The sequence below is a fragment of the Stegodyphus dumicola genome, chromosome 2, assembly GCF_044657685.1.
Source record: "Stegodyphus dumicola isolate Sdum_Otavi_A_Nest chromosome 2, ASM4465768v1".
NCBI classification, from domain to species: Eukaryota; Metazoa; Arthropoda; class Arachnida; order Araneae; family Eresidae; genus Stegodyphus; species Stegodyphus dumicola.
Window position 1 is genome coordinate 123429002 of NC_140769.1, and position 72089 is coordinate 123501090.

Sequence of the window (72089 nt, forward strand, 5' to 3'; positions counted from 1 at the left end):
AATATCCATTTTTTTAATGGAAATTTGGTCGATGGATATAAAGTTCTGATTTTTGGCCATGGGTATTTTACTCGGATTTTGTTTATAGTGCCTACAGTTCTACAGGTTTCTACAGATTTGGCCTTCTCGTATCCGTACAGTCGTACGGGTTTCTGTTTACAGGTTTTTTACGGGTGTTTGGCCTACAGGTACCCGTACAGCCATGCATGTTTCTTTCTATGGGTTTTTGCGGGTATTTGGCCTATGAGTACCCGTACAAGTGTGCGGGTTTCTTTTCATGGGTTTTTACGGGTATTTGGCCTACGGGTACCCATACAAACGTACGGGTTTCTTTTTACGAGTTTTTACGGGTATCTGGCCTACGGGTACCCGTACAACCGTACGGGTTTCTTTCTATGGGTTTTTACGGGGATTTGTCCTACGGGTACCCGTGCAGTTGTACGGGTTTCTGTCTGTGGGTTTTTACGGGGATTTGGCCTACGGGTACCCGCAGAGCTGTATTGGTACCCGTAGGCCAATTCCCCGTAAAAAAATTTATGGGTTTCTACGGGGCATTTTTAGCAGGGCTTTTATTAATTTAAGAGATCAGAATAGGTATTGAAGACTATAGCACAGAGACTTTCTTCTTTACATACATAGATTGTGGGGCATTTTTTAGCAATTTGGGAGCGAAATGTAAAAAATTAGTCGTCCCCTCAACCGCGGTTCGAACCACAGTTACATTCGTTGCTAGCTGGAACCCTAAGCTTTTACGCCACGACAGCAATACCTCTTTGCAAGAGTAAAATTTTACTAAATTTATTAAAAGATATATTTTTAAATTTATAATGAAATAGAAGAAAATAATTTTTATATTGAAAGCTTTGTTTGATAGTAACAGAGATCGTTGTTATAGGAAAATGTTTTCTAAATTTAAGGTAATGATATCTGAAGGCTTTCCCATTCATTAGATATCATTAGATCTTATATCATATATCTAAAGACTTTCTCATTAATTCTTTCCTCCCAAAATATGCCTGAAATTATGAGTATGGATAACGAAATTTTCTATAGTGTAAGTTTAAAATTAAACAAGAGAATATTATGATGGCTGTCTTCTAAATATTTGTTCTTATTTTATACATACATTATACATGCATTTAATTCAGCAGCAAAACTAATAAGAGACTAACAGATAATAATTTTAATAAGAGACTGACAGAGTTTTCTTTATATTTTGTTTTCCTCACAGGCAGAGTAAGTAGATCCAGTTTTGCAAAAGCTTTACTGTATTGACGAGAAATGTTTCTTAAGTTAATGAAGCCGGAAAGTAAATTAATGCGATGAGAGACTAGTTAATCACTGAAGATAAAAGCTGCGAAAAAAATGAATTTTTTCCCTTCCATCACCTAATCCATTAATGATGATGAGCACGATAGCGTTGCCAAAAGAAGTGGTAATCTCTAGAACAGAATTGCAGTAAGGGAAAAAATATAGCAAAAATATGTTTTTAGAAAGCCGCTACTGCTTTTCTCTCTCATTAATAGTGATAGGTAAAGGTATAATATTTCAAAAAAGTCTCTTTTTTTCCTACAACGTTTGGGAATATTGATTGAAGAATGAAGCAAAGCGACCACAAGCGTGAGAGTAATAATGACCTAAATGCATTTCATAATTCGATAGATTTTGCCCAAGGGTTTCAAATTAACAACTTTGAAAATAATCAATATTGCTTAATAAATTTAAATGAAAAGCGCGAGTAAATAAATGACATAAGTATCAAAATATAATTTTTGATATAGTGTTAACAGTTCTTATAATTAATGTGTTGTTAACTGAAATTTTTATTACAATTACCTTTTGCTTACCAACCCGTTTACCAGCTATTTTGTTTAAAAATTTTAGACTTCCTAGACATCTAAAAGGAAGGTTGGGTAAATTCCTTTCACCGTATTTTTACAATTGTTAAATTATTTTTTATTTAACTTAGTGCCTTTGTAGAGTCCATAAATTATTTTTTTGAATTTCTGCACAATTTTCCTGAAACGGATTTTGCTTGTTTAAACTGGTACGAAACCTTCCACTTATACCCCTCGTGTACTGTCGACAAAACTATCAGAAAGTGTTCCATAATCTTTCACTCCTCATTAACAAACAGGGAATACACACGTCTTTCAGCCGGAATGTTTCCTGGACACATAATTAATGGCATAAAGAAGGAGGAAATATTTTAGTAATTATGCTGTTTCTATAAAAAAATTAAAGTGTCTTTTAGTGTAGACCTTTTAAAATATTAATAAGTTTTATAAACAAAAACTTAAATGTGATTGAGTAGAAAATTTTACATATCCTTAACACATCCTTTCTCCAAGAATTAATTTTGGTTTTTAATTTATTATTATCTTTTGTGATAAGAGTTAACCATATTTAGAACACTTTACCTAATAATTGAAATTTTATAAGAAAGAAACGAATAATATTTAGCGTATTTAATACTTGACTAATAACTTCCGTGAATTAATTTGTTTTAAGAGTTGCATGGTATAATTTTCGCTTTACTTCGGGCGTTTGTTTTACACATAAAATAAATCTTAAAATATGATTAGAATGAATATCTTCTTCGAAAATGTTTAAAGAAAATAACATCTGTTTATTTGAAAAATTCAGAATTTTATTGGCGTCATTTTTATAGAAAACCTCCCAGCATTTTACAGAAACTTAACGCAGATCCTTCGAGAAGAAAAGGTTTTCTGCTCTATTTCGATAAATAATTTCATTTGTCAAATAAAAGAAATAAATAAAAAATAAAAAAACTGAGAGCTTTCATATTTTACATTAACTGCAAAGAGGCTTTTTTTTAACGTTTTGTGTATTACCTTTTCTTATTAAATATCATGTTCTTCATACTTAAACCATTAAATTCAATTCAACGGCAATATCGTGAAATAGTTTTAAAACGAGAATATGTTTCTAATTTTCGATATACAATCTCGTGCGCTGGGGATAATTTTTTTGCAGTGTTGCCATTCCTCGTTTTGAAATTGTTGAGTATGTTAATTAAAAGTTCTTTAATGTCTGAAAAAATATGAAATGGATAATGGAACATATTCCAAATTCGGGCTTCCAGATGCCCATATTCGGTGGAGGATTACGTTATTAAAAATTTGATGGCTTTAGGTATCGCTGTTTTATCTCAATTCGAGAAACATGCATTTATGTAGAGTCTTCATTATGTAATTTCTTTAAATATAATACATGGCTGTAATATTTGGTGGAAATAGTTAAACAACGCAGAAAGTGAATCGACGCAAAATGCGAAAACGAATTTAATAGACCTTCTGGGCTAAAGCCATTTGGGCTAAAAATATACTAAATATTAGAAGGACTATGTTCGTTCATAAATTATATCAATGCAAAGATGACTGAGAAGTAAAGATCATGAGTTATTTTTATAGTAAATTCTTGATCTCAAAGATGCGCTACAAAATATACATATGAACGCTACAAATTATACATTGAATTACATTTGCGGTTTACGTTTAAATTACAAACATTGCCTTTATGTCTTTCATAAAGTCTAATTCACTGTTCTCGAATTTTCATATTGAAATTACGATTTTAAAATGTCTAAAATTCCTCACGAACGTATTTAATAACAAGGTGTTAGACTATTTTTGTGCAAGACTATTCTGTTTGTTTAGCATTCCAAGTTTCAACTAAACATTAACTTCAGTATAATTACGTGAAAATCTTCGTGGCTTAAAGTTAAAAGCATTCAATCAATTATATTGATTCCAAATGTCGACAATTGCAACAACAACCACTTCCTGGCTTCTGCATAAATTTTATCCAGACAGCCCAGTTTGTGACCTCTAAATACTTCTCTCACACTACACAGTGTAGCAACTGAGAAATAGCATCCTCTCGAGAAACCAATCCATTTTCGAGTAACCCTTCCATTCCAGTCTGAAACAAGGCGCTGCCAGTGACTGCTGTATTCAACGTTTATTAAATACAGATTCTCCTGGTGATGGATGAGAGGCCACAGAAACCCTATTACTGTACCCAGAACTCTGCCGATGACTCATAAGTACCGGTACATATTCCATGTTAATTTGCAACCCTAATTGCCTTTCGCGTATTGGCTGGCTTTCGATTAAACGTTCTCTCATGAGCGGCATGTTTATGCAACGACGGCTTGGATGTATCCCTGATTAGGGATTTCCGATTGTTACTTGCAATTCTCCTCTTTGGTTAAGTGGAATAAAAGTGAAGCAACTGCTATGATTGACTTTTGGAATGGGGTGGTTTTATGTACGTATCATTATATTGCATTAAAAGAAGGAGTTATTTATATATTTAATTATTGCCTTTTTCTTCAGTTCTACAATGATGATTTTATCCGATATATTCAACAATGTTCTGTTGGGGAGAAATTAATACTACAACTCAAATCTTCGTTAACAGAAATCAGCGATTAAAGTGAAAAAATTTTATGTGTACAACACATGACTTCCTTGTTCGGAATATTAAATTATACGCATTTTTCCTGCATTTATTTTAAATTTAATTGAATGAAATCTACTTCGTCGATAGCGCATAAACCACAATAGAATAAATGCTCTTTTTAAAATTCACTTTATTTATTTATCACAGCGATACTCTGGCGCTAGGTCCACTTAACAGCGTTAAATCTCATTCATTTTATAACTCAGAATGAGCAAAAATTATATCATCTGAAGAATTAATCAATCATTGCCACATGTCCTATTCAAATATTATAATTTAAAACTATATATAAAAGAAATTTAACAAATTAAAAAAAAAAAAAAAAAAAAAAAACATTTTTTCACAAGCTATTCAGCGCTGCTTACCTAATGCGCATGCGCTATTCGTAAAAATTCTCTTCTCTCCGAAACAGACTGACTACAGTATTATCTGCTAATATGAAACACGTATTTGCTCGAATTTTAATAGAGATGATATCTCATTCAATTAATGCAACAAATACAGTTAAATTTTAAACAAGAAAAAAAAATACAATTAAAATTACAGTTTCTTCGCAAAAACAAGCAATTGAGCCAGCCTGCAAGAAGACAGATTGTTTGGTCAACAAATCTGAAAGTTTACTTTCGAACACTCACTCGGCAAAAGACACCAGAGGTGTAGAAGCTGACTTAATTTGGTGTGGACGCTATGCTGAGTCAATATATGGGATAATTTAATAACTTAAATGGATTAAATACAATTTAATTCGAAAAAATAAAATAAGACGTTACTTTGTTGTAGAGAAGCTTAGTTTCTCTAGATTGGCAACAAATCCACATTTCTACTAAGATTTAAATGTAAACAAACATGGCTGCTATGGTTAAAAACAATTAGGCTTAGACTAACTTAAAGAACTTTTAAATTGTTCATAATTATACAACTATAACATGCAGGTTAACTAAAGGCATAAAAACCTTAACCGAAAGGAATGAACAACATAATTCAATCGTTTTTAACGCAAAAAATTCACGATTTACAAACATATCAAAATAAAGAAACAGAGCTCACTCAGCCGAGTAATAGAGTGGGTATATAGAGGAGGATATAACATGCATATATTTATATACTTTTGCAACCAAAAAGGAAGGTGCACATCTACATGCACTCCCACATACAAAATTTCAACGTTCTGAGAATATTGTTATTTGAGTTATGCGAGATACATATATACTTACAGACGCCAAGAAAAAAATCTCTACTGAATCCATTTAAAATCAGTTTTATAATTCGTTTGGGGGAAAAAAAAGAGTCCTTTATTGTGTACTTATGTACAGATGTCATGCAAAAGCATCACTAAATTGTATTCGATAGCGGTCAAAATTATAATTTTCATTGAAATATGATACCCGGAATTTTTTGTGATTACAATATTTCCTTTACTTCGTCCAAGGAAGTAGAAATAATTCAACAGCATTCACTTTGATAGACCAAAGCTTGGTCATTGACATCTCAGTTTCTTTTATGCAATGTCTTTTGTTTTTGTTTCGTATGGTGTTCCGGTTTGACTAGAAACTTTCACTATGCCGAAGTTCCGGTTTGATTAGAAACAAACTTTTCTCTGCCTCAGAATGGCAACAGTGAGAACTTGACTTTAGATTTGTTATGACGCAGCTAGAACGCTGCTCCTGAGATATAACATTCGATTCGATTCTAGATTCTAGATTAGATTAATTTTAGTATTTTAATAAATCCTTTTAAAACTAGATTGAGTATTTGATCATAGAATTATAGCTGAACCACCGCTTGCAGAAATTTAGATGTGGCATTTAGATACGTCGTTAGATAGTTAGATGCGTAGGCAGAGACATTCGTTATTCGAATAGTGTACATTAGTGCGTAATTAAAACATTTTTTGGTGCTATATGCCGGGAAGTCGGTAAATATTCGAAAATATGGATTCGTGTGTAACCAAATATGTGCAACTAATTTGCCTTTCCCTGATATCCCAGTTTCCAAAATTAACAAAGAGTTAATAGGATTACAATTAGCTGATTCTTGTGAATTCAGTGACAAAAATATTGCTGTTTTGATCGGAGGAGATTACTATCATGAAGTAATAACTGGTAGACTTAAACGTTTTAAAAATAAACTTATAGCTTCCGAAAAATATTTGGATGGTGCTTCAAGGCCGGACTGATTCTAACGGTAAATTGTTAAACATGGACATTATTGTTGACGACAAATTGGTCTCAACACAGTTAAAGCAGTTTTGGGAATTAGAAACATTGGGAATTGAAGAAGGGAAGGAAATTAGTAAAATAGATACTGACATTTTAGAGAATTTTAACAGAACCATCAAATTTAAAGAAAAGCGATATGAGGTTAAACTCCCTTGGAATGAACATTCGTCTGAATTAAAAACGAATTACGTAAATGTAGAAGTTCGCTTTAATAAACTGGTTAAATGGTTGAGAAATGATCCACTGCTTCATCAGCAGTATCACTCAGTTATAGAACAGCATTTAAAAATGAGTATAGCTGAGGAAATTGATCCAAGTTCTGAAGAAACAGGAAGAATTTATTACATGCCTCACCAGCCAGTTATTCGACCTGATAAACCCGTAAGAGTTGTATTTGATGCATCCAGCCATTCGAAAAATGAATACTCTTTAAACGATTGTCTCTGTTCCGGTCCTAATTTAAATCCACCATTGTTAGAGATATTAATACAATTTCGTACACATAGCATAGCGTTTACTGCCGACATTGAACAAGCCTTTCTCCAGATTTCTCTGTCACCTGAAGATAGGGATGCTGTAAGATTTTTGTGGGCAAATAACCTTACAGATAAGGATGGGAAACCTAACACGAAAATACTTAGGATGACTCGCGTTTTGTTTGGAGCTACATCCAGCCGATTTTTGCTTGCCGTTACTATCAAACATCACATAAATACCTTTAAAGAAACAAATCAGAAAGCAGTTAAACTATTGAACGAATGTTTATACGTAGACGATTTAATAGGTGGGGATGAAGACGAAAACGAAGCCAAACTCATATATGAAGATATTAGATATGTTCTGAAGGCTGCTGGTTTCAACATGCGAAAATGGAAAACAAATTGTGGGAATCTGCAGGAAGTTTTTGACGAATACGAAAATGGTGAAATCCAGAAAGTTCTAGAACAGAAGGTATTGGGATATAAATGGAATTACAAGGAAGACCTTCTGAAGATAGAATCACAAAATCTAACTAATCAAGCTCAAGGGGAAACAAAGTTAATGACAAAAAGAGAAGTTCTTAAAACCATTGGAAAGCTTTACGATCCCATTGGATTCATAAGTCCATTCACTATTAGGGCAAAAATACTAATGCAGGAAATTTGGCAACTTGGAGTAGATTGGGATGATCCGTTACCATTGGACTTTGAAAACAGAATGAAAAAATGGATTAATGAACTGTCAGCGATTCAGGATGTAAACATTCCGCGACATTACTTCCGAAAGACTAACAAGTCTGAATTGAGAGATATTCAAATGCATTGCTTTACCGACGCAAGTCAGAAAGCATATGGAGCTGTGATATAGCTGCGATACGTCACGACGGACAGTGAAATAGGAAGTAGTTTTGTCATTTCCAAAACCAGAGTAGCTCCACTGAAGAAGATGTCCCTTCCAAGATTAGAGCTGATGGGGGCGCTCATCGGAGCAAGATTAGCCTCAAATGTGAAAGAACAGTTAGAGAAAAGACTCCAGATGAATGTATATTTTTGGTCAGACTCTTCTGTTACGTTACATTGGATGAAGGGCGATTTAAATAAATGGAAGCCATTCATCCAACATCGAGTAATGGAAATACGAGAGAAAACATCATCTGAGTCCTGGAATTATTGCCCTGGAGATGAAAATCCGGCTGATATGCTGAACAGAGGAACAAAGAGAAATTCCACGAAAGGAATAACGTTGTCTGAACTACGAAATAGTGACATGTGGTGGCATGGACCTAAGTGGCTATTTCAGAGCATCGATTCGTGGCCTAAACTTGCAGAATCAGTAAGAGATATCAAGGATCATGAAGAGCTTGAACTTCGAAGGGGAGCTGTAGTGAACTCAATAGTCACAGGTGAAAATTCCATTGAGAACGAATTCATTAAAAAGTATTCGTCATTTAGAAAATTGATTAGAACTACTGCGTGGTGTTTAAGGTTTGTGAACAACTGTAGAACCAATCCACCATTAAGAAAAGAAAGTTTTTTGAGTGCTTCTGAACTACAGAATGCAACAAAGGTGCTAGTCAAATGTGTTCAATCAGTACAACATTCTGAATTTCAACTTGAAATTAAGTACCTGCAGTCGAAACGATCCGTTCCAAGTAATAGTAAGGTTTTATCCTTAAATGTATTTCTTGATGAAGATGATCTTTTACGAGTTGGTGGGAGACTACGTTACTCCAATCTTTCAGAAGACCACAAACATCAACTTCTTTTACCCAAAAGACATTATTTCACTGAATTACTCATAGATTATTATCATAAAAAATCTCTTCATTCGGGCGTTCAAACAACACTTTCTCTTATTAGACAATTATAGTGGATACCTTCCGGACAAGATAGAGTTAGACGCGTTATGAGTAAATGCATGACGTGCTTTCGAACAAGGAACCAAACCATAAACCAAATGATGGGAGACTTACCCAGAGATAAAGTTGTAATAACTATACCATTCGAAAAAATAGAACTGGACTTTGTAGGTCTAGTTATCACCAAGCCTAATTTTAAAAGATCTAGAGTTAAGTTAAAATCATACATCGCGATATTTATTTGCTTTACTACAAAGGCTATTCATCTAGAAATAGTATCGGATTTGTCTACTGAAGCATTTTTAGCATGTCTTAGAAGGTTTATTAGCAGACGATCTAAACCATCCATTGTTTGGAGTGATAACGCTACGAACTTCAAGGGAACGAAGAATGTTCTTGATAAACTCTTTAGAATTTGTAAATCGGATCCTATTCAGCGCTTTAGTTCCGAAGAAGGTATAACATGGAGATTTATTCCTCCGTCTTTTCCCCGCATTTTGGCGGGTTATGGGAGGCTAATATAAAATCAATAAAGAGAATTTTGACAAAGGTCGTGAAAACAACGATTTTAAACTTTGAAGAGCTGTATACATTAATTACACAAATAGAAGCCTGCTTGAACTCTCGACCTCTATCACCTATTTAGGCTGATCCAACAGATCTTCAGCCTTTGATTCCAGGTCATTTCCTAATAGAAGCTCCACTTTTGTCGATACCAGAACCGAATGATTCTGTAGATTCTTTGACCTTGTCTTCTAGATGGACTTTAATTCAAAAACTTAGAGCTAATTTCTGGAACCCTTGGAGCGTGGAATATCTTAATCATTTGCAGAACGGCTCAAAATGGAATCAAGTGAGGTCCAATCTCAAGGCAGGACAACTAGTCTTGTTAAAGGAAAGAAACAAGACACCCATGAAGCATCGAGGAAACCTTTCCTGGTCCAGATGGACTGGTACGAGTCGTAGACGTCAGAACTTCAGATGGAATCTTTCACCGAGCCGTCTCCAATATCAGTCCACTCCCATTTCCAAATGATGTTGGACAATCGTCCAACAGGAGCCGGGATGTTCCGGTTTGACTAGAAACTTTCATTATGCCGAAGTCCCGGTTTGATTAGAAACAAACTTTTCTCTGCCTCAGAATGGCAACAGTGAGAACTTGACTTTAGGTGTTATGACGCAGCTAGAACGCTGCTTCTGAGATGTAATATTAGATTCGATTCTAGATTCTAGATTAGATTAATTTTAGTATTTTTATAAATCCTTTTAAAACTAGATTGAGTATTTGATCATAGAATTATAGCTGAACCACCGCTTTCAGAAATTTAGATGTTGCATTTATGTCTTTAGATAGTTAGATGCGTAGGCAGCGACATTCGTTATTCGAATAGTGTACATTAGTGCGTAATTAAAACATATGGGAAGCATATATTACGTAAAGAAAACAAGTAACCGCAGTGTATTTTTTGCACGATGTAAATGACAAAATTCCTGTCTAGCATATGATTTTAAAATATCTATGTTCATTCACGGAATTATATCACAAAAAAAATGGCCTGGTAGTTATAGCTTTCCTTAAAATTGAATTAATTAAATATATGAGAGAAGCAAAATAATAAGCGTATTTTATGCCAAACTCTGAAGTATGTTTAATACATATAACATTTTCTACGTACGTTCATACGTGGTTTCTACGTATGTAAGTACGGGTTCATAATGGATTGAATGCACACAGAAAAAATGAAAAATTAAAGAAATTAAATTTTCCAAAATCCTTACATTTCTGAAACTTTTCACACAAAATTACGTATATAACTCTTCTCGGTATTCATTTTATCCACTATCAAGCGCTGCCAGTTCAAACGACTGAGAACATTTAACACAACTCAAAGTGAAACGCATTTAATAGCGAAGCTCTTACGGAAGTCTCTCAATACTCTGAAGTAACTAAAACCAAATATTTTCTCTAATCTCATATATTTTTCCTCCTTCCGACAAGAAATTTGCAATATCTTCGATTTTTCGACATTGCTGGAAGACATATACAGTTGCAGTTACATAGAGTTGGACACAATTACAGTTACATACGCATGGGGCCAGTTACAGTTACATAGGGATCTGACCAAAATGTCTCCATATTGTCGACAAGCGTAGCGACTTCTTGCGATTTTCCTTGGAGACAAATATTTGTCACCAGAATAATAGCCAGTTTGGTGCTATTATCATCAATATTTATTATTTATAATATATTCATCAATATTTACCTTAAAATGGTGTTAAATGCTCTTACCCCTGTTACATTATTTTCCATGCGATATTTCTCTTTCTGATGACGTTCATGTGACATTATACAAAAAATGTTATAATTTACAGATAGCTTTATTAAAATTATTTACTTATACATAAAGTTCATAACAATAGGTTGTTATAAAAAACATTTTTATCCATCTAGCTGTACCTCAGTTAATCTGAATACCAGAAATCTTATCTACTTCGAATCCTGAAGTAGAATATTTTTCGCTATAAAAATAAAGGGTTGAACAGGGGTTGATGCTGAAGAATCCGACTTATCATATACAACTTTTGAAATTCATGGGTTAGTGAAAAGAATAGGGGCATCTATAATGAGTTCAGATTATATCTAGAAAACTGAAACATGAATGTCATACAGATGACACGTAAAGTTGAGAACTTTAACATGAATAGTGATGCACTGTATTAATATTGTTGCTGATAAAACTAGTTCTTAAACTGGTGAAGAATTTAATGTTAAAAAGATAAACATTCTGCTGAAACATCGAAATTCTGATTACTTTTCAGGAATCTTTCACATATTAGTCTGTGATTGTAATGAAATATGAGGCATTTTGTTCACGGGATTATTTTTTCGTACTATCCATGAGAATTTTAAAAAAAATCAACAACCTGGAAACTTATTTAAGTGTTACACATTTATATTTATGGTTTAGGTCCATATTAAGTAATGTTTGAATTTTTCGACATATTCTTTCAATACATGAAATTAAATTCAAAGTTAGTTTTAAATATCACATTGAATCTCTTAATAGTAGAAAAAGAAATGGCACAAATACTGTATAAACCACCGAAAAAAAATGTAAAAGTAATTAAATATAAGAAACAAGGGGAAAATTATTTGCATTTCCCGGCATATGTTTTTTAGGCGCTTGTTGCATTTAGAAATGCGAAAATGTAAGAATATTTTTATATTAAGAGATGTATATATAAACGTTAATATAAATTAAAACAAATAACCTGCTATAACTAGCTAAATCCCAGCAGGGTGAAAATGAAAATAAATTGCAAAATGAAAAGAATTGCATTTACTAAAGTAAATTTATGTTCTTGAATTTAGCAATAAAAACCAATGTCTCGTAATAAACAGTGTCCAAGTTCATAAAAACACTTAACTCATTAATTGATTTTGCAAGGTTTGCTGATTTAGATCATATTACAAATTTACTTTTATATATTTTATAAATTCTACAGGTTTGAATTCTTATTCAGATAGTTAAGATTTTTTTTCTTTTTAATTGAGACTAATGTCATTTCCTGTATCTCGCCTTACTTTCTTAACTATTGCAATTCCAAATGTTTTACGTTTTTACTACTTCACTTTGTAAATATTTTTCTACATCCGACAAAAACACTTCCACTTCCTGAGACACTGAAAGCAAACAAAAGCGTTGCTGTTGTACTGGGTTACGGTTATTAAGGATTTTTGTTCCCATTTTTCCAACTGATACCTTCTATAATTAAGACACAATAACAAGCCGAACAAATACTAATTCAGAAGTCAAACAACAAAAATCAGCGTTATATTTTCAAAATTTCACAGGACTAGTTACGATGGTTTTACCAAACCACCATCCTCAGCTCCAAAACCGAAAATGAATAAGATAGGAAATAATGATTAGATAAAATAAGAAAGCCTGGACAAGAATAAGCAACTGGCGCCATCTGTTGATAAAACCAGAGCTAAAACATAATTTCTTTAAAGGCCGACGATAAGATGGATTGGAATTAGGATCGTTAACTAGAAGAGAAAGATTTTTTTTTTGAATGTGAAATGCCTCTAGAAAATCCATTTCTCCAATGGAAGATGTTTTTTGAATAATTTTGGCAGCAGAAAAATTGAAAGTGTGATTTTCGGACCAACAATGTTGAGCAACAGAACTTCTGTGTTTCCTTTTTTCTAACATATGCCTCATGTTCCTTGACGCGAAATTTTAAGGCTCTCTTAGTTTGGCCAATGTAAATTAAACCACACTGGCAAGGAATCCTATAAATACCCCAAGAATTCATATCCGGAATGGGGTCCTTGAGTATGGAACTCGGAATTTTATTGATGGAAGAATAAACAACCTGAAAGTTAAATTTCTGCAAAATATGTGCAACTTTATAGCTAATTGATGGAAAGAAGGGAATAACAGCAGAATTTTTATAGTCTCCTAAAACAAGAGTGTGCCTTTCAATGTATTGAGATGAGAATTTTTTAACTGCTTGATTAATAATGTTGGGTGAAAAGCCCCTGTCAATAGCTATTGCTTTTAAATAATTTAGTTCTTCATGATGGGATAGTTTGGAGGAGCAAACTTGAAGAGCACGGAACACATAGGAATAAAATCAAGCTAGCTTTTGTTTAGTCGGAGGACATGATTTAAAGTGTGGTGGAAAGCAAACCGATGAAGGTTTATGGTAAACCGAAGTACGGAAGTTGGATGCATTACGTGTGACCAGAATGTCGAGAAACAGTAGAGAATTGCAAGTCTGAAGTTCAAAAGTGAACTGAATAGCAGGATCAATAGAATTCATTGTTGAAAGAACTTTATTTAAATCACTTTATTACCTTTAAACAGGGTACAGGTATCGTCTACGTAACGGAACCATGCCGGGAAGTTTAAAGTTTCAAACAATTTTGATTCATAATAATGCATGCAGATATCAGCGAGGATGGGACTGAGGGGGCTTCCCATGGCTAATCCCTCAGTTTGCTTGTAATATTTATTTTTGAAAACAAAATGTATTTGTTTCAAACAGAGTTGAGTGAGAGAAATTAGCTCATCAATTTCGATGCAAGAGAAATGAAATTCGCGAAGTCTGGTGTCTAGACATCTTAGTGCACCATCCACTGGAACAATGGTGAATAATGATTTTACATGAAAAGAAACCATGAGTAAATTTCTAGGAGAAATGATTTTAACCTTTATTACAAACTCTATTGAATTTTTTATGGTGTAGATGTTATTGTCTAATACAGTTGAAAATCTAGAAACTAAATATTTAGCTAATGGGTACGAGGCAGTACCTAAATTTGATACAATAGGGCGGAAAGGAATACCACTTTTATGAATTTTGGGAAGAGCATATATTCTGGCACAATTCGCAACAGATGGGATAAGCGAATGTTTTAAGTTGCTTGAAATGATTTTGTGAAGATTTGATCGCAGTTTTTATTTTTGACAGGTCCGAAGGTGAAGGACCGAAAGTGATACCTTCTACTTCTGTTTATTTATTATTTATTCTATATGAGTTCCCCAAACAAATTTTTACAGTAAGACCCCGCTTAACGCTGTTTCGGTTTAGCGCTCTTTTATTTCAACCCGGGGATTCTCCGAAATTGTGCGCAGCGCTAGGTTTCCAAATAACATATCCGAAACAGTGTAGTTGTGTTTCTTGCTTTGTGGACGCATTTTTATCATTTGAAACATTTGTTGACATTATTGTAAGTTTAAATTTGTATAATACTATAACGATTAATACAGTGACAAATATTATGATCTTTAGTTTTTAATCATGGGTGATAATAAAAAACAAGAAAAGAAAGCAACCAGAAAAAGCATTTCACTGGAAACTCAAATGCAAGTGATTAGAAGATCAGATTCTGGTGAACGTCAATCTCAAATTAGTGCTGCATTGATTTTGGCAACTTCAACAATAAGGACAATTCTTAAGAATAAAGAAAAAATACTGTCATCGGCAACTGCAACTACGTCAAGTTCTGCAACTAGAATTACCCGTTCTAGAAATAACATTATAGAGGAAATGGAAAAACGACTGTCTATATGGATTGACAACGAAATTGAACGCAATATGCCATTAAGCCAATCTATCATAATGCCTTCTTGACAAAAAGGCAGAAAATTGGAAACCCAGAATAGACTGAATGATCTGACTGAGAATTTTATTTGTTTTTAAAAGTATATGCGTTAATATTGTTTTTATTTTTGTAAGAAATAAATGTTTGACTTTATTTTTATTAAAAAACATTATTAAATTTAATGCCTAACCATTTTTTATCCGTCTTTCCCTAACCCCATTATTTACATGTTAAGATAGCCTCGCTTAGCGCTGTTTCGCATTACGCTCTACTTCGATGAAACGTATCCCCCGCGTTAAGCGGGGTCTTACTGTACTTCATTTTATAGTCAGCTAAGTTAGTGCGAGATTTGCAAAATACTACAAATTTCTTTATTAGCATTTTCTTGGCCCTTATTTCTTTTTCGAATGTAATATGAAATTTACGTTTATTTAAAAAAAAACATATTTTTTCTGATATACGTTCTGTATCGAATTAAGTGCTTTTTATGAATTTATGTATTTCTCATTATGAGACGTTTCTTTTTTTTTATTGGCGGTATTATTGCTTTCTTCAAAATAATTTTCCAATTGTATGTGAAAATTAAATTTAAAAACATTGCATTAAAAATTATTTTTATTAACTTCACTTTTATCTTTTTCACTCTATATTCATTTCTGGCCTCTTAGAATTGAGCTAGTGAATGGAGAGCTATTTTTTGAAATAGTTTATATTATGTTTAATTCTGCATCTGCAAATTCAGATACAAATCTATTTTTTTCCGTTTCTTGGTGTACCAAATCCCTGAAGAAGGCATGCCGGAAAAGTAAGCCTTTTTCTTTTTTCACCATTTCTCGCAGTTTATTATTTTTACAGTCTTATACAGTCATGGTTTTCTGCAATACTTCTGAAAATTTTTATTTCATTATTAATAAACTGAGTGATATTCCAATCTGCTTTGAATCTAACTTGCAAATCTTAGATATATATATATGATTATGTTAAATCATATGTTTTATACACAGTGGATGGACAAAAATATGGAAACACCTTGTGAAATGCATGTTTGAAAAGAAAGATTGATTTTAATGAAATATGTAGGTGGCGCTGGCGTTTTTGACTACTGACGTCACCTATACAACTTCGTAAATGTGCTAAACAGTTCAGTTGTTCGTCGGAGTACTGTTATGTGAAGTTGTCCTTGCATTATGTCAGAGTTAACAGACTTCGAACGTGGGCTAATTGTTGGGGCACGTATGGTAGGTGCTTCCGTAAGCAAGGTAGCCGAGGTGTTTAGTGTTTCAAGAAGTACTGTATCGAAAGTTTATTCCGCATATTTGAAAAGCGGAAAAACATCATCTGCTAAATCACAGCGCGGACGAAAGTGTGTCCTGAGTGATCGTGACAGACGATCAATAAGGGCAATTGTGAAGAAAAATAAGAAGACCATAGCTGCAAAAGTTACTGCTGAAACCAATGTTGTGTTACTGAACCCTGTGAGTACCAAAACAATTAGAAGGGAGCTTCATAAACAGGGAATTGCTGGCCGTGCTGCAATTGAGAAGCTTCTCATCAGTGATGCTAATGCACGTAACAGGAAAAGGTGGTGTTTAAGTCATAAAGCCTGAACTATAGAGCAGTGGAAGCGAGTAATATGGTCTGACGAGTCTTCTTTCACATTGTTTCCCACTTCTGGCCGAATTTACGTCTGGAGAACGCCATCTCAAGCCTATAATACAGACTGCTTGTTGCCAAGAGTGAAACATGGCGGGGGTTCTGTTATGGTTTGGGCAGCCATATCGTGGTTCTCTGCTAGCCCCATGATAACTGTGTCAGGGCACATGACTGCCAAGACTTATGTGAACATTTTGGCCGATCAAGTTCATCCCATTGTACAAACATTGTTCCCCGATGGTGATGGTGTCTTCCAAGACGACAAAGCCCCTGTTCACACAGCTCACATTGTGCAGGACTGGTTTTCTGAGCACGAGGATGAGTTGTCCCATCTTCCCTGGCCACCACAGTCACCAGACCTGAATATTATCGAACCTTTGTGGTCTACATTGGAACGGAAAGTGCGTTCTCGTTATCCACCGCCAACGTTGTTATCTGAACTTGCCACCATTTTGCAGGAAGAATGGTATAATATTCCCTTGGCAAACATACAGGAACTGTATTTATCCATTCCGAGAAGACTGCAAGCTGTTTTGGATGCCAACGGGTTTCCTACACCATATTAAGCAAAGAAACATGTTTTTTTAAAGGTGTTTCCATATTTTTGTCCAACCCCTGTATATATGTATATATATATATATATATATATATATATATATACACATAAACATATGATTAGCAAGTTAGATATATACATATACACATATATATATATGTGTAATATAGGCAAAAAGTAAGAAATTTAGAAATTTAGAACTAATTTCACAAAGACCCTAGAGAAATGAAATTCAGTATATATATATATAAAATTTATAATAAGAAATCTTTCCATATACCATCTCCAAGACGTAATTACTGTACATTTTTAAAAACTGTATTTTTAAATTTGTTTCTCATTAAGCGCAAACCCTAATGGGATCTTGAAATAACATTGCATCATTTTGCATTAAAATTTCAGCTTCAATGCCAATTCGAATGTGGATTGCTTCTACATTCTGCTTCCATATTGCAATATCTCCTAGTACTCGCTAGCTTAGCTTTGCATTGCGGTCTTGTGAATATAAAGTGATGTTTTGTTAATAAGGAGAGTCTCAAACTCTATGAATTCAAGTAGGAAGGACATGAGTTCATTTATCGTAATGAATATTACAATTGACATGCCTAAGTTGTTGACATTTCTAAGGACATTTTAGATCCCACAGGCCGTTGAATCTGATACGTCGTGACTGAAAGCAGAGCAGATAGTAAAATAGATAAAGGAAACAGTAATGCTTTGTATGTGACGCCAAAATGATGCTCGGGATTGTAATAAACATATCGTATGTAGAAGGCAATTCTCTTATTTTAATCTAGGTAAAATGTAATTTTTTTCAAATAATAATTTTTTAGCTATAGTTTCATCAAAATCTCTTAATTGTATTAAAAAATTAAACATTATGTAACAAACATCGATTGTGAACAAAAATTAAAGTATCAGAATTAAGCCATAGATAAAATTTTATAAATATCTAATATATATTTTTGTTGAGTAATAAATTTCTTTATAATTTAATTAATTTTAGAAGTAATTAATTCTTGTTAAAATTTACAAGAAGAGAATCTATGTATGTGTGTGAGTAATGAAAGCAGAGAACTAGTGCGATAAAGCAAGCTTAGCAAATTCAATTCAACAGCAAAATCGCAAAATATTTAAAAACAGCATATCTTTAGAATTTCCGATTGACATTCTCGTGTGCTGGAGATAAAAGTGTTGTCAGTGTTGTCATTTTTAGCTTTGAAATCGTTGAATTTGTTATTCAAAAATTCGTTAAAGTTTTATAAAATGTGAATAAGATAATAAAACAAATTCTAAATCAGGCTCCCTGTTTCTCATGTTCGGCTGGAGGATTATGTTATTCAAAATGTAAAGGCTCATACATAGTCTCCTTTATTTAATTTCTTTAAAAAATAATAATACAGGACGCTAATATTTGCTGGCAATAATTTAAAAGTGATGCAGCCTTTTACGTTGATTCAATGTAAAATCCCATTTCAAAACTAACAGCCCTTCTCAGCTAACGGTCCTTTGTCAAAAAGGGTAATATGTAGACATTATAAGTTTAATTTATCCTGCTAACATCTACTGCTGTTCTTCAGTACCTCATTGGCAGTTATGATGTAAATAAGGGAACGTATGCAGGTTACACATGGAGAAAACCATGCATATTTGGTGGCTACAATTGGAAAAGCGATTGAGTTTTTTACAATGATTCAATGTAAAATCCCACTTCTCAACTAACGCTCCTTAGGACAAAAATGTGTGATATGTAAGCATTATAGTCGATCTAGTTACGAGTTCCAGAGCACAACAGACGAAGATATACAAATTCTGTTTTAACAATTTGTATAGTAAGTGAGAATATATACGTGATGTCTAAATATGTTTGTTTCTGATTGTATGTTGCAGAGTATGTTGAGAGACGAAAAATGAGCAATGCCGTCCCCGGAACTCGGACCTCTCGAATACGCGCCGAGTGTGCTGACCATTACACCACGAAGGCATGCTAAGAAGGTGGGAGAAATACCTTATATCAAAAACAAGATTATCTTGTTCATTTACAGTTTTTCAGCTGAGGATGGTGGTTCGGTAAAACCATCGAAACTAGTCCTGTGAAAATTTTGAAAATATAACGCTGATTTTGGTTTTTTGACTTCTGAAACAGTTTTGTTAGTTTAGTTAGGTTTTATTAAATAACAGTAACTTCAGTTTTCAAATAGCTGTAAAAAAACCTAATTCTTAAATTAATTTCATGTGTACTTCTTTTGCAAGTATTACAGTTTATAATACCTAAAAACAACTTGAAATTTTATACGTGTTAATTTATGTGGGATATGTTCATATTAATTTTATAATTTAAATAATTCATTGTTATCATATGAGTATAATCCAAAATGCACAGCATTTGACAACAATTAATAAAAAAAGGGTAAACTTCTAATGGCTTTCTTTTATCCAACTGCATTCTCTTAAATCATTTAATACCATAAAGCTAAGACATGTAAATAAACGTATGTCCACATCAACATGTACATTTATAATGATGTTAGAGAAAACGTCGCATGACATAAATATTTAAAATCTCCAAATTATTTCTAAACAAATTAACTTTTTAAAATTCCATGTTGTATATAAGATAAAATAAAGAACATATTTAGATAATTTTGAAATTGCATAATTTTATGAAACACTTATTTTTTAATGAAATTATCAGTTACATTAAAAAAAGGAATTTTTCAAAAGTGTCTCGATAAAGCATTTCTTTTTTGAGGTGAACGTTTAGCACTGATATAATATATTTATGAGATTTGAAACTGAGAAAGATAACAATAATAGAATAAAATACATTGCAAGATTGACCGATAAATGTAAAATGTTTACATATCATAATTATGTCTGTAACTATGTGCCGAAAATTTTTAAAGCCGAAGTTACTCAATTAACTTTCAGATACTAATTAATAATATTATCTTTCACATGTTTTTGATAGGCTTAATATTAACAAATGGAAATATACATATACACACACACATATATATATATATATATATATTTCCGTATTATCTGAAAATATGAATGCAATATTTTAGACATTAAATACTCATCTTCAGCAATGAACATAAGCAAAAAAATCAACTTCGTATCTATAGGTAAAACTATTTTTTTTCTACAATATCCCTCCTGGTTTATATTTAACAATTTTAAAATTTAGCGTACTCATTAAAACAATCTAAATGTATGATGTTTCATTTTGCGCTACAGTCGTTTACTGAATTCGGTAATTATCTGTATTGCAATTTAGTAAATAACTGTTTGCTGCAGTTATATACTAAATTAAGTTTTGCAAAATAACACTTTAAATAAATTATTTCTTTTTTTCCGAAGGACATTTTCTTATGGCATGTAAATAAACGGTAGCATTAATTGATTTAAAATATAGAATTCAAGTTTACGAAATTTATTGCATAAATTGTAGTATATTAAAAAAAAAAAGTGATTTTCAGCCTTTACGGGTAACGTAGATTTTGAACAGAATTTTTTTTTTTTTTTCATTTACTCGTACTAGTGCATTTAAATTTTCCATTTATATATATATTCCATTTTGCTATACATACCTAAAAGGCGGATGTGTAAACATGTGATTTAAAAGTGACGTTTTCCTTTTTAACCATAACATGCAGAAAATTTTTGCATAGATATGTACATTTTGGGAAAATTGCAGTAAAAAGGTAACTAAAGGTTTATGCAAATTTTTTACCAAAAATGTGCATTTATACACAGTAAAGAGGAGAGAACATCGAACTAAATTTTTACCAAAATCATTCGCATATGCAATGAAAACATACGGAAGATTTAGGTAATTTTCTATAGAAAATATACGCTTTTTGTACCGTAAAATGCGGCGAATAGCTATGTAAAAAATCGGGAATATCTACGTAAATATCTATCAAATATATACGTTTACATACAGTGAAAAAATGGGAAGATTTACGCAAATTTTTACTAAACATATACGTATATGTGAAGCAAAACATTGGATAATTTTACGTATATGCGATAAATATACGTAGATTTTTAGTAAAACTATATGTAAATACCTTAAATTTCCGTATATTATACGTAAAAATTACGAATGAACCTGAATCTTTCTCCTAAATATACCTAAATTTCACGTAAAATTTACGTATTTTATAACGTCAAAACATACGTTAATATTTACTATTTTCTCCTGAACACTTTTTTAGACATTTTTACGTTCAAATTTAACGCTATTTATACGAAGGGACATTCATACATTCATAAATAGCACGTATTTTTCTCGTGCAATTTACGGATGCATGCTGCCTGGGTAGAAATATATCGGCGGTCGGCTGATAATATTAACAGAGCCTCTGGCCGAAGAGAGAGTCTCTCTTCTCAGTTATTTAGTTACTGCTGTTGTGAGTTGTAATTCCTTCTTAACTAAGATAAAATCCGATTTCGCTTTCTCTTCAGATGAGCTTCGCATTGCGTTGTCTTTAACGTTCTTAGTAGTTTGAAGTGTAACTACTGATTATATTGCGTGATACTCCGAACACTTGTACGAATATTTCTGTGGAAAATTCCAGAACTCTGAAATATTTATTTTGATGAAAGTAAATTTTATTAACCTATTATTGGATTTGTGCATTCAATCTATTACGAACCCGTACGCACGCAAAAATATATTACCACCTCCTGTTGGTTATACTTAAACGAAAGGCGTTTGTGCAGTAATGAAGTTCAGATAATATGTGAAACTCCTGATATTTTTTCATAAACTCGATTTATAGTAATAAATATAAAATTTTTAATCCATACCAGTGCATTCAGGGAATTAAATACTTATTTTCCAATTTCTGATTTCCCATTTCGAAGAAAAACAGGATATATTATCCCTTCATATTGGTTATATTTAAACGAAATGTGCTTGTGCGGTATCAAATTCAAGATTCATAGTTTTGAGCAACGAATATGAATCAGTTGCTCATGACATAGAATAGGTCTAAATCAGCAGATTTTGACCTACAAGCTAGTATATCGTTCCCCACTTGGTATCTATTTTTCTCTCAAACGCCAAATTTTCTTTCATTCCTCATCGTGCCATCAAATTCAAAATTAATTTAAATTTAAATGAATTTCATTAACTGTTGTTTATGTATATCGCCATTCTTGTGAAAGAAATATAATCATTATATATATATATATATATATATATAATTTATTTCCTAAACAGTATTGATTAATTGATTATATTATCTCCTAAGTTTAATTAAAGTAGAATTATTTTAAAAGTGTTCATCCATACTGGTAAGTTATATTTTGAAATTAAGGTAAGGTATATTTTGAATTAAGGTAAATTAAGGTGGTAAGTTATATTTGATAATAATTCACAAAATAGCATAGACTTTCTAGATCTTCAAATCATTAACTACAAAAAAATTTTACTTTTTGACAAAACAAGAAACTTCAATTTCAATACTAACAAATTAATAAATTGGAACTCCAACATATCCAAAAAAGTAATTAACAATACTATAATTAATCAAATACAACGAATTAAAACTATATGCACAGATACAATAGATTTACAACGCGAAATTTTGATCCTTATCAAAATTCTCAAAAATAATCTAATTCCCTTTCAATTTATCAACCATTGCCTTAAAAGAGCAGGCGTTAAATACTCACTCTAAATCATTTAACTGATAGGGATATGATAATTTATTCCTAAACCTGAGAAGGCGGTATAAGTTGGATGACTGTCAGTTGAAAGATTTGTATATAGTGTAATTACTCAATTGTATATATTGTAAAAAGCTAATTGTCTTCAGACATATACTGTTACTATACTGTTACTAAAAAAATGGGCCTATTTCCTGCCTTTAGACTGTCTACTAGCTCTTGGATAGCGAAAATGCCTTTTTCCTTTCTTAAATTCTTAATCATTGCGACACGACAATTAGCCAGAAATTAATTAATTTCCATTCACTAGTATTTTTAAAAAAATCTTAACAGACGGTCTCTCTCAGATAAGAACTCCACAAAATACATCCCTCAAGAATTCCAAGTCCCACCCACTACCATAAATTTCTTCACCCAAGTCTTGCCGACTGATATAATTCAAAACCCCTACTGCCGCTAAGAATTTTCGGACACCCTACACTTCTGAGTCAGACACGAAGAGAACACACTGCCAACTCTCCCACTAGAAAGAATGTAAGTTACTTAATACCTTTCTGGCTTTATATCTTCATGTACATTCACTGATCTTATTTATATTATTTTCTATTTTATTTTTATATTATTTTTATATTATTTTTATGTTCTCTTTGATTTGTTTTTGCAAAGTTTGCATTATTTATCTTTTTTATAATCTTCTATGTTTATTTCATTTTTACTTTGATTTCGATTTCATAATGACAATTTCCAATGTTTAATTTCTACAAATAATATAGTACTCAAATACATAAAGATGATAGTGTCGGGGACGATTACTCGAGTTTTACAAGATTTCTCTACAGTAATTGATTTTTACTCCAAATTGAATTGACTAAAATGCTTCATGAGAATCAGTTCTTTGAGTAGCAACTATTCGCGGAAATATTTGACCTGACTAGAATTGCCGGTTTGGCTTTAATTTATAACTCGAGTAAAGACGAAACACTTTCATATTTACGTATTTCTATCAATTATTGATCATTGAATGGGAGTTGGTTTGTTCCCCTTGAAAAGTCAACTAATTTCCGATCAATGACAATAATTACATGTTTTAATTTTTACTTTTACAATTGTAATATTATTCTTCGTGATGATTTAACTCCAGTCCCCGTTAAAACATTATTAACATTTTGCTTTCAAATTACTTCAAAACATCTTTCAAAATATAACTTACCAGTATGGATGCACACTTTTTAAATAATTCTACTTTAATTAAACTTAGGAGATAATATAATCAATTAATCAATACTGTTTAGGAAATAAATTATTATTAACTAACTTTGCAGCAATTGCGCAAGTAATAATAACTTGTATTCGCACTAAATGGATTTAAGTTCATACAACATATATATATATATATATTTACATATAATTAATGCTCAGAGTCGTCCCCTTTTAGAAGCACATTGTTTAATTAAAATATGTTATTCTTGTATTAAAAAAAAATCCAACAATTGATTAATATTATCAATTTTCTGAGTAAAAGTTTCAAGTCATAAAAATGGCAATAACAATTATAGTAAATAATTAAAATAAATAATACTTAGTCTTTTAAAAAAGTGTTGAACGTAAGGAGAAAACAAAAAGTGAAAGGCACAGAAAATAATAAAACACACACAATAAATAAATAAATAAGTAAAACAGAATAGCAGCCCCAAGATGTTTGCATAACATTCGGTAGAAATACTTCAGCAGCAGAAAAATTATTAATTTTGAAATCCGTATTTGAATAGGGAACATCAATTCAATTTTTTGTGCTCCAAAAGAATTTATTAATTAATAATTTCTTAATCTTTTTTTTAATCTAATGGCTTTTATGCTAAACATAAATTAAATTTTCACTGAAGTGTGGTAGCTGTAAACTTGCTATTAGTAACTGATTGAAATGCAGTTTTTATAAATTTTGAAATGAAAAAATGCTATGTATGGAATTTCATTTTTTGCCATTTTAAAATAATATTTAAAATACTAATACCTTTCTAAAAAAGCAAATTTCCAGCTCTATTCTGTTAGGAAAACTCTAAGGCAATACCAGTTTTATTCCTTGTTCATGCACAATTTATTAAAAATATTAAATTAAGTTTTGGACTTTTGGCTTCATTTTAATTTATTAAATGAATATTGTTTACAACTGAATACAATCTGCACAGTCAAAGAAATCTTTTTTTTTAAATTTGCAGATAAAATTAATTACAGGTATGAATTATTCAAATATATTTCCTCATTCTCCTTTTTATTGCTAGGAATTTAAAGCCACCGATATCCACCAATTGGTTAAGATGATTAATTTTCTGACAAAAATTTTCAAATCATAAAAATGTCAAATAACCAGTATAGTAAATAATGAAAAGAAATACTAATACTTAGTCCTTTATAAAAGTGTTCAGCGTAAGGAAAAAGCAAAAAGTGAAAGGCATAGAAAATAAAAAAAAACCACACCAAAAAAAAAAAAAAATGAATGAATAAAAATACCAGACAGTTATTTGACGTCATATTATATTAAGAATGGGACATCCAGAAATCCTGTTCCTAGAAACGTTCCATAACGTGAAAAAGATTGCGGTTCAAAAGCTCGAAGCTTTCTCATTTTTTATCAGTCAGATATTTCGAAGCCTAATTTCGGAAACCATTACATATTTTAGCTCAAAATTTTGAAACTATTTTCTTAATATCCAATCAAAACTTTTGTTAAAAAAATCTGATGTGTACATCACATGACTTCTTTGCACGGAATATTAAATTATACGCATTTTTCCTGCATTTCATTTAAGCATGTATCCTCTAATTTCATTACAGATATAGTTCTCATTCAATTAATTTAGTTCTCATTTCGCAGCAAGGGAAAAATACATAAAACCATAAAATATCTTTATGAAAATTTAAAAAATATAAAACACCAATTACAGCTAAAAGAATTTAAAAAAAAAAATTACAGTTACAATTAGAGTTTCTACGCAAAAACAAGCAGTCGGGCAGAGACAAGAAGTCAGATTTTTTGTTGCACAAACTTTCGGTCCCACTCGGCAAAAGGACATTGAATATGCAGAATCTGACTTAATTCACTATTCTGCTAAGTTTCAAATGTAAACAAATACAGCAGCTATTGCAAAACATTAGGCTTAGCTGCACTTACGTAGTGTTAGAACCCAAAAATCTTTAAAAAAATAGTGATTTCGTATTTTTGTATTTTCAAATTATCTATGCTTTCTGTAAATACCATTCTTTAATATCTATGAAAATTAGAACTGTAAAAATCTAGTTTTAATTTGCCATCGAATGTTTCATAAATGAGGATTTTTATATAAAAACACGTTTTTCTCCAAACGTGATTTTTTATACTCGATGTACCTTTTCTCAGGAATTACTGCTCACAGGTATATAACATTTTTATGTCTTATTTATTGGGTTTCCTAATATTTACTGAAATGAGCCTTTTGTGATAAACTAAGAAAAAAATGTGAAAAGTGTTTTGTGTGAAAAGATGCTCAGTTTTACTATGCCTAACAAAATGTTCTGTAAATTACTCTAAAATTTAAAATGTTTCAAAATTTCATTTCAGTATAATCAGATAGGTATACTTTAATTACCCAAAAAAAATTCAAGCATATATCTACAGCAGATTTTGAGAAAAGGTACATCGAAAATCAGTTTAACATTGTCGGTATAGGGGATGCTCATACTCCTTAAACAACTTTTAAAATGTTACTAAATGCATAGTGTAACTTTAACCGGAACTAACTAAATGCAACTTTACTAAAAGCTGTCTTACTAAATGCTACTGTGTTCCTAAATGCATAGTGTAACCTTTAATTAAATGTAACTTTAACCGGAAGATAAAAACAGCATAATTGAATCATTTTTAAAGAAAAGAAAAAAAAATGCGCAATTTACCTACATATAAGAATAAAAACTGAGCTCGTCGAGCTGATATATATGTATACATTTTTTTGGTACGGCCGATGGCACCTGAAAAGGGAGGTGCACAACTATATGTTATAGCTGTCCGATATATAAAATTTCAGCATTTTGAGAGGCTGCTCGTTTTTCACTTATGTGAGATACAAACATACGTACGTACAGACATCACAAAAAATAGATTCTGAATTCATTTTAAATCGTTTTTGCGTTTCATTTTAAATCTGTTTTGGAAAACGCGTTCTTTATTCTGTTCTCCCGTACAGATGTCAAGTAAAACCATCGTTGAATTGTATTCGGGAGCAGTCAAAATGGATATTTTCGTTGAAATATGGTACCCGAAGTTTTCGCAATTAAAATACTTCCTTTACTTCGTACAATGAAGTAAATATGGTACGTTTTTCGCATTTTTACGTTTCACTTTATTCACAGATATTCAACTACTGCTGGCCTGAATGTGATACCTGAAGTGTATTTTTATGAACCTTTAAAATAGGAAATGTTTCTAATTTTCTTAGTTTTTTAATTAATTAAAGTTTAATATTTTGCTTTAATCTCCAGCAATTCTTCAAACAGTTGTTTCCTGCAAAGGCTTTAATTGAAAAAGCAACTGGAAAATTGTAAAAGCAAAATAAATTTCTTTTCAAATGTATTTTTAATAAATTTATAAAATGAATCCTTAGTCTAGAGCTCTAAATATGTATCTTTATAATAAATATAAGGCCGCCCAGATGGTATAGTCGTTAGGGGAGCCGAATGCGATACCAAAGGGCCCCGGTTCGAATCCCAGAAAACGCATGGTTGTAACTATCCTTACCCTTATATGATGCAAAGGTGGCCCACCTTTCAGGTGCCTCCACAATAAATTGACCACCACCTCTGGCCTTAGAAATGGTCCAGCCGAAGTCGGATTTAGGCCTCACCATTAGGAAAAAAAGTAATAATAGTAAATATAGGTTATTCTTAAAAATTGAATTCTAATTGTCTTAAACACGGAGTGCAAATATCATATGTATAAAAAAATTAATATTACTAACTATTTTTTTAATTTTGTTTTTGTATACATTTATGATTAGAGAGATATTGGGAATTCGATAGAAGAGAGATTTAAAAACCTGTCTAGAATCGGATTTTAGAAAATCCAGGAGCCTTCATATTTTAACATTAAACGAACAATTTGTGCTAAATTATGTTTATACGCAGTCTTATTTATCTATGCTATTCAAAATTCGGAATTTAATTCTCATCTTGAAGTTTCCATACCAGACCCATTATATAGTTAAGAGCAACTTAATCAGAGATGCTGGTGGGAAATTTTTTAGGCGCAAATCCGTAAGAAATCAATAATTAACCACATATAAAATTTGTACCACGGAAAAGTACAGGATGAAAAATGTGTTCTGTTAAATGATCTGTAGATTGGAGCATACTTTTGCTTTTAACTTTTCCATGACTTATGTCGTTAGGGTGCTTTGATTTATTTATAAGGACTGTCAAATTATTGATTTTTCAGCGGGGAGTGATGAAAGCAATCGGGGCGCCGGTTTGGGGGGATCAATATCCGGGTCATTGTTCCGGGTGGTGCCGCCAAGGTGCCGGACGTCCCAGGACCTTATGAAAGCTAATCAATCAGTGCATGACATTGCTAGGTGTTCTTGTAACTTCTAGAACAAGTTACTTGTTGTTAAGACCTGGATCGTAAATCAGGAATTGGTTGTTAAAGTCTTAGATTCAGAAATGGTGGATTCATTCATATAACAAAGTTCTTTGGCGAAATATGTCTTCTTGCTCATGTGAAAATTAATTATTCTTTTAATACTTTGTTACAGATAACCATTGGTTTTGAGCTCACATAAAAATATCCTTTTAATTTACATGTGCAAGGTTTCTATTACACTATTAAGTATTTATATTTTGGGAATCTTACCAAATATAAATAAAAATTTAAAATTTAAAGCAGAAATTTGTTCTTATGCTGTTAAAATGCATATCAATACAATTAAGAAATATAAAATTTGCAAAATTTTGATTAAAAGGCGTTTAAAAAATCCATAAGCATGATAGAAGAAGCTAATTTTTCCAGATTTATATTAGACGATTTCCTAAATGTTTCCGAAGTGTAGCAATTTAAGTCAGTCTTAAGTTTATTTAAACAGCACTGCGTATTAACATTGCGTTTAGTTTTATGATATTTCATTTCACTAATGTACTGTTCAATTGTACATATCGTGATGAAAAAGATTCATCAAAATATGTAAACATTAATAAAATAATTGAAAGTTTATTTAAGGAATTTTATTTCTTACTTTTCCAAAACTTAATTGTAATGCATCTAACAAAATGCTTTTCTTAAATTTATCATAAGATGCTTTACATGATAAAAATCGTTCCTGTGTGGGGTCGACGAAACCTACCTTTCTAAGGTTTTCCTAATATTTTTCTAAATATTTTCTCGTACTATTGTAGTTTCTTAAGCTATGCATGTGGAAAGCGTATCATAATCAGTTTAGGCTTACTATTATCATGTTTTTGTTCAGAAAAGTAAATTCACGTTTTGCATTACTCAATAAAGAATATTTTCCGATCATTAATAAAATTAACTAACTATTTCGTAATTTATTTAGCAAAGCTTTTGAGTCATCATGGGAAATAACTTAACTCATTCTTTTAATGAAGTTCTATGTTCTTATTAAATTCACATTTGGGCAGTTACTACTACTAGTGTTATTACTTTACCTCAACTGAAGGGTTTTATGTAGATTCTTACCAATAAACAATTTAATGAGTCATACTTATTAAAATGACAAACAGCATTCTGTTCAGTATGTCTTTAAGCTAATGAAATCCTACAGAGACTAAAGAATTCATCGGTCCCATTTAGCTAAACTACGCGATCTTTTCAACTCATCTGCACTATCTCTTAATTTGATGAAATCATCCCCACGCCCGCATTAAATTAAAGCAATAATTCACAGCGAAAATATCTATTATTAAGTTTTATTATAATTTCTTTCACAATGGTTCCCTCGAGAATTATTACTGAATTTAGGTGAAGGTTTGTAGAACTTATCTGTATTAATACTGTTAAGTTTTATATTAGAGCTTTTCGACTCTAACAACGGCCCTAAATGGGATCTCTTCAATTTAGCTATGGAATTTAAAATAAGACTAAATAGATACTTTTGTGATAAAAAAATGATTTAACTAAATTTTAATTTAATGGTTTGCAAAACGACATGACTTTGAAGCGGTGATATTACATTGATAATTCAGAAATCATTTATTTAAATAATAATTTGCTTCCTCAGCTCACCAATTACGGTCTCTTAATACACATGAAACAGTTAAAAGTCATTTAAATCTATACTTATTTATTTACATATTGTTCGCAGAATAATCCGCAGAAGAGCATCATTTTTTCAGGCACATCGCAGAAGAATATCATTTTTTTCAGGACATTACAATTTTATTGAAAATTTTTGTTAACATTTCAGTCATATATTGAAATGTAGTTCTTTGATTAGATACAGTAAATTCTCGCAAAATCGACGTAACGTAGACTGAGAGACTATCGAGTATCCGGAGAGTCGACTTTTACGAAATAAGGGGTGGGTTTTTCAGAAAACTTAATATTTAACTGTAAATTACTCTAGGCATCTGTAGCAAAATTTTGGAAACGGAAAAGTACAACATACAATTAATTTAATGTTGAATTTTTATGCCAAGTTTTATCACAATAGGAGTCATAAAAAGAAGCAAATACCCTAAGATAACTGAGTAAAAAATCTTACGTACACAAATGAAGAAAATTTATTAGTAAGTCTTGGTAGAAAAATATCATTAAATGGTAGATTATAGTTCACACTCATTCCTTCATCGTGCAGCTTCATCCCATAGGGGGAAAACGGAGGACCAAAAGGTTCATACCAAATGCAACTTGCTTCTCCATGTAATGGAGCATTCCTTGAGCAGCCTTCAGTCCTTCACTACGGATCATCATTTTAGCTTTTCTGCTGACTTCAACCTCATAGTTTTCTGATTCACCTTCATTTTTATCCAGATTGTCTTTCACCAATGCAACTCTATCTGCATGTCCTAAAATTTCACAGTTTTCATCTTGTCCCATTTATTCTTCAACTTCACCATCTGTAACTTCTTTGCAGCCAGGAATTTCTGAAGTAAATTAACTACTTCACAATTTTCTGTCTCTTCTCTACTTTTGTGAAATTCTTGTACTGAATGGTCCAGTAACTTAGCAGTCGTTTACTGAATACTCCAGAAATTAATGAAGGCTATCTTCTCGATTTCACACCAAGAATAAGCTATCCATCCAACATTTCTATTTCCTTCAGTTTCTCGATAACATCACACCCTTCCTCCATGACTATGACAAAAGATGAAAGAAGCTTACGTCTATATTCTTTTCTTCATTGCTTTGGAAACGGCTTGTTCCATCGGCAGACACATTGAAATTACGTTAGGAGGCGAAGCAGGGTTCTTCATCTCGTAACTGTTCTGCATCAGGACGGAATGAGGCATATTCTAGATTGAGATCGCCTTCCTCAGTATTTATTTTTTTATTTTAAAGGCAACAGTAGCAGTAAATCCAGGCTGCCTTTTTTTAAAATTCATCATAACATTTTAGGCTTTCTCTTGTAAAATAGGCCCTGAGATGGTCTTCCCTGTTTCCTTTGCTGCCTGAACTTTTCTGTCTTCACAACCTTTCTTTATTTTTAAACTATGCGTGCCTACTCTTTTCTAACACCAAGACTCGATTTCGGACCTCTTCTTTTTCCAGCCTGTCAAAGTAGTCTGTCCAATAGCTAAATTCATGGTAATTCTGATTACACTTTTCCCTTTGTCCATCCTTTTTAGGACATCTAGTTTCATTTCTATTGTCACTTTAGTTTGTTTTCTTTTCTTTTTGAAAGATATTTTCATTTCACAGAATATCAAAAATTTCCAAAAATATGTTAACACTTATACGCCTGGATGTGAACTGATGAATGATACCCGCAACGAACAGCTGTGAGTTTAGTTTGCAACATGATGTAGTCACAAAACTTCAGGCAGGACTCCTAACGTTTCGTGAAAATAGAAAGGTATGTGAGCCAGCTGCCAGCTGCTACCTCACTTTCTTCGCATCCTCGAAAGAAGCAAACAGCGTTGCCAAGTGTTACAACATATATTGAAATTTATTAGGCAGCTCCAAGAATTTGAGCACAATGTGAAAACTCTCAAAAATTGCAGAAAAAGACCTCCCAAATCTTTAAACAGAACGAAAAGCCAGACGCAATAATAATAATTCTATGTATATTTCTTCTATTTGGCCTAGAGATAGCTTAAAACAGTTTCTAAAAATTTGTCGAGTTACACGGAATGTCAAGATATCGGGAGTCGAGTTTGCGGGACTCTGCTATATTATATTTCCTGTCAACCGTTGAAATTTTTATAGAAGGAAATTTTCTCCTCTTTTCTCAGTACAGTCTTAAAGACACATTTTTCAAAATATTAAGTAATTTTAATTCTAGTTATTATCAGTAATTGAATATAATATATTTTTAAATACAAATTTCTGCCATATGCTTTAATTATAGGAAAATAATTTCGTGTAATCAAACAGCGAGCAAATAAAGAAGCTCAATGTGCAAATTAACAAAATATGCCAAACATTAAAATAATTAGCGTTTGTAATGTCTCAGGTGAGAGGACAAGCACTTGGTCGAAAACTCATAGGCGGTGCTCAAGCTTTTATTCATGTTTTCGACTAGGAAAAGAAAATGGAAGCTAAGTAATTAATGAGATTGTTAGGCATAAAATTTTCTGAGAGATTAATTTCTGAAAAATTTCATCTGAAAAATTAAGGGACGAAGCAGTACTTAGGTTTCAAAAAAAAAAAAAAAAAAAAAAAAAAAAAAAAGGAACTTTTCGTCTTTGTTCTAAAATTGAGATGCTATTGAAAAACCTTTTCACTTTCTTCTGTTGTGCATGGTTACACCGGATGTTAAAGATTTATCTAGTTTTCCCTGTATACTCAAAGCAACATTCGCGTTGAATTATGTAAATTTCATTCAAAATATGTACGTTATTATGTTTTTCACACTTAAAGGTTTCAGGCTTTAAATCTCTCAATAAGATCACTTCAAAATATTAGAAATGCCATTTTGAGTGCTACATGAGGCTATATAAGTTTCATTCTCAAAAAGAGGCAGTACGCTACTAATAAAAAGTATGGAATACGAATAAACTTCCACCTTTTGTGAGATGTTTCTCTCACAGATAGTATTAGAATCGCACTTCAAGTCAATCAAAATAAGGCTGCAAATCTGAAGTCATGTATGTACAAAACAGAGATAAACTTCGCGAAGTAGGTAAGTTGATATTATCAATTTTGTTTCAGTCAAAAATCTTATATATACTCAGGAAAAAACAGCAATATCAAATGTGAAACTAGGCAAAACATTCAATCTTAGATTGTCATAGATCACGATAGCTTGAAACAGAGGCAGTTTTCTATTTGTCCCTTCCTGAAAAAAAAATTATTCCTCAAAACTGACAAAGACTTAGTTAAAATATATAGAATATATATTTGTTTTAGGCCAAAATTTACAGAAAATATGTTTCTAGAGTGATTTCTTTATTCAAATAAAACTAATACCTAGCCTTTCATGAAAATTTGAAGCAGGTGGGCAATAAATAGTCTTTCTCAAGATTTCCATCTTCAAGCCATTAGTAGCTTGAAGATATATGTTGATTAGAAATGTCATAACTTTTTACCGAGACCACACATATTATTACCGTTTGATACTGTTTGATATATTTGAGGTTCCAATATATTCAGATATATACTTATTTATGAGCTCCATTTCTGACTTTCACTTTAGGTGGTGCTTGCGACTATATAACTGATGAAGTCAAGTTTACAAGAGAGCTGTTGATATCGCGAGGCATTTATCTGTGAAATTCATCTAGTAAAGTTCATGAAAGTGATCATAATCACAGAATTACAAGGCTAGGAGCTTTATGCATCATATACTATTTTGGATTTAGGGAAATTATTAAGAACTTCAGGAATATTATTTATCTTAAAATCATTCAAAAATGTTTTCAAAGTGTGTTCATGTAAATTATTTCAGCTAAAAATCTAGCAGTAATGATTGTGTACAGGGTGATTCGCTATAGCGTGTGCAAACTTCCTGGAGGGATGTTACTCAAAGACAATTCGGGATCACATAGGAATGCAGGGTCGGAATTGCAATTGCCATATGCAAGTATACAGAAAACATGAGAAATGAAAGAGCAGTTGCTTCAGTAGAAAAGCTATCTTATCCTATTCTATTCATCAAAATATAACAGCTGCAGTATTAAGAGAGATCATAGAAGGTGTTCAAAGTTTCGGCCACCAGCTGCACCACAAGCCTCACGTTGGCCTCATATGGAATCACAGAGGTATTGAAATTTTTCGGCTGTTCTCTTGGACAACTGAGGAAGCTACACAGGTGCATGAGAAAAGATACATCTCTTCGTAATCGGATGCATGAAATTTTTCATTTGATCTCACAAAACAATCCAGATCCTAAGGCCGAAGATCGTTTAGGCCAATGCATTGGAACTACGATAACTTCATCTCTTTTTCCCAGTGTCTTAGAAAGTATTTCTCCGCCTTCTTACCATGCCTTCGTAGTGTAATGGTCAGCTCGCTGAGCGCATATTCCAGAGTTTCGTGGCTCGATTCGCGACAAAGGCGTTGCTCATTTTTCATCTCTCCTGCTTCGAATGCCTCTATTGTGGCTTCTAAAGTCTCTAAAGTGGCTCCCGAACCAAAAGGGTGGTGAATGATGATTCTCCACACCCGGGATTTGGCGATTGGGTCTCCTAACACTCTAGTCGCCCTTTAAAAGGGGAAGCATATAAGGTATTTCTCTCCACCTTCTTAGCATGCCTTCGTAGTGTAGTAGCCAACACGCTGGGTGCGTATTCCAGAGGTCCGCGGCTCGATTCCCGGCAAGGGCGTGTCTCAGTTTTCATCACTCTTGCTATAAAAATAACCTAATATCTCTACAGTCTCATTTAAGTGGTTTCGAAAGTCACGGCTGAAAATGGGCTGGTGTCCCATCATAGTGGAACCCCATAACACGATGCAACGATTGTTGGATCTGTTGGTCATTCAATAGTTTGGGCCAAGACTTCTTGTAAAAGTATTTCATAACACGTCTTACAAAAGAAATGGCAAGGTATATGAGCTATTGAGTATATGAGTATATAAACAACGTATATGAGCTAATTACATAAATAGTTCCCTAGAATGCAGACTAGGCACTGGCAGCAAACTGGAGTAGCCCTGAGCATCCTCGTATAACAATGGAGGTCTTCGCCGTCGCACACCAGTTATCAGTTATGGACATATGTAGCAATTTTAGCTGATATAATAGGTCTCGTCTGTGAATAAATGTAGTCGGTGAAAAGGGGATCCATATCAGCATTAAGTAAAAACAGTTTTATGTGCGTAATCATCATGTTATCAGTAAAATAAATGCTGTTCATAAATGTGAAATTAGTGGTTTGGGAAAGAAAAGATAGAAGCGAGTAGAGATTACTGCTTCAATTGACAGGGTGGAATATCCTTTGCTTGACGAAGCTATGTGCCTTCGATTTCAGGTGAAATGCTATCCATTCCCGATTCATGACACGTCTCTCGGAAAAATCCGTTTTACTTAAATTTTCGTTCAGCAAGCGTCTGGTGGTTCGAATAAAATCTCACCGAGTAGCGCTTCCAGTAGAAGCTCACAGCAGTTTCTATGCTAGACGCATACTATATTATATGCTAACTCCGCATTTGTAAAAGCGTCTATTCTACTATCTCTACGGACGGTTCGAATGACGACTCTTCAGCAATCTAACCTTCAAAGAAGTTTATAGAAGCGACAGCAAATCACTCTTTATGTATACAAAGCTTAAAATGAACGAAGAAATTAACAACGAAAACCGCCCCTCCCGAGAAAAAACTATACGCTTTGTAAGCCACAATATAAAAATTAACTTCAGTGCAACATCATTAATTTTTTATTTGGTAGTACATCATTTTCAAAATTCAGTTGTCAACGGGATTCTTTCCTTTGTTTACTGACTTTTCTTATTTTTCTACTTTTTTCAAATCACCAGATTTTCTCACTTGCTTCAAATTATGTCGGTGTTTTTAATATCGGTTTTTACATGTGTATGGTTCCAGCGGCAAAAACAGCCCGCGTACATTAAATACTTTGTGTAATTTTGTCTACATTTAAGTGCTTGTACATATTTTTTCACTTTCTTTCTGATTATTTGTAATTTTAAGAGCAAAATCTCTTGGTCATTTAGCTTTCACATTTCAACGTTTCTTTATAGCAAAATTTATTAAGATTTAATAATATTATTTTGAAGTTCAAGTCTATAAAATATTTTGTAGGTTTGTAAGTTTTTAAATTATGGCTAATATTAATAGATTCATAGAGTTTATCTTTTCTTAGGTGTCTTCATTTTTAGGATAGTTATTCATCTCACATATACGAGCACTGAAATATCTGTAGATTTGCATGAAATGTTTAAGCACTCTATGTTGAAAACAATAAGCCTCTTTTATCTTTGTCACTTGCATGAAAATTATTCAATCTAAAGCAATTAGTAATCATTTTGAATCTTCATTTATTTTACTGAAGAACCATTTGTTTCTTAAGTTTACCCTCACTGTAGGCGGAAAACGTAACAAAAGAACCAATTAGTGAGAAGTCAATAAAAGTTAAAGGTCTTGAATTGAAGTAAGGCTACTTTAAATGATTAAATAAGTTATTAATGATGCATCTGTGAATTATTACAAAAGCTGCAATGCTAAGGAATAATTTGATATTAAAGAATTCCTTTTAATGATTTAATTAGGAACAAACGTTGGTTGTTTTTATTTTGATTAAAAATGCTTTTAAAATAAATTAATAGTTTTATTTTCCAAGCCCAACTGCGCTAAAGCAATTTATCAAGTTTGTTTCTCTCAATTTTGATTAAGCTTTATGAAAGATAAATCTCATTGCAGCGTTGCAGCTATTATTTCTGCATTGCTTATGTTTCTAATGCTTATGTCATTATTACTTATATTATTATTGGCTATGTTATGATTTACTTATGTTATTATTGCTAATGTTATTACCCTATCACTTTTAGATTATGTTCCTAATGCTTATATTGCTTATGTTTCTATCTTTAAGTAAGACTGAAGAAATGTTTTTTCCAATCATGAAATTTAATCATAACTTATTTTCAATTTTATAAAACTTAAAATTTTTGTTAAGCACGGCAACCAAATCCAGTAAAATGTATTCCGATACAAAAATGAATTACACCTGAGTCGAAACATATTTCGTTCAGAACTTACCTAAGAGCAAACAGATTCAGAAAAATGCAGAAAGGAAGGAGAATATACCTTTATAGATGGAGTAAATTATTGTTTTTACTACAAATTTATTACCTAATACACAAAAAGATGTGATTTGCAAAATGTTTAAAAATGAAATTTAAATCACATTTTTTACAAACGTTTTGTGAGGTTTCACTATAAACGGTGAATCATTTTTACTTGTAAAAAGAAAAGAGAGTATTGTAATCGAGAACATTTTCGGGTATTATATTTCATAGAAAATATCCATTTTGACCGCTATTGAATGCAAATTAACGATGTTTTGTGTGAAATCTGTGCGTAACGACAGAATAAAAGACTCTTTTTCCCCAAAACGGGCTGCAAAGAGGATTAAAAATTCATTCAGAAGAGATTTTTCGTGACGTCTGTACGTACGTATGTATGTATCTAGCACAACTCAAAAATGAATCGCTTTAGTAGGTTGAAATTTGTATATAGGACTGCTATAGCAAGTAGTTGTGGACCTCCCAATTTGGTTGCAATCGGCCGTAACAAAAGTGTATATATATATATATATATATATATAAATTTAAACAAATTTAAATTTAAATTTTAACAAACACGTATAAAAGTAGAAAAAGCAAAATTAAAGCCAAAATTAAATTTAAGGCCAAAATAATTTTAAAAAAATATTTAAAAAAATTTGCAAACATATAAAAAATTAAATATAAGAATATAAGAAATAAAATAAAAATATAAGAAGTTAAATTTAATGAAAGAAAATATTGAAAGTTTAATTAACTTGATTTCAACTGGTATATCAAAACTTAACTAAATACTGGCTAAAGTATGGAAAATTAGCAGAAGAAGATTAAAGTCTTCACTCAATTCAGGCTATAATTGAGACTTTTGAAAAGAGTTGGCCCTTTATTAGTAAAAGGAAAGAATCCAGTATTGATTAAATATACATATTTACAAATTTATTTACAATAAAAATTTACAAGATAACTTCTCTACTCTTCTATATCCTTCATTACTTTCCAGCTAAGGTTTAAGGTAATGTTATATATATATATATACACGTTTGGTACGGCCGATTGTATATACCCACTCTGTTACTCGGACCCGTGAGCTCAGTTGTTCTTCTTCTCATATGTTGGTAAATTGTTTATTTCTTGCTTTAAACATGATTGAATTATGTTGTTCTTATCTTCCGATAAAGGTTTAATGCCTTTCGTTAATCTTATTATCTTTAGTTAATTTAACAGCAACATCACAATATACTTAAAAGCATCATATCTTTAGAATTTCCGATACACAGTCTCTCGCCCTGGAGATAAAAATAATTTTTTTCGTACAGTGTTGCCATTGCTGGCTTTGAAATCGTTGTGTTTTTTAAACAAAAATTTGTTAAATTTTATTAAAAAATAAGAAACAGAAAACAAAACAAATTTGAAAATCCAGGCGCGCATGTTCAGGTAGAGGATTACGTTTTCAAAATTTGATGGATCTAGGAAGAAATTTGATGGATCCAGAATTGTAGAACTTTTAACAATTTTAAAGTTGTTTAAGTGCGGTAAACCTATTTTTTTAACCATAGCAGCAATATTTGATTATATTTTGAAACTTAGGGGAAAATATCGAATTAATTCAGTATAATTCAGTAAATGCACCTTGAATGTCTTTTCGCCGAATGGGCCTAAACTTTAAGTTTTGTGCACCGAAAAATATGTCCGCTGGCCGAATTGCTTGTTTTTGCGTAGAAACTCTAATTTTAATTGTAAAAGTTTGACTTTAAATTGTTTTAATTGTATTTATGTCTATATTTTTCAATTTTTAGTAAAAATATTTTGTGTTTCTATGTATTTTTGCCTTGTCGCAAAGTGAGAACTGAATAAATTGGATGAGAAATAGCTTTCTAATGAAATTCGAGGAAATACGTTTAAATGAGATGCAGCAAAAATGCGCGTAATTATAGCATTCCACTAAATTAATGCTACGAAATATTATCGCCATGTATTATATTGTAAGAAGTTAAATAATGAATAATCTTGCATGTGCAAGATTATTCATTATGAACGTATGTATGTTTCTCGCATTATGAAAAACGACGGTTCCTAGATCCATCAAATTTTGAAAACGTAATCCTCTACCTGAACATGCGCGCCTGGATTTTCAAATTTGTTTTGTTTTCTGTTTCTTAATTTTTAATAAAATTTAACAAATTTTTGTTTAACAAACACAACGATTTCAAAGCGAGCAATGGCAAAACTGTACGAAAAAAAATATTTTTATCTCCAGGGCGAGAGACTGTGTATCGGAAATTCTAAAGATATGATGCTTTTAAGTATATTGTGATGTTGCTGTTAAATTGACTTTCATGTGGTTTAAGTGCAAAGAACATGATATTTAATAAATAAAGGTAACACACAAAACGTTAAAAAAGGGCGCTTTGGGCGTAATGTGAAATCTGAAATCTTTCAGATTTTCTTTTCTCAAAATGTTTTTTAGAGTATATACTTTCATCGAACTAAATCTATAATATCTGCTGCCTACATTTTTTAAGCATCGTATACACAGCGATGGTCTACAATTCTTTCAAGAGATGGTGCACATTGTACCTTGTAGTTTCCAACCTCCTGTAGATACCCCCTTTTTTTTAATAATGTTTGTTTTAACTATAAATATATTAGTATGAAGAAACGCATGAGCAAAAACTGCTTAGAAAGTAATGCTGGGTAATTTTTATTTTGGAAATTGAACAAAAAAGATGTTTTTGCTTCAGTTTTGCCTTTATGACCACAGCTATGATGAAGAATGTACACATATAGTTTTTTTAATCTGTTTCTTCTTTTATCTCCATCTACGACATTACTGTATCTACGTCTGCGTATTTATAGTCCGGATACTTCGTTGCTTAAAGCTAACTACGCTCAGCTGTATTGCACGTGCCTGCTCATATTCGCTGGTTAATTTAATTAAGGGTCAACTACGTTAGAAAATTTACTACAACTTCGGATAAGTTCAGTTTAGTTTAGCATTAGATTACTTTCTTAGTTTCTTATCTTAAGTTAAAGCCCTAGTGGAGGCTTTTCTGTAAGTCCGAGAAAGGGGCCATCTGTGTTCTTAGTTTGAAACTGAAAGGGTGAGTTTATAGCTTCTATGGAATTTTAAATAGCACACTTGGAATCAGTGATTAAATCGCCATATAGTTCAACAAGTTTTCTACTAAGTTAAGCATAGAAAAAGTAGTTAGAAGTATTGCAGTGGCTCCCGAATTAAAATGTGGTGGATGATGATTCTTCACTACCAGGATTTGGCGATTGGGTTCCCTAATCCCCAGTTGCATTTTAAAAGGGCGGTGTATAAGATATTTATCTCCCCTTTCTGCATGCATTGGTGATGTAATGGTAGCTTACTCGTCGCGGATTCGAGAGGTCCAGGTTCGAGTCTCGGCGGAGACATTGCTAATTTTTCACGTCTCCAGCATTAGAATAACCTAATGACTCTACATGCCTATTTTACAACATGGTATTTGCTTTATAACGTTACACATTTCAGACATTTACCAGTCATATGTACATAAATATCTGATAACTAGCTTGAATCACGGATCTATCATTGTTGCTTCATCATGTTTTTTAGTATGCGAAATGTTTTTAATTTTTTTTAATTAAATAAATCGATCATTTTTATAAGCTCCTTAGGGGTGGTGAGCAATCATTTTCCTTTTTGTTATGGTTTTCAAAAAGCAAGGTAATACACTTCCTTGCATAAAGAATTTTTCCTGCAATTACATATCTTCATATATTTCTCAAGTAAAATTTACAAAATTAATTAAGGCCTTATAAAAATAAACTGTTAATTACTGTCATTTTAAAGTTGGGGTTGATGTGTTTCCGAATCTTTTTTTCTTTTTACGCCCCTGCAGGTTACATTGGTATTTCCTTTGATGGTGAGTTGGTAGCCATATACATAGCCCTAAAGCAATTATTAGCTACCCACTTCAAATTTGCAAAGGCAGATTTTATTTCTGATTCTCGCGCAGTCTTTCAATCAATTAGCTCTGTTCAATGCCTGGAACACCTGGAAGTTTGCAATGTCAAGAATTCCTAAGAACTTTCAACTTTAAAGGAGAAACAAGTCGTTCGTTCTCCAGTGAGTGCCTGGCCATTGTGGCCTATAGGACAATAAAGAAGTTGACTTCCTTGCAAAAAGAAGTGCCAGCTTAGTACAACATCATTATACAGCCATTTCTAATTGGAGGATGAAACTGATTAAAAAAAAAATATGTAGTCTAATATCTTACGATATCTTCGGAATGGTACAGCTTTAAATACTTGTAGAATGATAACTCTTTCTCTTATTCCCGATAGTCCAAGACGCAATGCAATTGCATTTTCCGTCTGTCTATATGACGTGATTGCCTTGTCGCTGATTTGCAACGCATAGGCATTTAAACTGATTCTATTGTGATTGCCCACTTTGTGATTTTGGAGAAGAAATGGACAGCAGCCACTTTCTTCGATGCGAGGCTTTTCGTGGTCTTACAGAAGAGTCGCCATACAGGGAGGCAAGAACGATCTTTAGACAATGAGCTTGGTACTTCTGTCTTTAGTTCCTTTGTTTGTAACTTCTGTTTATGAGATTTTAGTTCTTTGTAACTTTTATATAGCCATTGGAATTAAAATTTTATATAATAAATTTTATATTATAATTTTAAAAAAAATAATAATTATACTTTTTTTGAAGATGTGTCTAAAATTTCATAATGTGTCCTGAATACGATCCCAACTATTAAGGCTTTTTAATTCCAAATATTAATTTATATATGTAAACAATCTGCAAAAAGCTCTTATTATATCTGATTATGTTGTCTAATTGCGAATTTTCAGGAAGAATTTACATTTTACTCGGTAAATTAAAAGATTACTACTACTGAACGCTTTTTAGTCGCATGTATAACATATTAAATTAATACTAAAAGAAAAAAAAATATTTTTAGAAAATAATAAGGGGAATAGAAAACACGTGAAATAAATGCATTTTTCAAAATACCTTAAGAATAATAAATTACATTTACTTTAAAATGAGGATTAAAAACAATACCATTTAGAATAAAATAAAATAGAGCTTTCAAAAGCATTCCATTGCATTGTAGTAAACAAGCAAATTGTTCTTCATGCATTGTTCTCTTTCCGAGGAGTTTTAAAAAGGCTTGAAAACAAATAAGTCTATCGTGGTTTCAAAAGAATAAAGTACGCTTACTATTTCGTAGCAGTTATTGATGCAAAAAATATTAGTATATTTATGGATATTTTACGTAAACATCTTATATATAATAAGCCATAGTTTAATTCAAGAAACGCAAACATACTTTATTTGTTCAAAATTTCCTCTACATGTTTCATAAACAATAGGAGCTTCTTTAGAAACGAAGAATAAATAGGTATGCAAGAGTATAAGAAAATTAAATATATTCAAAACTAGCTTTCCGCTATTTCCTTAGTGAAACGGTTAGGATTGTATTTCAAATTTTTTGAAGAAAACGCTAAGTTTATATTGAAATACATTTAACGCAAACATCATTATTTGGAGCGAGAAATTATGTACTGTTTCCATTTAATATTTTAAAAATTATGATTTAATCATTAAAAAAATTCATATAATTAATAAATAATATCGGATAAAAAGTTACGAATTCAAAATTTTTCTTACGGTCAAGAAATTGGTAAAATTAAAAATCTAAAGCTTGCTTTCAGACTTGGTTTTTTTCCTTCTTTCATTTTGTTTAATATATTATGAATTCTTTGAGCTTGTAGAGTCATAATAAGTTTTTTTTTTTTTTTTTTTTAAAGCAGGAGACTTGAAAAAGGCGCAATGCTCTCGCCGGGACTCGAACCTGGACTTCTCTAACACGCACCGAATATGCTACCGTTACACGAAAGCATGCTGGAAGGCGGGAGAAAACATCTTAGCTACTCCTCCTTTTAAAAGGCGGCTGGGAATTAGGGAACCCTATTGCCAAACGTTGGTGGTGACGAATTAGGATCCACCACCTTTTACTTAGGGCATCACTGCAGTCATGAGGTTATAAGGTGTTTCTACCGCCTTCCTAGAGTTCATTCGTGGTGTAGTGGTTCTGCACGCTGCGGCGGTATTCCAGTGGTTCGTGATTGGATTCCCGGCGAAGGCGATTGCTCTTTTTATCCTCTTGCCTGCTTCCAAAAAATACCTAATATGTCTCTACAAGGTTTCTTTGAAGAAGACGTGAAAAAGTGAAATGCTCTCGCCGGGACTCGAATGCGCTCCGAGTGTGCTAACGTTACACCACAAAAGCTGCAGGAATGAGGGAGAAAATACTGTTGCGTGCGTACGGGTTCGTTTGAATTGAATGCACAAGTCCAACGAAAAATGAATAAATTTCTTATTATCACAACAAGAATGCTTAAATTTCCTCAAATATTGGTGCAGTATTGCAATATATCATAGCAGTTATCTTTTAACTACTCAAACGTTCAAGAGAGCTTAATTCAAAATAGCTAGAGAAGGCTAATCCGCCAATTCGCTACAGTCAAAAAGAGCCGTTTTCTAAACAAACATTTAAAACAGCAAACTAACTAAAATGACAACGAACTTATTTATTTTTATCTATTTCTGATTCACCTCAGGTATACAACTACTTTGAGTTTTGACCTGTACAATCTGTGCAGCCTATGAATGCCATTCACGGTTTTTAGTACATTAAGGTGCTACTGCACCTCGACCGGGGGCGTGACATTAGAACAAGGTGCAATCATTCCGTGGCGAAGTCAAGCTGAATATACGAAAATTGGGAAATTCGTACTTGGAAAACAAAATCATCCAGCATTCAAGGTTAAATAAGGTTAGATAGAACACAAAACACAACTTCATATCTACACTATTTACATATTTACATCACTACCGCGCATTATGGTGAATTGACCGAGGTCTCTTCACCACGCTGTCCACCGTAGGGTCATAGTTACCGAGTTCTCTTAGCGTGTGCACTGGAGAATTATCCATTTCTTCGAAGAAGTTGTGCTCCTCCATGAGGATTCGTTCAGGAATGGGCTTTATTTTCAAGTCTTCATGAATGATGCTATTTCGTACAAACCAGGGCGCATTAGTGATGGCTCTCAAAATTTTGTTTTGAAGGACTTCTAGTTTTCTCCTATCCGTCTTATTGGCAATTGCCCACGTTGGGGCGGCGTAGAGCATAACTGGCCTAATCATAGTGAGATAGATCATGCGTTTAGCTTTTAAGCTCAATTTCAATTTCCTACCTATAACAGTATAAAGCGACATGAAAACTCCGTTTGCTTTATTTACTTGGTTGGTTACGTGCTCTTTGAAGATGAGCCTATCATCTAGGGTAACTCCCAAGTACTTTGCGGACGGGCAAACTGAAATCACATCATTCTCTATCTTGATATCCGTGTTCGTATGACATTTCTTTTATAGCGACGGAATTGGACAATTTTACATTTCGCGGTATTAATTTTAATTCTCCAAAGTTGAGACCAAGCAGCTACTATGTTGACGTGAAACTGTAGGTTAGTAAGAGCAAGTTGGGGGCTTTTAGATTCCGATAAAATCACCGTGTGTCTGCATATGTCAGGGTTTTAGCATTCAGTGGGTTGGGTAAATCATTAACGAAAATGTTGAATAATTTTGGGCCAATAACAGACACTTGCGAGACGCCGCTGGCAATGATTTTCCTTCCGGAAAGGGAGTCTCCAACTCTCACCTGGAAGGTTCTTCTTTTTAGGTATGAGATGATTAACTTCACAAGGCTGACAGGAAAAAGAAAGTTATTTAGCTTGTAAATCAGTCCTTCGTGCCAGACCTTGTCAAAGGCCTTCTCAAGGTCTATGAAGCATGCTGCCACACCAGTCTTGTGGAAAAAAGCTCTCGTGATAATCTCAACGATATTTAGTACTTGATGGGTTGTACTGTGATGTTTCCGGAAACCAAATTGGGCCGGGTCTATCAGATCCAATCTTTCTATGTGGTCTGTAATTCTGTTGTTTAAAGCTTTCTCAAATATTTTTCCGATAGCCGGAAGAAGGCTAATAGGACGATAACTGTCTGTAAGTGAGGGTTTTTTCCCCGGCTTCAGTATAGTTATAATAATCGAGTGTTTCCACTGCGAAGAGTAATAACTCGTCCTGATGCAAGTATTAAAGATGTTTGTAAGTAGCACTATACACCTTGGAGAGAGTGCCTTCAGAGCACAATTGCTGATCCCGTCAAACCCGTGAGCTTTCTTGGTATTGATATGTTTAATGATAGTATGGACTTCTTTCGGGGAGATGAATTTTATATAATCCGTATTATCCCTGTTTTTGAGCATGTTAACGGCATTTTGAGCCTCCTCTTCGTGCTGAGGGTTGGTCGAGGGGTTGGGCCTAAACGTCTCCTAAAGTTTCTCTGCGAACACATTGGCTATGTCTTCTTTAGAATAGTGGGTGGATCCCATGTGACTAATTGGAGCAATGTGATACGTCCTATCTTTTTTCATCGTATTCACAATTTTCCACATAGAGCTTGTATCAGTGCTAAAATGCTCTAAAAGGTAATCCCAATTACTTGACCTGAATTCCCTGATGCCGGCCTGAATTTTCCTGTTGAGGTAGTTTATAGTCCTTTTAAGTGAAGGGTCTTGCGTAACATTAAACCTTTTCCTAATTCTATTTCTTTCCTTTATGTCGTGAGATATATCTTCAGGGAGTTTATTCCTTACGGTATCTCTGCAAGCATACAAAGAACTCTTAATCGCATTTTGAATTTTGGAAGTCAGCAAATAAATTTCACTTTCAATTTCCCCGCTGTCTCTCAGATGGGGATTACAAGGCATGTTCCTTAGTTTATCTGTAAAGCTGGTCCAATTCACTTTAGTGCGTTTCCTTGGAGGGTCAGTGTAAAAGCCGTAAAAATCAAACACTACTGGATAGTGGTCTGACGACAGTTCTTTCTTGACTTCTAAGTAGGGAGTCTGACTAATATTTTTAAGTAATGCAATATCTAGTATGTCTTCGCCACTTCGACAGTAGAAAGTGTATTCACTTGGGGTGACTAGCTGTAAGTTATTTGCATAGATATAGTTTTTAAGCAGACTACCATTTCTGTTACCCATCCTGGCTCCCCAGGAGCGATCTTTTGCATTTAGATCACCCGCAAGTATGGTAGGGAAATTCGTTGACATTATGATGTCTAAGTCCTGTAAGTTGATATCCTGCGGGAGTTTGTACGCTGCTACTATAAGGTAATTCTCATTAGTCGTACTGCTAGCAAGAATTGCAGTGTATTCTAATCTCGTCGTCGTCGGGAGCTTGATAGTGTTGAATTTAATGTGATTCTTGATCACAACTGCAGTACCTACGCGGGTAGTCCTGAGCCTATCGCTATAACCTGGGACTAATAACGCTATAACTCTATAACCTAATAACGCTATAACCTCTAATAACGCTATAACCTGGGATTTTGAACTTATCACAAGGCTTGAGATGAGTCTCACTTATCAACATAACGTCAATATCATGAGCCGATAAAAAGTCCATTAATTCAAGTTTCTTGTAGTAAACACCATTTGCATTGAAAAGGGATATCCTTAAGTAAGAATGCATCGCATCGATCAGAGTTTTCACGTGAGCATGGTTATTAGAACTCATATTCAATATTTGAAATGTATTTGATGGCTTCCATGCCGAATTCAATTTTACCCAATAGGGACTTCGCTGACTTAAACTTCGTAAAAAGTTCCTTCACTTTGCAAAGCTGCTTTTTGAACCAATCAAATATATTCTGTTCAGGTTTTCTGCCTTTCGCCCAACTGGGCCAAGTTTTGGCGTTTTCGTCAGTTTTTCCACCCGGCAAGGTGGGGAAGTCATCTTTATTCAAATTAAATCTAGCTTCCTGCTCTTTCGCTGAGAGTTTGGGTTCATTTCTTTGGATTTTAGTATACTTTTCACATCCCTTGTACGACGAGACATGACTTCCATCACAGAGCGCACAGCGCGCCGGTAGTTTCTCCTTGGGAGTTTTGCACGTGAACGTTTCATGCCAGCCTGCACATTTCATGCAGCGGGCTCTGTAATGGCAGTGCTCTCTTGAGTGTCCATAACGCTGGTACCTGTGACACTGCACAGGTCCAGGCTTCTTCTTGTACTGTCTGACTACGACATCAAGTCCTCGAAGTTTTTCAAATTCCAAATCTTCTTTCCATCATCATTTCGCTTGGTTTCAACTAGAAACAAGGGTAGCTTCATTATCTGACCTTCCCTATAGCTGGTCAGCTGCCTCACTTTTCTACGGGTATTTTTAACTCCTTCAGCTCGTTTTCAATAGCTTCTACTTTCATCGTTCTGGGTAGCTTTCTTATCACCGCTTTTAGCGGTCTATCTGAGTTAATTTTAAAAGTGTGGAAAGGGACTCCTTCACTTGCGAACATGCCTCTGATCGCTCTATAATCATCAGGGGGTTTTGCTCGAATGGTTAGGGTATCTCCTTTCATTCCAGTTTTGTAACTTTTAATTTTTAAATCTTCCTCTATTCTCTCTTTTATCTTATCCCAGTCGCCACTGAACTCGTCTAACACGATTGGGGGAATATGGTTTGCCGTTTTTCTGGGGGCAATAAATTCACCTTCGGTATCTGCACTATCCATTTTGTCGTCATTCTGTAAATCCGCAAATTTATTTTTGAGGTGGTTCATTTATCTCAGTCTCAGATCGCGTTCTTTTTAGGGTATTGCGAGGGACAATAAATCCGTCCTCATCGACCACGTTTTTCTTTTTAAGCTTAGAATTTGTCCTCCTAATTTTAGGGGTTTCCTGAGCTTGCATATTAAGCTGGAGATCACTTAACTGCTCTAAAATATGCTGAATTCTCTCAGTAACCGGTCCTGTTTTCAAACCTGATTTTTCTAATTGTATCTTTTCCATAATCAGATTATAAAACTCATTAAACTTTTCCTTCGGTAGGTTACGGATAACCCGTTCATCTAGATTATTTCCGTAAATCATCTATCTCTATTTCTGACATGGCTAGCTCCAACCTAGCTGTTAGCTACTGGTAGCCGCAGCTTTGTATAAACATAATACTCTGATGTAATTAAAAGCGTTTCGAAAGCGCGTCACAAGTCACAAATTTTCAGAAACGTATTTTAACACCAACTTACTTACTTCAGTAACGAATTTCACACTGAAAAATAACTCCACGAGCGGGATTCGAACCCGCCATCTCTGAGATGAAAGACCTGAAAGTTACCACATGGCTACCCGGTCGACAACGAACTGAGAGGTTTTCCTCCTTTTATAAGATTTTAAATCGCGCGCGAGAATTTTCTGGAACTTTCTCGAAATCGAAAAAGAGAGATTTATTTATTAAATGTTAAATGCACGTGCTCTTGTATTTTTAATTTTTTCGGCTTAGCTTTCCTATAATATTCGTCACGCGCTACACTGCACGGAGAATAAAACAATTTAATTTATAATTCAACTAACATTAGCTATTTAAATACCAAATCTGTAACACTGCCATCTTCCCAAAGAACTGCACGTCCTGGGCAGTACAATCCCTGAACAGGAAGCCAAACTTACAACTAAGGCATATATACAATAATAAGCATTATATTACAGTAACAAACAACATGAACAATAAATGCAATAAATAAAACAAATCAAATGCTATCAAATACAAATTGAATAAAAAAAGAAGCATGGTCTTACACTATTTACAATTGTTTACACTACATACTATGGCCATAGTAATGAGGTAATATGTCGTAATAAACGACTTTAGGTTTAGACTTCGAAGACTTACGAATCCGAACCACAATGTCATTCAGTCTGTTTAGGAATGTGTACGGACCATCCCAAGGTGACTGTAATTTCGGACAGAGTCCCTTCCGTTGAGTTGGATTCCACAGCCACACCTTGTCTCCTTCGTGGAATTGATGTTCAGTAGCTCTTGTATGGTATCGGGTCTACATTTTCTCCGTCGCTAAGTTGACTCGCTCTCGCGCAAAGTTGTGCATCACTTCAAACCGGGCTGGAGATCTTGAATATACTCCTAAGGCGATGAAGGAGCATCCGGAGGGCGACCAAACAAGAGATCACAAGGCAGACGAAGGTAACGAACGAAAAGCATCTCTGATGGGGAATAGCCGGTAGTCTCGTGGACAACACTGCGGTAAGCCAGTAAAAACAGTGGTAATTTCTTGTTCCAATCCTGTTGCTTTCTGGAAACCACTAATGAAAGGTGATTAAGGATGGTTCTATTGAACCTCTCTACCATGCCGTCCGACTGGGAATGTAATGGCTTCGTTTGGGCTTTGTCAATGCCGAGTAGTCTGCATAGTTCTTTGATTACTGCTGAGGTAAAATGCTTTCCCTGATCTGAACGTAACTGAAGATTCTATCCGAACCTGTAAATCCAGTTCTGTATCATCTCCTCTGTTACTGTGACAGCCTCTTGATCAGGAATAGGATAAGCTTCAGGCCACTTGGTGAAGTAATCAACGACAACGAGTATGTATTTGTTGCCATCAGCAGTTCGTGGGAGAGGTCCCAAAATATCAAAGGCAATACGTTCAAAAGGCGCGCCTACGTTGTAACGTTGCGGCTTGCCTCGGCTGCTTCTCTTCGGCCCTTTCCAACATGCACTGGCACCGCAAGATTGGCACCACTTTTGCACGTCATCCTTTGCTTTATTCCAGTAAATGCGCTCACGAACTCTCTGCAAGGTCTTCATTATTCCAATGTGACCTCCTGTAGGGATGTTATGTAGTTCTTTAAGCACATCAGGAATCCAGGATCTTGGAAGTATCAGTTGCCAACGGAACGTCTTCCTATCATTCGATTCGAATTTCCGGTATAAGACGCCATTTCGAATGTGAAGTGAATCCCAGAGTGCCCAGTATTGTTTTGTTGTATGACAATAGATAGAAATGTCCTCCCATTTATGTTTTCTGTTCGATGATTCCATCAAACAATTATGGGTTTAATGTCACGGTCTTCCTGCTGGTCTTTCCTGACTTCATCATCACTCCACGGGTCTCGATCAGCCGATGTTGATGTTATAATTTGTCTTGCGGCTCGTATTTCGTCAGCAGCTCGTATTTCGCTTCCACCCTGGAACAAAATCGGCAGCTTTCTAAGCAAGGTCTTCTAGACAAGGCGTCGGCGTTTCCGTGTGATGAACCCTTACGATGACGGATAATGTTCTCATATTCCTGGAGTCTCTTCATCCACCTGTCTATTTGACCCTTAGGATTCTTGAAATTTAAAAGCCAGGCCAATGAGGCAATGCGGAGGAGGAATTCTCTGCCGTATAGATAATGATGGAAATGTTCTACAGCTTTGACTATGTCGAGCAACTCTTTCCTCGTGACACAGTAATTCCTCTCCGGTTTAGACAGGCACTTGCTCCAGTAAGCTACTACACGTTCTTGGCCATCTATTTCCTGGGACAAAACAGCGCCGACACTTTCATTGGTTGCGTCCGCGTCAAGCTGAAGATACGTCAGGATTGGAGCAGACGTTAAAGCTTCCTTAAAGTTGTTAAATGCATCATCGCATTTTTGGTCCACAAGAACTTTTGCTTGCTCTTTGTCAGCTTTCGAAGGGGTCTTGCGATGGAAGAAAAGTCTTTCAGGAATCTTCTATAGTAGGTGCAAAGACCTAGGAAGCTCCTCAGCTGATGGACATTTTCGGGACGTTTCCAGGATTTAACCGCTGTTACCTTTTCAGGATCCGTGCACACACCTTCTGCAGAGATGATATGTCCCAAGTAAGTCACTTACTTTCGGAACAATTTGCATTGAGCGGGACTCAACTTCAGAATGGCTTCTTTCAGTTTCTGAAACACCTTTCTAAGATTTTCTATATGTTCTTCAAAACTCTTTCTGACGATGATGATGTGGTCCAGGTATTTCAGACAAGCTTCGTAGGAAAGACCTTTCAAAACACTCTCCATGACGCGTTCGAATGTTGCCGGGGCATTACAGAGTCCAAACGGCATCACGTTGAATTGCCAGAGCCCTTGCCCCGTAGTAAATGCCGTCTTTTCTCGGTCATCAGGATGTATTTCTACCTGCTAATACCCACTCTTTAAATCAAGTGTTGAGAATCACTTGCTTCCAGGAAGAGTTTCTAGAATGTCTTCAATTCTAGGAAGAGTGTACCTGTCTGTCTTCGTAACCTCATTCAACCGCTAATAGTCAACGCAAAATCTCGTTGAGCCGTCTTTACTTCTGACGAGGACGATAGGAGATGCCCATGGACATGCTCGATAACATCGCCTTCTTCCATATCCTTTAAAAGTGTCCGTACCTCTCCCTGTTTAGCAAACGGTAGACGTCTTGAATTTTGCTTGATCGGCGGATGATCGCCGGTATCGATTCTATGTTGTGTCAAACTGGTTCGACCTACGTCAGAAGACGAGCGGGAGAAAACAACTTGAAGATCTTTAATGACGCGATCGACAGCATTCCTCTCGTCATCGCTTAATTCCGCATTGTGCAATAAGTCCGATGTAATACTCTCTGAAGACACGGATTCCGGGATGTTACTCTTTCTTTCAACGCTGGTTACTGGAGTACATACTGCAACCACTTCACCTTTTTTAATAACTCTCGCCTTCTCAGTTACATTGGCAACTCTCACCGGGATAACCATTCTCGATAGGTCGACGAGTGTTGAGGCTACTAGAATTCCTTTCGGGATATTACAGTTATTGGGATATTCTACGATATGCCGTAGCGGAAATTTCTGTTTTCGGCTATAGATCCAGGAAGTAAAATTTCTGTTCTTGCCGGTATTGTTATATTGTCTTGTGCTATGATTTTATGTACAGATTAACTTCTTCATTAATTCCAAATAACGCTATGTCCTCAGAGGTGGAATGCAGTTTATTGGTTTTGAAGTCTAAGGAAAAATTATATTTCCTTAAAAAGTCCAGTCCGAGTATGCATGGATCTGTAATATCCGCCACATATGCCGTGTGATGGTAGGCGGCACTTCCAGAGGTGATGCTCACGTTTATTTTCCAGTCGATGTCGATCTTCTCACCGGACACAGTCTGTAGGGTAACGCAGGTTGGCGTCGAAATATGTTTGCTTTCCAGTTGTTGAGCCAAATCTTTTCGGATGATGGTAACGTTGGCTCTTGTATCTCTAGTCATATTGCAGGGAACTCCATTAATATGTCCTATTATAAAAAGTCTAGACGATTTAACTGCCGCCTCGCACTGCAGAAATCTGAAGCGCTTTAAACTGAGGCTTTTCATTATCTGGCAACCTCGGCCCCGCAAGATGGCCACTAATTAGTTTCCCTGCTGCTTGCTAGGAGCGGTCTTAACATCCGTGCTCTGGGGTGTTCTGCAGTTTCGTCGTATGTGTCCTTCAGCACCGCAGTTCCAGCACATTACTGTCGCTTTCTTCTCAACAATATTTCGTCTGAAGGCTTTCAGTTGTCTAGTCAAATCGTCTAGACGAGCAGTGACTTAATCCCCTCGCTCCTGGACTTGAGCAGTCCTGATTGGGTGGCGGTCTCTACGAGTTGCTTGCTGGGCTGCCTCGAATTTCATGGCGTACACTAGAGCGCTTTTAAGATCTTTAACCAGTTCGCCGTTAGGAAAATCGTAAACATTTCGTGCCATTTTTCGCATCCAAAGGTAAACTTTTTGTGTCTAAAACTGGGTTCAGAATATTTCTTTCCCCCTTTCACCACCTGTGAAAGCCTATTTAGAAGTTCTGTTCAAATCAGATTGAACAGCGTACCTGTCACACTGAAGGATGGTGAATAACGACCCCCTAAGAAGCAACATAAAACACAAAGACTGGTGTAATCCTTAGAGCAGATATTTTTCCCTTTGCACCCACCCCACTTCCATTTCCTGCACCTAACCCCAAATCTATTGCAATGTAAATGTAATTTTTAATTGTCAAGAAAAAGCTTTATATAACGTAAAAATAAGGGCATTAGCTAGTATTTGAAATATCCTTGAATTTTGTGTTATTGTTTTCTTGATGGCCTGTAACAAAAGAGAAGAATTGAATCGTTAAGAATTGAAAGGATAGCATTCAAATCCCTTTGTCCGTTAATAGAAAAGGAGAAAGCCGTTGTGGATCCCATAAGATATGTTGAGGGGGTAGCTTGTCGAAGAAAGTGTCCCCATCCTTTACTTTCCTGAAACAGCCCCGCTGTGATCCTAATGCAACACCGCTGAGAAGATAAGTAACCCATCAATCACCCCTTTTGATTTTCGACTCATTCTGTGGGGGTTGGAAAAACGTCGCTGCGTCGTATGTGTCTCGGGGGTTACGGTTCAGACCAAATTTCACCCCGACGAGAGTCTGCCGACGCTAACCGATGACGATGCCTTTTCTGTGAACGTATTTCTCTCGGGGCAAACGGTGAACTGGTTAATATCCGCCATTCGCAGAGCTTTCTGTATTTCGTGATGCCGGATGCCATCGATGAAATATTGCAGCGACAAGATGTCTCTTGTTTCTGTCGGGCACTTCGAAACGGCGAGATGGGACAGCCTTTTTACATCCATGGTGAGCTCCTGGAGTGTTTCCGTGGACTTCTGTTGGCGGGATTTTAATTGAAACCTACTGTAGTCTTTCAAACATTTTTCCCCAAAGCGCAGCTCCAGTGCACCGGGCAAAGCTTCTAAGTCTAATCTTTGGTTTTCGGGAAGACTCTGCAGGATATCCGCTGCGTCTGCTCTCAGAGAAGCGGCGAGATGACAGGTCTTTGCTTGGGAATCCCATCCATTCTCTTCCGCCACTATAGAATATTGTGTTTTATAGACTTGCCAAGAGGTCTTCTTGCCATATGTAGATAGTTTCAGAACGGGACGAGCAGGCATCGGTAAAAATTTAAAACCATCCGAATGTCTCCCTGCCGTCGCTACGAAATTTCTTTAAATTATCAACTTCTCTGGCAACTGCAGAAACCCTGTCATCAATTTGTTGTTCGATAAGTTCTTGGACGACATATACTTTTTCTTCAATTTGTTGTTCGATTCGATGTTGAACGGCCGAAACTCTTCTTTCGATTTGTTGCACCACAGCAGAATCTCTTTCTTGAATTTCTCCAACTTTATTTTCAACGGCGTCTATTCTGCTTTTCATAAAATCAAATTTATTTTCTATTATGCAGGTAATCTCTTCCTTAAGCGCTTTCATCTCGTTTTTAACTGATTCTTCCATCTTTTCCTGATGGGCTTTCATCTCTTCGCTAACTGCTTTCATCTTGGCTTTAAGGGAATCCTGTCCCGCTGTCAATTCTACTTTAACGGAGTTGACGGCCACTTTCATCTTTTTCTGAAAAGCATCAAATGCACTCATCATTTGCCTGAATGGTTCTTCCATCGCTCTTGTAATTGGCATTCAAACCCCACTCCTGACACCAAAAATTGTTGCGTGCATACGAGTTCGTTTAAATTGAATGCACAAGTCCGATGAAAAATGAACAAATTTATTATTATCACAACAAGAATGCTTAAATTTCCTCAAATATTCGTGCAGTATTACAATATATCACAGCAGTTATCTTTTAACTACTCAAAAGTTCCAGAGAACGTAATTCAAAAGAGCTAGAGAAAGCTAATCCGCGAATTCGCTACAGTCAACAAGAGCAGTTTTCTAAACAAACACTTAGAACAACAAACTAACTAAAATGACAACGAACTGAGAGGTTTTTCCTCCTTTTATAAGATTTTAAATCGCGCGCGAGAATTTTCTAGAACTTTCTAGAAATCAAAAAAGGAGAGATTTATTTATTAAATGTTAAATGCACGTGCTCTTGTATTTATAATTTTCCGGCTTAGCTTTCCTATAATATTCGTCACGCACTATACTGCACGGAGAATAAAACAATTTAATTTATAAATCAACTAACAGTTCGTTGTTGTGAGTCTACTGGGAGTTCTAAACGTACGCTCTTGTCAAAAATTTTTTTGTCTATAAATTAGTCATTGATTTGCGAAACCGAAAAAAAAATATCCTTTTATAGGAGACCACTCGATAGTTCTGATGAAGAGGACTACCGAAGCGAGCGTTCGTCCAAAACCAACAAGACCTATCCATTGAAGAAAGAGGATTTCATCCTTATGGCCAAAGAAAAGAAAACTAAAGCGAAAAAGGCGAAAACTATGTCAGATACGGAAAGCGAACAACCAAGTAAGAAGAAAGATGTTAAACCTGGTAAGGAAAAAAGAGACATTCGAACACCAAATGGAGAAGCTACTGATGAACAGACACCAGAAGATTTATTAATGGGAAATGATGAGGACATCCTAAAATTCAAGTCTTGTTCTGAAGAAGAAGATGAAGTTCTGAAGATGAAGAAGAAATCCGGGACCAGATCGCGAAATTTGGATTTGACGTAATTTGCAATTAATTTATAAAAGAACTAAGGGTGAGATGGATTTAGAGACATTCACGAAAAAATTTTATCCAGGGCAGATAACTGAAAGAGGAACAGACAGCAGGGAACAAGAATGGATTTCTCCTAAGAAAACCGCGAAAGTATCAGAAAACGAAGCTGAAATGGAAATTACGACGGAAAATCGATTTGAGCAGCTAAGTGAAGAAGAAGGTATGGAAGAAGAAGGTATGGAAGAAGAAGGAGGAGCCGAAAATGAGGAAACTCCACCCCCAATAGTTTTCCAGCAAAGCGAAGTGGATTGGCCTAAAATTCATAAAATCCTTATCAATACCTGCAGTGAAGAATTCGAAGCCGATATGAAAATGAAATTACTATATGTTAATTTAAAGTCAGTAGACGATTACAGAAAAGCAACTCTGGTTTTGCAGAAAAGCAATATACCATTTCATACTTTCCAGTTACTCAGCGAAAAACCTATTAAGGTTGTTCTTAAACGCCTCCCATCGACGATGAAGGAAGAAATAATCCAGGGAGATCTGGAGGGAATGAAATTCCCGATAAGTAAAGTCAAGCAGTTTTTCAGACGAAGAGGAGACGCTGTCGATAAACTTCCGATTTTCCTGTTGGAGCTGAAGAAAACGAAGGAAGGACGTGCAATTCATGGACTCAACAATATGTTAAGGCTTAATGTCAGGATCGAGAAGCTTGCCCCGAAAAAACGCGTAATTCAATGGTATAGATGTCAAGAATATGGACATTCGCGACATCTTTGCTCAAATCCTGAGCAATGCTGCAAGTGTGGACAGCACTATAGAAGTAAAGAAGGCCATCTAAAGCCAGAAGAAAAACCTAAGTGCATCTTTCTGCTCACTACCGCATGTAAGTTCATACAGGGGTTGCCCCGTGTACAAGAAGCGATATGAAGCAAAGAAGCAGCAGGCGAAGCCAGCAGCTAAGATCCCTACTCCGGCAGATTTTCCTAAATTCATCGAAACAGAGGAAGACAGTAGTAAAACCCAGATGAAACCTCTCTACAGTGATAAAGAACAAATTGGAAAGCCCACCCACAGAGTAGAAGGATATCATAAACTGGATCCAAGATCCTAAAATAAAAAAAAATTCTGAACAGTATGGTTGAGCACGTTGAGAAGATCCGCGCTGCAAAAACCACGGCTGAGAAGTTTACTGCCGGGTTCAAAGCAGCCATGACACTGATGAGATTTGCTGAAAGTGAAGAGTAATCACCAGCTTAGAAGCATTTGAGGGAATTTCACGATGTTTACGATTTCTTTTCACTTTTTCAACACACAGATTCCCCTGTTTACAGCAGCAGAGCTCGGGCTCAGTACTTAGGTGGGTGACCACCCACGCGACTGGCCTTGACGTATCATCTTTCTTCAACTAGTGAAGATACATCACAGCTTGTATGGCGGCCAGATGCTTGAACCCTCTTTCTCCAAAGTCTACTTGACCAACGCACGTGCATTAGCACGTGTTCCTGCTTCACCTTTGTCGGTGCGATGTAAATCACCTTAATTTTTAATTCTTCCCAACGCCTTAGGGCATATCTCCAACAGAGACGGTTAAAGTAGCAGAGGCTACTAAATGCCGCCTAACCATTCACTCGATTTCGATTTCCATTCAACTAACATTAGCTATTTAAATACCAAATCCGTAACAATACATTATAAGCTATTTATATCTAAAATATTTTTTTTCATATTGCTTCAAAAGAGTAAAGTTATGTTAAATTTATATTTATTTTTAACACATTGTTTCAAACATATTGACTTATTATGAGAAATACTTCACTCAAATTTAGTTGCATCCACAAAATTATATAGTTTTTCGTAATTCATTAAGTGATAACTGACTGCACATGCATTCAGATGAAGTATGTAAATGAGCTGATACTCACAGTTTCGAAAAACAGTATTATTAATTTTCTGGAGCTATGATATGAAATTCCTATTGAGATGTGTATTGAATTCTTCAAATGCTTACCTTATTTAACCGAGTTGACAGAGCTTGGAGTTTATTATTAACTATTTAAGTGCTTGGAGTTTTTGACGATTTCAAATTTCAAATTCGGCAATTGCGTTTTTCTTGTGGTTTAAAAAAAAAAATTTTTTTTTTGAGGATCTGTCTATCGATGTTAAAAAGAAGTTACAAACAAAACAAAAGGGAAGTAGGCAGATTTCGTGGTGGACTCCACAACTTACTTGTATGCGACGCCGGATACGTGCTTTGAGGAAAAGTTCGCAAATTTTGAATTTAGCGGACAATATACGTAATGAAAGGAAAATTGCATATAAAAAAGAATTGGCAACTTATAAACGTCTAATTCGGAGGACAAAATTTGAAACTAAGAAGAAATTTTTTCTTAATAATCTTTATTATTATGATGGTTTTTATCGAATTGCCTCTAAAAAGTGAGACGTGCTGTTGCTCTGTATAATCCTCAGCACGTTGACAATTTGATTGAACTCAATAGACAGAAGCTTTTGCAATCACTCAAATTGGAAGCACCTGGGGATATTTCATTAGATGAGGATAGAATTTCTGATTGTCCATTGGATGACGCTGTAATTACAGAGGCAGAGATAAGAAGTGCAGTTGAACAAATGAGGCGTCGAAGCGCTCCGGGCCCGGACTGTTTTAATCCTATATTTGTTCAGATTTTAATTTTTACATATCTGGATATTTTTATATTGATTTTTAATTACTGTTTTAAATTTTATGTGTTTCCAAGAAATTGGAAAATCGGTCGAGTTGTTTTAATTCCAAAGTAGAATGACAGATATAGACCAATTGTACTTTTGAGTGTTTTTGGAAAAGTGTATGAAAGAATCTTGGTTGAGAGATTGAAGTTTTACCTGAATAGTAGAATGATGCTCAGTCGGCGACAGTATGGTTTCACAGCTGGCTGTTCTACAGATGATGCATTATATGATACTATTGACTTTATTAGAAGCTATAAGAGTTCGCATCACGTAGTGCTGCTGTCCTTGGATGTTTCGTCTGCATTCGATTCAGTGTGCTGGAACTCTATTTTACAAACCATGATTAACCTTAAATTGCCAAGGAATTTGATTCAATGTTATAGGAGTTATTTTAACAATCGCAAAATCTTATTTAATGCTTTTAAGGATGAAACTGCAGAGATAGAACTAGAGATTTTCATTGGTTGTCCGCAGGGCTCCTGCAGTGCTCCCCTGCTCTGGAATATCATATTAAACAAATTTCTTATTTTGGAATTCCCCAGTGATGTTAACTTTATTGCATATGCAGATGATCTTGCTGTTCTGATGTATGGTGCATCATTGGAAAAACTCGAGAAATCATTTGAGAATGTTATGTTAAAACTGGAAAACTGGAGAATCGGCGAGGGTCTTGAATTGAACTTAGAAAAAACTTTTGCAATCATTTTCTCGCGGGCTGGGATCAAAGTGAGAGCTCCACGATTTAGATATCAAGGAAAAAGAATAAAGTTCGTTGATGTTATTAAATATTTGGGAGTCCAAATTGATTGCAAGTTGACCTTCGCAGATCATTTTAAAACAATTCATCGGCTCTCAGATGATATGTTAATGTTTTACAGGAGATCTTTTTCTAGTGAGACACTTTGTAACAAATCATGCATTCTTAAAGATATTTTGAATAATGTAATTATCCCTAGAGTTTTCTATGGAATTGGTGCCTGGGGATCCAGAGCCGGGGATTTGGTCAGGTTGAGGAACAAACTCGATGCGATACAGAGGAGCTGGTGCTTAATGATTACAAGATGTTTCCGTACTGTTTCAACTGAGGTGCTCTGCGTTCTAGCCGGCACGCCGCCTCTTTCAATTTTACATAAATTATATTTTGAAAAATTTTTGTTCAGAACTGGTAGACTTGATTTTAAATTGTATAAAGATATTTTGATTACAAGGCATATGTTTGAAAGAATTAATAATATTTTGGTACATCCTTCTGATTTACGTGTTTTTGAATTTGATTGTAAACTCCCAATAATTGGAGAATTGGATATTTATACTGACGGGTCCAGGCAAGATGATAAATTGGGTGCAGCATTTGTGATTTATCATTATGGAACTGAAATTGAATATAAAAAATATAAGCTTAATAATTATAATTCTGTATTTCAATCGGAATGCTGTGCTTTACTTAAAGCCCTTCAATGGGTTAAGAAAAATTTGACTTGTGTTAATTCTATTCATATATATACTGATTGTATGTCTTTGCTTCAATCCTTGACCTCGGCCCGTCCTACTAATTTATTAATATTTGATATTAAATGTCTATTGAAATTTTTGATACAGAATATGTGCATTCATTTACACTGGATAAAAGCCCATGTTGGCTTTGTTGGAAATGAAAGGGCCGACGTGCTGGCTAAAGAGGCGACCACTAATGATGATTGTGAATATATAGAAATTTCTGGTTCGAGAAGTTATGCAATTAGAAACATGAAAAATTTTTATGATGATATTTGGAATACTAGATGGAATGAATCAGAGAGGTGCGTGGGTCTTTTGAAGTCTATTAAAATTCAAAATGGTATGCGACCAATTAGTAATATTGATTTAAACCAGTTTTTAACTGGGCATGGAAGATTTCCCGCGTACCTCTCGAGATTTAATTTACAAAATTCAGACTTGTGTGGTCATTGCCATCAAGTTGGTAACGCAGATCACTTCTTGAATCATTGTTCCTTACTGGAAAATTTGAGAAAGAAATGTTTGGGAGATAAGTCATGGAACTTGGAAATCTTAAAAACATATTCTAAATGTGCAATGAATTTGATTAATTCTAATAGAGTTGAATTTGGGATATTTGTTTAGTATTGTGTATATTTATCTTTTGATTATATGTATTATATTTTCAGTTATGAGTATTTGTGGGTTTACTGCGGGGATTTTGAAATTTTTTTGTGTATTGTTTTATTTGGTGCATTGTGGATGTTTTGTGCATGTGGTGTTTCGGGGGGATGCGGTTGGTTGTTGCATGGATGTGGCCTTGCAGATGTTGAGAATCCTGATGGATTACCAGATTTAAATTATCGAAATCAATGGTGGTTTTGAGTTTCAGGAATTTGATTTTTAAATTTTAAATTTTATGGAATTTTTATATTTTTTCTTATTTTAAATTGTAGTTTTTGATTTTAAAATGTTCTGAAATTTTAAAGTTTTAAAATTTTTCTTGTGTTCTGTTCTTGGTGGAGTGATTTCTGGGGTTTTGGTGTGGTGCATGGCGGTCTTGGGTTTTTCCAGTTTTGGTTTTGGTTTGGTTTTTGGTTTTTGGCAGTCTTGGAGCTTCTTTTCTATGATTATTAAAGATAATTAATACATTTGAATTCAGATAGTGGTAGGACTATTAAAGTAAATTTTTGAAATAAATTAATAGTTTAAATAGAATTATGATTATACAAATAATATGCTATTAAAGTAATATTGTGGGGAATTCGGTTTGACCTTCTACAGGTTATTTAAATTGGGAATTCCTCGATGGCTTTGGACCGCCTGTGCCTGTTCCGAAAATTCATGTGAATGAATGTTTCTTGAGAGTTTCCGCCACTCTGTTTGCCCGTGGGGTTTTTAATTGTTTTTGGATTTTGAATGTTTCGTGCTGTGCTTCGTTGTTTGTATGTCTCTTCCTTATTTTTAGTTCGTTAATTAACCTCCAATTATTTTTAGTTAATTAGCTTCTTTTTTTCTCTTCTTTCCTTTTGTGGTCTTGAGGGGGTCGACCCTTTATGGTCATATGGTCCAGTGGGACTAGGAGGATTGGGTCTTCCCTGTATTATGACTATGATTATGACCACGGTGGTCGGATTCGAGTCTGGAGACACCATGGAGATAAGAAGCTGAATAGCTGCGTTATGCACCGCCATTCTGGTCTTGCACTGCGTATTATGGTATGGGGTGGTAATGGATATCACTCTCGTACTCGTCTAGTACGCATTGCCGGTACTTTAAACAGCCAGCGCTACGTCTCCGAGGTGTTGGAGCCAGTTGTCCTTCCTTACCTTTAGGGCTTGCCCACAGCCATACTTCAACAGGATAATGCGCGACCACACGTGGCACGCATTATCCAAGGGTTCTTCCTAAGTTGCCAGTTTGAATTGCTTCCCTGGCTGGCTCGCTCTCTGGATCTTTCGCCGATAGTAAACATGTGATCCATGGTTGCTAAACAATTGATCCAGATTACATCCCAAGCTGCCACACCAGATCAACGTGGGGAAGCTGCTTGGTCTGCTGTACCCCAAGAACACATCCAAAGTTTCTTTGAATCAATGCCGAGACGTGTGGCAGCGGTGATCTCCAACAATGGCGACTACTCTGGCTACTGATTCTGGAAGGAACCCCACTTCACAGAAGTCTATAAATTTAATCATTTGGTCAACATGTTATCTACTAAATAAATTATGTTGTGATAGCTCTTGTCTTTCTTGGTGTTACAATTTGGGTGGCCAGCAGTGTATATATAATTTGTATACACATATATAATATAACTTTAGCAATTAAATGCTTAGATAATTGTTTCCAATCAGTTAGTAATGCAAAATAAATTTTAAATATAAATAATTTCTGTTCCTTTTTTAATGTACTAGTTCATTAAGCTCGGTAAGATTTCAATAATTCGAAAAATCTAATTTGGACACCACATGAATTCTTTGTAGGGTCTGCCACTAGCAACCGGGCGGTAAAGTCGCTGAACACTGGTAGTTCGGTCCGAGCTGCCACACCAGAATCTCGCGAACGGGCTGGCTGTCTCGCAGTTTTCGTGGTTTTCCCTATGTGTAACGTGTATACGAACCAGTTTCGTCCCTTCTCTTAGGCAGATAGCCGTAGAATCTTTGCCATAATCACATAAACCAGAATTCCTTACACGGCCTAATAAACGATACACGTTTTTTGCTGCAACTCTTTTAAACTTTTTTTCTCGAATTTCATTAGAGCTATATTACTCCTTACATTAATTCATTTTTCACTTTTCGACAAGCCAAAAATACACAGAACCTCAAAACAACTTCATTAAAAATATAGAAAAACAGTTAAAAAAATATTTGTGACATTAAAACTAGAGTTGCAAAAGAAGAAAACTAGTCTATGCAAAACAAGAAATTCGGACAGGACCCACATAGCCTGGAAACATCCTTGGGATATCATAGGAATGCTATTCGAGCGATATGCGCACATCCTCAGGACATCCGGGAATATCCCCCGAACTTCCTAAACACATCCTCTCGAGGGCTTAATGTCACATCCCAGTATATCCTTAGGACATCCTAACTAAGTCCCATCGATATCGGGATGTTATTAGGTTCTGAACTCCTACTTACTACATCCCCAGGACATCTCGGGATATCCCACTAACCTCCTAAATACATACCATTATATCCTCAGAACATCTCATCTAGGTCCCATAGACAGTGAATGGCATGTTATTAGGCTAGGTTATTTAATTGCGGCAAAGCCTCGAGGGCTATCTGCCTAAGGGGAGGGCTGCCTTCATGGAGGACTTTCTAAGGGAAACTTGGCTCGTATACACGTTTCACATGGGGAAAACCACGAAAACGCCCATGCAGCCAGCCCGTTCGCGGGATTCGAACCTCGGACCGAACTACCAGTGTTCAGCGACTTTACCGCTCGGCCGCTGGTGGGCGGCATGTTATTAGGATCTAAAGTCATATTTAATACATTCTCAGGACATCCCGTAATATATTATAGTTGCCTCCTAAACTCATCCTCCTGATTTCTCAATGTTATATCCCGGTATATCCTTAGGACATCTTATCTAGGTTCCACCGACAGCATATGGGATGTTATTAGGACTTCAAAATTCTAGTTACTATACCCTGGAATGTCCCTTTAACCTCTTAAACACATGCTGCCTACTTCTTAATGTCACATTCCTAGTACATTCCTCCTTACATTCCAGTGAAGGTGTTGTGATGGCCTAAAACCTACTCGTACTTGTTTTCCACAAATAATCTCAGGTCTTTCTTCTGTGGTTACTATGGAAAACAGGAAATGCTGAGAATAGTTATCCAAACTTTTTTTCTTTAATCTGAATTTCGATTTATTTAATAATTTGTGAATATATCTAAAACTGAGCAAGGGAATTAAAATGAGTTATTAATAAAAAATTTATAAGGAGAAAATTTTTCTTTTATTTTTAAGATATAAAAATCTTTCGATCATTTTTTAACATCCAATAGCCCAAAATTTAATTCTTCAATATATTCATAATTAAATTATTCTACAAAATCATTTTTTTAAATTTCAGTTAATTTAAATTAAAAATTCAATAAAATTAACCATTTAATATTTATAACAAATTAAATTAATCATCTTTCTGTAATACATGTAAGACATTTTTTGTCTTTTTGTGAGATTGTTTGTTAGGAAATTGTTAAAAATTTCATTTTTAAAACTAAATCAATTCCTAGCCACAGAATAAATAAATATGAATAAGCACTTTTGCAACATTACATTTTTTATATATTTAATATTTAGTTGAAAAATTATGTTCTTGACCTTAACAGTTTTCTTTCAGATTTCAAATTACGTTCAAAGGGGCGTTTTTTTAACGTTTTGAGTGTTACCTTTATTTATTAAATATCATGTTCTTTGCACTTAAACCATGAAATTCAGTTCAAGAGCAATATCGCAAAATAATGTTAAATTAAGATATCTTTAGAATTTCCGATATACACAGTCTCGCGAGCTGGAGATAAAAGTATTTTTTTTCTATATAACGTTGCCATTTCTCGCTTTTAAAGCATTGAGTTTGTAAATCAAAAATTCGTTAAAGTTTTACAAAATATAAAATCTATAATAAAACAAATTCCAAATTTGGGATTTCAGATGCCCATATTCGCAGTAGGATTTCGTCATTCAAAATTCGATGGCTCTATGTACCATTGTTTTATCACAATGCGAGAAATAGACAATCATTTATGCAGATTTTTCATTATTTAATTTCTTCAAATATAATGCAGGACTCTAACATTTGGTGGCAACAGTTTGAAAAGTGATTCGCCGTTTATAGTGATTCAACGCAAAATCGCAAAACGAAAACAATAGTCCTTCAGGGACAAAGACCCTTTGGACTAAAAAGAAAAAAGAAAGAAAGAAAGAAAAAAATCTGAAAGGACTCAGATTTTAGCAACCACTCAAAAGGGCTCAAAGATTAGTATAGTTGATGAATAGAGATGGGGCAGGGAAAAGTATTTTATTGGATACTGACACCGGAAAGTTATATATCTTCTATACATTTGGAAAGTTAAGAAATATATCATGTAATTATATAAAAATATTCAATGTTTTAATTAGATATATCAGGAATTAAATCTATTTTAAATCAATCAGATTATAAATTAAAACCAAATTTGAACATTTTGCCAAAATGTTTAATAATATGCATATATTTTAAAATTGTATTGCAAAAAAATCATGTACTTTAAAATTGTATTGCATAAAATGCATATATTTTAAAACTGTATTGCATAAAATGCATATATTTTAAAACTGTATTGCATAAAATGCATATATTTTAAAATTGTATTGCAAAAAATTCTGATGTGGACAGCAAATGACTTGTACGGGCTGTTAAATTACACACATTACTGCTGCATTTCATTTAAACTTATTTCCTCGAATTACATTGAGATATATTTCTCATTAGACTAGTTCAGCTCTAAATTCGCGACAAAGAAAAATACATAAAAACTCAATAAAACTTCATAAAATATTGAAAAACACAGAAAACATAAAATACTAGATACAGTTCAAACACATAAAAAAACAATTTGCACGGTTAAAATTAAAGCTTCTACACAAAATTAAGCAATTCTGCCAGCGGCGAGGAGGCAGATTTTTCCATGTACAACAGAAAGTTTAATTTTGGTCTCACTCAACAAAGACATTGAAGGAGCAGAAACTCAATTAACTATTCTGTTAAGTTTCAAACGTAAAAAAAAAGCAGTTACATTAGGCTTAGTGCTACTTAAACTAAAAAAGTATTTCTTAAAAATAGATAACCTAAAAAGGTATTTCTAAAAATAGAGAAAACAAACAGCAGAGCAAAAATACGATGCTTTTATTGGAATTACAAACTATAGCTATTCTTTTGAACGACAGTATCGCGAAGCACGATCTCCTGATGACGACAACACTCACTGTTGCCAGAACTTATCTAAACTATATATTATATTATTATTATTTTTATTAACATACTTTAATACTTCCCCTTGTAAAAAAAAATAATAATAATAAATTAAAAGAAAAGAGTCACAAAAGTCCCATCTTGTCACAAAGAATTAACAGTCTCGGTTTAAATAAAGGTTTAGTCATTATGTCAGCAACTTGCGCCTCTGTAGGTACCTGCTGCACAATGATTTCCTTTTCTAGAACTTTCTCTCGTATGAGAGCCCACCAGCGGCCGAGCGATAAAGACGCTGAACACTGGTAGTTCGGTCCGAGGTTCGAATCCCGCGAACGGGCTGGCTGCATGGGCGTTTTCGTGGTTTTCCCCATGTGTGACGTGTATACGAGCCAGTTTCCCTTAGAAAGTCCTCCACGAAAGGCATCCCTCCTCTTAGGCAGATAGCCCTAGTGTGCTTTGCCATAATTAAATACACCAACACCAACACCATCTCTCGTATGAAAAAGTGCTTGATATCAATGTGTTTTGTGCGTCGATGAAACTCCGGGCTTTGTGACAGTCTCACTGCAGCGGCGTTGTCTACTTGAATCACTGGAGTTTCACGTAACTTGGTTACATCACTAAATAGTCGCTTTCACCAAATTACTTCTCTAGAACATTCACTAGCTGCAATTACTTCTGCTTCAGTCGTCGAAGTTGCAACAACTGTTTGCCTTTGGCTAATCCATGATATAGCTCCACCACTATATAATATCACTACTCCACTCGTTGATTTTCCTGTTTCTTGACAGCCTCCAAAATCTGCATCACTATAGCATTCTAGAATTCCTGGTTTGTATTTATTCTTGTATGTAACACCTTTAGTTAGAGAACCTGTTATGTAACTGAATACACGTTTCACTTTTTTCCAATCATCTTTCGAAGGATTTTCTAGGTAACGTGATAGAATGCCAACACAGTAAGCTAAATCTGGTCTTGTGCCTAACATAAGATACATTAAAGCTCCTACAGCTTCTCTATAAGGAAAAATTTCTCTGTTTGATTTATCTTCCTTTTTCTTTTCAGTTAGACCTTCCTTCAGGATAGGAGTTGACACTGGCTTGCAATCTTCCATCCCAAATTTTTGAAGAATTTTTCTTGCATAAGCTTGCTGACTAATTTTAATACTTCCATCTTCAAGAAGTTTAATTTCAAGTCCAAGAAAGTATACTGCTGGTTTAGTTGTGATTCTGAATCTCGACTTCAATTCTCTGAGAAATTTTTCAGATTCATGTAGATCTGTTGATGCTACTAAACCATCATCTACATATAAACATACGATTAGCTTCTTGCCGTTATTGTTTCTTATATATAAGCATGGATCAGCTTCACTTGTCTTGAAGCCCAGCTGTGACACAAAATCTCCAAAATATTTATTCCAGCAGCGTGATGATTGTTTAAGTCCATACAAACTGCGTTTCAACTTACAGACTTTCTTCGAACCGTCACTATATCCTTCTGGTTGCTGCATGTATATAGATTCTTCAAGTTTTCCATATAAGAATGCTGAACCGACATCAAACTGAGAAAGATGCATTTTCTCATTGGCTGCGATGCTCAAAACTGAACGAATAGTTCCTAACTTTGTTACTGGACTAAACGTTTGATCATAATCAACTCCAAAACGTTGAGTACATCCTTTGGCAACAAGTCTAGCCTTGAATTTATCAATAGATCCATCAGGATTTCTTTTGATCTTATAAACCCACTTGCATGGTATAACTTTAGCATCTTTTGGTAATTTTTCTAAACTCCATGTTTCATTCTCTATCAATGATTTCATCTCTGAATCCATAGCTTCTTTCCAATTAACACTTTGCTTACAGTTGATCGCTTCTTCATAAGATTCAGGTTCTTCAGAATCAATAATAAAAGCTTCACTTATCATTATATAATCTTCAAAACGCTTTGGCTTTCTCAAGTCAGCTCTATCTCTTAGGAATCTTGACTGTGCATTATTTTGCAAATTAATATCTTCACATTCTTCTCTTTCAGAATGTTCTTCTGATATATTTTCAGATATTTCTTTGTTGTACTCTTTTTCTGAATTATCTTCTTCACAAAGAAACTTTTCTGACTTATCTTTTTCTGAATTTTGTTGATGTTCAGAGATAGAAATTAGGCTATCTTGATCTTGAATAGGTAACTGCACCCTTTCTTCACAATATGTGAGCTTTTCGTTAAATATAACATCCCGTGAACAGATCACACTATTGGTTTCTTTGATCCATAATCGGTATCTTTCGTCTCCATCATAACCAATTAAATAAGCTTTTGTAGCCTTATTATCCATTTTCCTTCTTCTTTGTTTAGGAATATGGGCATAGCACACAGATCCTACTATACGAAGATGCTTAATTCGAGGTTTCTTTTTAAACCATAGCTCATAAGGACTCATGCCTTCTACTGATGATTTGCCAGTTCTGTTTAGTACATATATGGCAGTGTTGACTAGTTCAGCCCATATTGCTGCAGGAAAATGAGCTTCAGAATTTGAGTACTTAAATGTTCTTGCCATTTCGATTATTGTACGTATGTCTCTTTCACTAGAGCCATTTTGTTCAGGAGAATAAGGTGCTGTTAGTCTTTGAGTTATACCTTCAGAATGCAAAATAGCACGCACTTTGTCATTGTCAAACTCGCCTCCATTATCGCTGAGAAATTCTTTGACTGGACGTCCTAAAATTTTAGCGTGTGCAAGCATGTGTTGTAACATATTTACAACAGTAGATTTTTCCTTGATAAAATACCCATAACGAAACTTTGTGTAGCTATCTTTAAACACAACTAAGTATCTTTTCTTCTGGAAAGATTCATCAAAAGGTCCACAGACATCAGCTGAAATTAATTCACCAGGCTTGCTGGCTGGCTTTCTTATGCCAAATGGTAAACGGTGTGCTTTGCCAAAAATGCATGGTTCACACAATTTTCTTTCAAATGGGATTTTAATTCCTAATTCTTTCTCAAGCATGTTCTTAATGTGACGTTTATCTTGATGTCCCCATCTCTGATGATATAACTCTAACAAGGAATTGTCTGCTTCAGCAGCATGCACTTCTATAATTTTATCAGGAATAATAGGTTCGATAGCTGCCTTGTATAAAGTACCATATACTTTGCGAGTTCCAAAAAGCACTACTTGACCATTAACCTTTAACCAGCATTCTGTAACTGTTGAAATAAATTTACTATTCGGATTTCTATCATGAGCAGCAAGTAAATAAAATAAATTTCTGTTTATCTCAGGGACATACCAAACATCTTTAAGGTAAATTCTTTGGATTTTACTACCAATAGTTGTTTTGACACATACTGTACCTTTACCAAGAGCAACTAAAGTTTCTTTTCCAGCAGCCTTGATGCTACAGGGACTATCAAACTTCATAAAGTCAATAAAGTATGTGAAACAATTCATGACATGTCTTGTAGCTCCACTATCAATCCAAAAAGATGTTCGATCAGTCTTAGCCTCTTCGTCAATGGACATCAGTATTACACTGCCTGTATTTCCTTCATTGGTTTTCGTCAACCTATTCTTGGGTGGTCTTCCATCAGCAATCCACTGTTTACAATCTTTTACCCAGTGTCCTTTCTTTTTGCAATAATTGCAAATATCTTCTTTTCTTGGTTTTCTTCTGAATTTGTCTTTTTTATATTGCTTTTGTTTTTCAGATTTTGACATTACTAATGCCACTTGTTCATTTGTATTGCCTTTCTCATGACTTTTAAATTCTCTTTCATGAGAGCAAAGCTGTGCTGTTAACTCATCAACTGTTCTTTTGTCTTCACCCAAGAGTAACCAACTTGACTTAAACAAATGGTATTGTTCTGGTAAGACATCTAAAATCTTGCAATTGAGTAGCATGTCAGGTAACTTATTTTCATTTTTCTTTTCAAGTCCTGAATTCAACTCATTCCATAAGTTTTTTAATTTGGAAAGATGAGCTGCCATATTATCATTTTCATTCCACTTGAATTGAAAAAATTGCATGCATATATTGTACAATTGATTTTCTGATGATGCTTCAAATAACTTATGTAATTCCAACCACACTTCTCTAGCAGTCTGAAATCTCATAACTTTTTGCAGAGTTTCTTCCGTCATGGAATTCGTTAATACCATCATAGCACTAGTGTTTGCATTTTGAAACTTCTTAACAGCTTCATTATATTTCTCTTGTTGAGCAATCGGAGCATCTACAGGAAGAACTTCTGGTTTCACTATAGTTCCTTCTACAATTTCTAAAGCACCAGGATGATAATTTAAAACAAATTTTATCCTGTATTTCTACATAAGCCAATTGCTTTCACCTGATAAAGGCTTTACTTGGACCTTAGATAATTCCATACTTTGATTTCTAAACAACTTTCGATTGCTTTCGATTGCTAAAACACTTACTTGATTAGGCTTAACGAGTTCCGTTTCTTCGAGAAAACATCAATTCAAAACATTTGACGCAATATGGGAGCTTGCTTGACCCATAACCTAAAAAAGTATTTCTTAAAAATACATAACCTAAAAAGGTATTTCTAAAAATAGAGAAAACAAACAGCAGAGCAAAAATACGATGCTTTTATTGGAATTACAAACTATAGCTATTCTTTTGAACGACAGTATCGCGAAGCACGATCTCCTGATGACGACAACACTCACTGTTGCCAGAACTTATCTAAACTATATATTATTATTATTATTATTATTAACATACTTTAATATAAACAACCGTTGGTAATTCTACAAATACTGCATATGGATTAACTATAGACATAAAAGCCTTAACTGGAACATAAGAAGAATATAATTCAATCACTTTTAAAGCAAAAAATGCTCAGTTAAAATATATATATAAGAATAAAAACATCTGAGATCACAAAGCCGAGTAATAGCATGGGTTTATATTCTTTTGCTGAGGCCTACTTCAACCAGAAAGGGAGGTGCACAAGTGCATGTTATAGAAGTTCCATGTACAAAATTTCTACGTTCTGAGTCTACTCGTTTTTGAGTTACGCAAGATATATACATATTTACGTACGCATGTACGTAGAGAATCTATTTTAAATCTATTTTAAAGTCATTTTACAGTCAGTTTTGTGTAAAAGAGACCTTTGTTCTGTGCTTGCTTGCAGATGTTACGCAAAATCTCTATTAAATTGCATTCGATATTGGTAAAAATTGATAGTTTCGTTGAAATATGATACCCGAAATTTTTCGCGATTACAATACTTCCTTTACTTCGTACAATGAAGAAAAATATAATATATCCAGAGAAAATAAGGTAACCTTACAAAAATGATTTTTATTGAACCAATAAAATGATTTTGTTCCGAATAATTGGATGGTACAAAAAGTAAATATATTATAACATAATTTTATAATACAGAATGTTTAATAGCTGAAAGCAACACTGCATAAATTTAGTCACAATATTTTGATTTTTTAAGATTTTAATAAATATGCAGTTTTCCCAGTGGGATGAGATTTTTAAACTTAAATTCAGAAATATTTAAGAGCTTCTCTTTAAGTGTGAACCGAAATTCTATAAACATCATAAGTTCACTTTTAGAAAAATGAGAAATGACATTTTCCGCATCAGTTTCAACAAGATTATTGTAAAGAATTTATCTCAGGGATTAAAAATGAAACACAAAAATGAAACAATTCCTTTCTTTTATTTAAATTTCTGACGCAAATGAATGAAACACATTGCACGAGGGATAAATCACTTAAAATGTTTGTTTCTTATCATGTCAGTGATAAAACTCAAAATCGAAAAAAAAAAAGTTTTTAAAATTATTTAAAGGAGATAAAAAGAAAATTTCAGTATCTCTTATACATTTATTTTAGTTGTATTTTTTTTACATAAATTAAGCTAACATCGCAATTATTATTTGACGTTTGATTTTAACTTAACGGCATCATTTTAATATTTGTTTTTTCATAATTTTATTTCCGTTATCTTTCAGATGCATATTATTCAAGTAGTTCATTTCATTACCAGGCCTTTTGTTTTAGTCAACTGATCAGAATCTCATGTTATATTTCGAGCAGTGCAGCTTAGC